Source organism: Euphorbia lathyris, chromosome 7, assembly GCF_963576675.1.
Source record: "Euphorbia lathyris chromosome 7, ddEupLath1.1, whole genome shotgun sequence".
NCBI classification, from domain to species: domain Eukaryota; kingdom Viridiplantae; phylum Streptophyta; class Magnoliopsida; order Malpighiales; family Euphorbiaceae; genus Euphorbia; species Euphorbia lathyris.
The window spans coordinates 3,057,126-3,129,214 of NC_088916.1; the positions used below are offsets into that span (position 1 = coordinate 3,057,126).

The following is a 72,089-nucleotide window of genomic DNA, read 5'->3' on the forward strand; positions in this document are numbered from 1 at the left end:
AGCTCCGCTGTTTTCTCGCACCGAATCGCATCGCATTTCGTGGCAGATTCAAGTAGAAAAAGGTGATTCTGATTTTGATTTTGATTTTATTTTCTTTCTGTCTACTGGTTTATTTAATGGCGAGAGAAATAGAGAGGTTCGCAACTTCGAGTCACCGATTTTATGCTCATTTCGCTTTGTTCTTTATTATTATTGGAATTGTTGACAATGAAGGAAATAGGCCAATTGCGGAGTGATGTGCAGTATTAAAATTCGTCTGTTTGGATCTTTTCCTCTCCTACGTGTGCTTATTTTTCAGAGTTTGATTTGAATATTTTTTTTTATAGTTATAGTATAATTGTTTAATTTTAGAATTATCTGTGCATATGCATGAACCTAATCTTGAAAAGTGTTTGGATGAAGAATGGTAAGTCTGATTGGAGAATACCTTATTTATGATAGCAAACCTTTTATCTTGATATCTGTTTTTGTTTATTGTTATATTTCTATGAATATACTTAACTAGTGATTAGATTAGACCTGTTCATAGCCTGCTGAGCTGTCGAAACTCATATTTGGATTAAATTTGAATAGTGCTAGCCGTTTATATAAAATGGATGCGGTTGAGATTTCAAAAGTTCTTTATTTATATATATATACATATATTTTTTTTTATCTGGATTGGATTATTTTGTTATTTAAGATTAGTTTGTTGAGTTTTGTTGAATTTTTAATATGATATCATCTGTTGAACACTAAAGGATTTCAAAAGTTCTTTATTTTTATATATATGATGTGACAGAAATATGATATCATCTGTTGGTAAGTCAAAGGAAAATTAAATTTCACCATTCTGCCCAAAAGTTTTTTATTTATATAAGGGTTAAGGTGCAAAAATACCCCTAACGTTTTGGATCAGGAATAATTTTACCTCTAACGTTTAAAATGGTGCAATTTTACCCCTAACGTTTGTAGCCAAGAGCAATTTTACCCTTAACGTTGATAAATTGGGTCAATTTCAGAAATAATTCCTCAAACTGTCTTCTCGGTCATGAATCTTATTATCTACACTTCACATGTGCGTCATTTTATCAGTAACAAATCATAAACATATATTGGGATGTGAAAAAAATAAAAAAAATACTGTCTTTTGTACGAATTGGACAAAAAAAATTCAAAAAATTAACCGAATTTATAAATATTAATCTCCAATCTATTATTACATTATAAAAAACATGAAATCCTTTTTTAAAGAATGAATTGATATGCAATTGGTGCAAAATAATAAATAAAAATATATGTGTTTTATAATATTGTCTGAAATTGACCCAAATTATCAACGTTAGAGGTAAAATTGCTCTTGGCTACAAACGTTGGGGGCAAAATTACACCATTTTAGACGTTAGGAGTAAAATTGCTCCTGATCCAAAACGTTAGGGGTATTTTTGTACCTTAACCCTTATTTGTATAATACAAGGTTTGATTTTCTAAGATTTGTCTTCAGTCATATGCAAATCTTAAACATCGCTTTCCAACATGTTCCAAACTTTGATTGATTTTATTTTTTTATTGTTTGTTTTAGTGGCCATGCTTCTTTAACATATTTTTTAATGAAAATAATTTGTTCTTGTCATAATATTTGTATGGTACTTTATTTATATTTTATATCATCTTAACTCTTTAGCTCTTTTAATAATGTTGTTGTCTTTTACATTAGCGGGGTTAAGATGCAAAAATACCCCTAACATTTTGGGTCCGGAGCAATTTTGCCCCTAACGTTTAAAATGGTGCAATTTTACCCCTAACGTTCAACTGAGGAACAAAACAAGATCATTTCGTTCCATTCCGAGAAGTAAACTCGTGCTTTTCGTCGTCCTTCCCTATCTAGAGCTGGAACCCCACAATAAGGATAATCCCCCCACAAATAGAGAAAAACATAGGAGATCTGATGCAAGCCATAACCCAGCCTACTTGCCCTAAACCTTACTACTAGTACTTGCTTGCCCTAAACCTTGGGTTGATGAGCTATACCTCCCGGACGAAAGACTTCTCAAACCTGATTCCGGAATGGCAGTAATCGACTTCTTTCTAGTTGGAAGCCAAGAGCAATTTTACCCCTAACGTTAATAAATTAGGTCAATTTCAGACACTATTATAAAACATAGATATTTTTGTTTTTTATTCTACACCAATTGCATAATAATTCGTTCTAAAAAAAGATTTCATGTTTTTTATAATTTAATAATAGAATTTCAGATTTAATATTTATAAATTCGGTGAATTTTTTGAATTTTTTTTGTCTAATTTGTACAAAAAAAAAACAGTATATTTTCTTTTTATTTTTATTTTTTTCACATCTCAACATATATTTGTGATTTGTTACTGATAAAATGACACACGTATGAAGTGTAAATGACAAGGTTCATGACCGAGAAGACATTTTGATGAATTATTTCTCAAATTGACCCAATTTATTAACGCTAGGGTAAAATTGCACCATTTTAGACGTTAGGGGTAAAATTGCTCCTGAAAGGGTATTTTTGCACCTTAATCCTATTAACGGTTTTTAAATAGGGTTGCTCGCCAGCTAACTAAAATAATTTATTCTATATTAGGATTTACAGTTTTAAGGATTTTTTTGATTTTCTTTTTAATACTTTGTATCTTGATTCTCGTGTTAACGGAAGTTTATCTTTATTTTGAACAGTGAGATTTTCCTGAATTGCCGTGAGATTATTTATCTTCTACCACAAAGAATGAAATAATAACTGTTTTTTTTGTAGAAAAGGAAAAGAAAAACGAACAACAACAAACTACCCAGGAATTAGCCTAGGGAAGCTAACCCCAATCCTATCTTCTAAGAGAAGAGGAGAGATGAAACTAGGGGAAACAGGAAGGGTAGTAACGCCTAACGTCTCTTCATGGCCCGCCGCCGCCAAGCGATCAGCAACACGATTCTGCTCTCTAAAAATGTGTCTGAACTCTACGAACTCAAAGGAGGAGCAAAGCCTTTTAATAGCTTTGATGAGGTTGCGACTGTTAAGACCCATAGAATGATTCTCAGAAATCATTTTGATTGCTTCCAAATTATCAGACTCCACAGAGAGCCTCTTAACACCGAGCCTTTTAGCAAGATTGATTCCAGTAAGAATAGCCCAGAGCTCCGCAGAAAAGGAAGAACCCAACCCTAAATTCTGGGAGAACCCAGAAAGCCAGGCGCCCCCTGCATCTCTAAGCACACCTCCAGCCGCAATCTTACTGTTACTGAGGCAGGAACCATCAGTATTCAGCTTCACAACCCCCTCTCTTGGTCTGCTCCATCCCACGAGATGGACATCACAACACTGAGAGGCTCTGGCAAGGGTCTCTCCTTTGAAACTATCGATAATAGAGAAAAGTTTTTTCGAGAAGAAATCAGCTAAGTTTGTCATAAAAACAGTTTTATCTCCAAAAATCTCCTCGTTTCTCCATTTCCAAACTTGGTGACAAATAATAGCAAAGAAAATGTCACCATGCTCCATGTATGAAATAATAATTGTTGATCATTCACTAATAATTATTATTATAATAACTATCTTTAAAATAATTTGAGCGATTATTACAAGGGTAAATAATTTATTAGTTCAATAGTTTTTATCTAATACACTGTTTAGTCCCTCTATTCCCGTATCGATTGTGCGCTGGGGGCAAGCCTTCTCCTGCCAAGGCCGCTCCTAAGACTCGAACCCGTGGCCTTTTGGTCACAAAACAACAACGTTTACCGTTGCGTCAAGGCTCGCCCTCAAAACAAAATAGCATATATAGGCAAAATTACTTGAATTCCCGTGCTTTGAATTTGGGTTCTGGCTGATATGCTTTGAACTTTCTTCATCCAAGTCCTCCTCCACTGTTTGTTCACTTTTATTTTTCTGTTTTTATTGTTTATGTGTATATGGATAAAATTATTTGGTTCTACAAAGTGCATTTTGATCTTTCACCAAACAGTGATAGTGATACATAATAGGGTAAAATTGTACTGAATTTCTATAGTATTTTGTATTTTATTACTAATGAGTGACAATGGAAACAAGTTTTAGCACTACTACGAGTCTATCCATACAAATTTTATATTCCAAACGCTTGTACAAGTTGTATATCAATACAATATAAAATAATCAACTATTTTTATGGGTCTATTTTGATATCTAAGATAAACCAACGTTGTTAATTTGGACCGATATATCTGAAAACTCATGGCACTACTAAAAGCCTTAATACCGAATTGAAATTTCACTTCGATATAAATCTAAAGGACATCTCTCTAAATTATATATTTTTAATAGTAATCCATCGGCGATAAATTGTTAATCATAAATCTAAATCCGTTAAAATTTGACAAAACTACCGTAACTAAACTTACTCAAAATCATACCTAAAACATCATAAATTTAATTTCAATCGGTTACCAAAAATATCGTCGTCGGCCATCGGAAATCCATCGGTGAGATCCGTTAAATCCGTTAATAGCTAACAGTTCATCCCTTTTTCATTTTTTTTTTCCGGAATCACTTTTTATTTCTCTCCCTCCTCTTTTTATTCACTTATATGTAAAATTTATTTGTCAATTTTCATCCCTTGCATTTAATCTAATATATATATATGCGGACTAATGAAATTTAGAGTACTTATAAGATTGACATTTGTTTTAAACGTGTCACTGGGTTAAGGTGCAAAAATTCCCCTAACATTTTGGGGCAGGAGCAATTTTACCCCTAACGTCTAAAATGGTGCAATTTTACCCCTGAGCAAGGGATTGCTTTCGTCTCTTTCCTTCAGGGCCGGGAATGGAAGTTGTCCTTAAGCTTCTTTGGATCAATCGCTAACGCCTTTCTAATAGACTTTCTAAGTTGGGGCTGCGTTCATCCGTTGCCCCGCCTACCAATCAAAGAGGCTGAGAGAAAGCGTAAGCTCACCCGTAAGCTCTTCGAGCTTCCCTTCATTCGCTGCGCGGGAGCCGCACAGCACATAGCTGGAAGTCAGAGGGCCTGGAATTTCGGGGAAAGTAAAAGAAGACAGCCAAGATCGAAAGAAATTGTTTTTTGCGCTCGTTTTTTATTGTTCAAAATTAATGGTTTCATTTTTGTAATTTTCTAATTGTTCCAAAGTTTTATAAGTTGAATTAATCAAATTCAATTTTTCTCGTTCTATCTCAGAGTATCCATTCGTTCGAAACTGATCTGCTTCTATTTCCACTTTCCGCAAGCGGGCCTGGGCTTTTTCCAGCTGTTCAATGGCCCCCTCGCGTAGGTGCGAAAGCAAGTGGGCAACAAGTGGATTGGGCTAAGGCTTTATTTGCTCCTTAGGCTTTCCTGTTCGAAAAGGCATAGGAAGAGTTAAGAACCTCGATTGCTCAGCAAGGGTCTTCAGTGCTCCAATCCCAACTGGTTGGGGTGACATATCTTGAAAAGAAAGATAGCGTGCAGTGAGGTAAGGAGAAACCGTGTGCCCAGAAGCCCGCCCGTCCTGTTTATGAGCCATTTTCCGACGGATTCCCTCACCCAATCTCATGAGAAGAAAGCCCAGCAGGCCCTGCCTTAACCTGTCCCCAGACAGCCAGTCCTCGCCAGGCTGCTGGCATTACCTGAGGGAGTAAGCAAGTAGTGAGTAGGCTAAACAAAACCTCCCTACTCCGGAAGGGTAAAAGAAGAAAAGGCCAGCCCGAGTCTCTCCCACTCTGCTTTTAGCTGTTCACTTACCTACTTTTGACCTTGATTGGAGGAAATGCACTTTTCTCCTCGCTCTGCCTGAGGGAATAGAGAACCAACAACTACATAGATAGCCTCTGAAATAGCCGCATACGCTCTACTCTTCACCTCAGAAAGAATGTGTTCCGGCTTGAGATAATGCCCCACCTGATGAATGAGAACAGACTGTGCTCCCCAAAAGAGCAGAATGGTACGCAGCAGGAGCCTTGCATCGTTGGACCGGGTTAGAGGGTTCCCGTGGATTTGTTTCCTAAGCCTCAAACTCAAATCCATTGCTTGTGGGTTTCCAATCTAGCTTCTGTTCTTTCTGATTGGAATCTTTCTTTTCTTGTACGGATTTCTCCTTCCGATTGGGAGTCCTTCAGACTGTATACTCTCCCCTTTGTGCACCGAAAATACCTTCGGTCTTAGAAAGATTGCTTCTATCCAACTCATCCAGAAAGAGCTTAGGTGTGCCTTAGCCCTAGCTTGCTTCTGACGTCTGCATCTACTACTGGGCTTGACTCAGCTTCTTAACTCCCAACCCCGAAAGAGTTTCACACCTCCTACCTAATAAAATACTGAACTGAAAAAAAGGGAACCTTCTTTCTTTTAGGATTTCCCACAACTTTAAGAATTAGTTAAGAGAATATTATTGTGCCCACGGTAAAGGCTGAGGGTGGTGGTAGGAGAAGGGAAGCTCTGCTCATGTGAAAGACATGGCGGCTTTAGTGCGTTGCACTTTTGGTAATAGTATTGTTGAAACTTGCTTGAACATGAATAACTCCTTTTGGTATTTTACGTGCATTCTTACGTGAACCAACGCGTCCAGTTCTGCGTGAACCAATTCGTGGTAAAGGTTTTGCCATATTTTATCATCTCATAAATATAAGTCAGCGGTCTATGGATATATCCATTTTATGTCAAAATGGATCCTTTTTTTTTCATCGGATCCTTTAGAGTGTTCTCGCTTAGAAAGATTATCCTTGTCTTTGTTTATGTCTTGGGTTGAAGCAAATTACTATAATTCGTCCCCGTCTACGTATCAGTCGACATTTTTCACAAATTTTACGAACAGAAGCTCTTATTTCATATTTGCGATCCCTTAATTTTTGAATATACATACTTTTTTTTATCCCATTCTCTCTTTTCGTAACGGTTCCAATTTCGTTATCTTTCTCATTAATTCGATTCTTTCACAAACATATTTGAGCCTTCCTTTTTTCTTTGTGAGTTTCGGGAATATCCCCATTCATAGGTCCGAAAAACCCTGAATCATGGGAAAGTTGGACCTCCGTTGGGACAGAGATAGGCCAATTTTAATGTTTGTAGCCAAGAGCAATTTTACCCCTAACATTGATAAATTGGGTCAATTTCAGAAATAATTGATCAAACTATCTTCTCGGTCATGAATCTTATCATCTACACTTCACATGTGCGTCATTTTATCCGTAACAAATCATAAACATATATTGGGATGTGAAAATAATAATAATAAATATATTATTTTTTGTACGAATTAGACAAAAAAATTCAAAAAATTCATCAAATTTATAAATATTAATCTTCAATTCTATTATTAAATTACAATAAATTTTAATTTTTCTTTTATTTTTTTATTATATAATCGTAATAGTTTAGTGGAGGTATATTAAGTTAGTGGATGGAAGTTTAGTTTTAAAAAAAATATTAATTAACATCCTTTAATTTATATCTTTTTATAAAACTAAATCAAAACTATTAATTTACACTTAAAAATATTAAATTAAACTCAATAATATATTTAAATTCAAAATTAATTAACACTCTAAAAGATGTATATTATAATCTAGTTAAAAAACATAGAGATTCGAAATTTTTAGACACGGACGTCACAATAACGGAAGTAAATATAGGGTGGAATATTAGAAGTAGAAAAGAGAGGTAGCTGCAAATATTTTGTAAAATGAAAGCGGAGTATCTATGTATTAGAAAAGTTGTGCATGAATCCAGACAGGGTATAAATGTTTGGATTGGGCTAGCCTCCATTTTTATCTGAATTGAAAGAGAGAAAGGTTTAAGAGAGAGAAAGAGAATTTTAGGAAGAAAACTTAAATAAAGGTATTTTAGTAATTATTGATTGGTCAATTATTGAGGTGGTGCGTTGACTAGGCGTTGACCGGTCATTTTTACTTGATGTACATCATAGTGGAAGGTCACCTATAAGGTCATACATATTAGTGAGATAAAATGAAGGTTATACACCAAAGTGTGAAATGAGGCAAAAGTTGTACACCATTGATAAAATTTACCCATATATAGTTGTTATTTTCTATCCTTAGAAAGTGGCATGTTGTTTGTGTTACTTCTACAGCACACAGTTTAACATGTCTTAAATGTGTAAGCAAACAATATGTATCTACAACATAATACAATATTAAATATTGAGATAAATTACATACGTGGTGTATAACTTTTGCATTGTTTCACATTTTGGTGTACAACATTCACTTTTGCATACAAAATTGTACAACCTTTTGGTGACCTCTCACTAAAATGTACAACCGGTAATTGTGACCGGTCAAATCCGAAATCAATGCGCCATATCATCATTTTTCATTCTACCCATTTTAATAAGTTGGATCCATTCCTTATATAATTATTAAAATACCTTTATCCTTTATGCAATTACTGAAATACCCTTATCTCCTTCCTTCGTTTTCTATAACACTATCTGTATCTTTCCCTTTCTCTCTCCAAGACCTCTCTCAATGTGAGATCACAATGGATCGTTCATTAGTGCTTTTGCTTATCCTTTTGAGGGTTGTTTTTGACCTAGGATTGCAGAGGCCTCGTGTCTTCAAAGGGCTCTTATCTTTTTGCAGGAGGGCAATGTGTTGGGTGTGGTGGTGGAGATTGATGCTAGCGTGGTTGTTGATGCTATAAGGTCTACTATGATGAATTTATCTGAGTTTAAGGTTATTAAAGGGGCTTGTAAACATTTGCTCTCTTCTTGCTTTGAAGTTTTTGTCACCTCTCCCAAAAAGACTACCAACAAATTAGCGGATGCTATCGTTTTTGCTGGTTTTTTTCTTTGGTTACGTCTATGTACTGGATTGAGCATACTTTCATTTATGCTTTTATGCATTCTGATGTAAACCTGTTGCTCGCAGTAATGAAGTTTTATTTTGTTAAAAAAAACTCGTTAGTCCTACTAAGATTAATGGTTAAATTAAACTAAATAAAGTGTAAAAAGGATAAAAGTACCATCTATCCTAATTATAATGATAAATGACTCATTTTTTTTTTATTTTAGGTTTTTTCTTTTCTTTTCTTTTCTACATATCTCAAATATACATTTTTTTATTTATTAGTTTTTATATAATTATAAAACTTTTAATTTAGCGATGTATAACTTGTTTAACTAAAAAATGAATGAAAAAACTTTGAAAAATTATAAAATTAAGAGTAGAGCTATATAAAATTGTAAACATGAATGTTTTTATCTCTAATAAATTTTATAGATAAAATGAGAAAAAACATGATTTTACAAAATTATCAAGATTTATACTAACATCTAAGATTAATTTGAAAATATTATATTATATAATAATAAAAATAAAAATAAAAATTGAAGAGAGAAAATAATCGTTAAGATAAAATTCATTTATACTATCATCAAAATAATAGTTAAAGAATAAAGTAAAGTACATAGATTTAAAAAACTATAAAATATAAATTTAGTCTTATAATTATTTAGAGTAGAGCGGATTTAGAATTCACATGAAAAATAATGCAATTTTAAGCATAACATTTACTACTTGTTAAAATTTCAAGTCGTAATTGACAAAATTAATTTTTTCCATGTGTTTCATGTTCTAGCCACTCTTCACATCGCTCTTCAACATCCAACATTCTAGCTACCGAATAACATTTTAAACTGTACACTTTTTGTTACTAAAAAGATCACTTTCCGTCAATTAAACTAAAAACTGCACCACAACTACTAATAATTAGGTTTAAGATAACCTAAAGGATGTGGTCAAGTGATAAGGGTTCTTCCACCTTTAACCAAAAATTGAAGGTTCAAACATCACATTAAGTAGGGGTGAGTATCGTTCGGTACAATTTGGGGATTTGAAAATCTCTAGAATTGTATCTGTTAAAGTCAACGGTACAATTCGGTTCAGTTCTAACGAAAAAGTCAACGGTTCAATCCGGTTATGGATCTTTTTTTCGGATATTTTCGGTCCGGTTCTAAAATCTCCAACATATTTACTCAATAATATTACGAATTTGAAAATCTCCAGAATTTTACATAATTAAGTCAACGGTACAATTCAGTTCGGTCCTATAAAAAAAGTCAATGGTTCAATCCAATTTTGGATTTTTTTTGAGGTATTCGATCAGGTTCAAGAATCCTCGAGATTCACGTTCAGTCCTAACGTTGAATATAGAGTAATTCTAAATTTTTGGGCTAGCTGTCCCATCCATTTAAAATGTCTACCAATCAACGAGTAAAAATAATTATTCTAAATATGGACATGGCTTAAAAGTGTTGTTGCAGTGCTTGGAACCATGTTAAATTTGTTCTCCTCAATAATTGTATCACTAAATTTTTACTTTATTCTTATTATTTTTTAAAACTTTTCCCATGAATTTATAATAATAATAATGTGAATTAAATATATAGTTTATAATCAAACACATGTAAAAAATATAAGAATATAACAAAAGTCAACTCTTTAAATTATCACAATCCATAATTTTTTTCTTTTGGTGTTTAATGATGAAAACCCCCCAAATAAGGAGAAAAACAGGATCTTATCTTTTTATCTTTCCATATTTAACCTTGTAATTTTACTTATAACTTGGTTTCCATTAATTACAATTAATTACAGTGATGCACATAATGATAATTTTCAAACAGTAGACTCGTTGACCCTGCTTATTACGCGATCATATAAATAGAGGTATGAATGCTGTTCCTCAACAGAATATGCAATCTCTTTTCTTCTTCTTCGTCGTCTTCTTTTTTCTCTAATAATGATCTGATTCTTTCTTTCACTTTCAAACAGAAATCGCACTGTCTCTTACAACTCCGTTGTTTTTTCGCATTGAATCGCATCGCATTTCGTCGCAGATTCAAGTAGAAAAAGGTGATTCTGATTTTATTTTCTCTATATACTGTTTCTTTAATGGCGAGAGAAATAGAGATGTTCGCAACTTCGAGTCACCGATTTTATGCTCATTTCGCTATTTTCTTTATTATTATTGGAATTGTTGACATGGAAGGAAAAAGGCCAATTGCGGAGTGATGTGCAATATTAAAATTCGTCTGTTTAGATCTTTTCCTCTCCTACGTATGCTTATTTTTCAGAGTTTGATTTTAATATATATATTTTTTTTATATGAATAGTATAATTGTTTAATTTTAGAATTATCTTTTCATATACATGAATCTAATCTTGAAAAGTATTTAGATGAAAAATGTTAAGTCTGGTTGGAAAATACCCGATTTATGATAGCAAACCTTTTATCTTGATATCTGTTTTTGTTTATTTGTTATATTTCTACGAATATACTTAACTAGTGATTAGATTAGACCTGTTCATAGCCTACTGAGCTGTCGAAGTCCATATTTGGATGAAGTTTGAATAGTGCTAGCCATTTATATAAAATGGATGTGGTTGAGATTTCAAAAGTTCTTTATATATATATATATATATATATTTTTTTTTTTTTTATTTATTTATTTAGGGTTAAGGTGCAAAAATACCCCTAACATTTTGGGTTAGGAGCAATTTTACCCCTAACGTCTAAAATGGTGCAATTTTACCCCTAACGTTTGTAACCAATAGCAATTTTACCCCTAACGTTGATAATTTGGGTCAATTTCAGAAATTATTATAAAACACATACATTTTTGTTCTTTATTTCGCACCAATTGCATATCAAACATTATATAAAAAAGGATTTCATGTTTTTTTGTAATTTAATAATAGAATTGGAGATTAATATTTATAAATTCGGTGAATTTTTTGATTTTTTTTGTCTAATTCGTACAAAAGACATTATATTTTTTATATATTTTTTTTACATCCCAACATAGGTTTGTGATTTGTTACTGATAAAAGGATATGCGTGTGAAGTGTAGATGTCAAGATTCATGGTTGAGAAGACAGTTTGATGAATTATTTATCAAATTGACCCAATTTATCAATGTTAGGGGTAAAATTGCTCTTGGTTACAAACATTAGGGGTAAAATTGCACTATTTTAGACGTTAGGGTAAAATTGCTCCTAACCCAAAACGTTAGGGGTATTTTTGCACTTTAACCCTTTTATTTATCTGGATTCGATTATTTTGTTATTTAAAATTAGGTTTGTTGAGTTTTGTTGAATTTTTAATTAAATTTAGTTTGCTGAATTTTTATTATTTATTATTTATAATTTTATTTTAATTTTTTAATATAAATATAATAGTTGGACGGGTAAATTTGCTTATGAAAATTAAATTTTCTTACTAATCCAGTCCAGTGCAAATCGGATGTAAATTAGAGCAGAATGAGCGGGACAGTAAAAAATATTTTACCGTGGAGTCCGATTAGGCTCCACTCATAAACATATACACTTGGGATTAGAACATAATTAATTGGGGCATGATTACAAAATCATATCGTTTCTGCAACTTGTGGTCTTTGATGTACTAATATATTTATAATAATAATATGAATTAAATATATAGTTTATAATCGGCTTAATACATCATTTGCAACCTGAACTTTGCAACCTGAACTTGTCCAAAAAGCTTGATTGGTCCCCTGAATTTTCAAAGTGTCTTGAGAGCTCCCTAAATTTGCATAAAATGTTCAGTTAAACTTTCGTAAAATGTAATCAATTGATAACTCGGTTGCAAAAAAGGTAAGTTAAATACGGAAGATTTATTGCACGAGTCTTAAAAAAAAGTAAAATAACCGAAATCGGAATATACGGTGCTTAGAATAAAGAAGACAAGTTGTATAGTTGAGCAATCAATAACTTCATTTTTAATCTATTTTTTAATTATGTAATAACATTCTAAGATGCGTGGGATACATCTTCCGTATTTAACTTACTTTTTTGCGACCGAGTGATCAATTGATTACATTTTACGCAAGTTCAGGGGGCTAATTGAACATTTTATACAAGTTCAAGAGATTGTCAAGACACTTTGAAAGTTCAGGGGGCTAATTAAGTATTTAGGACAAGTTCAGAAGGCAAATGATGTATTAAGCCTTTATAATCAAACACATGTAAAAAAATATAAGAATATAACAAAAGGCAACTCTTTAAATTATCACAATCCATAATTTTTTCCTTTTGGTGTGTAATGATGAAAACCCCAAATAAGGAGAAAAACAGGATCTTATCTTTTTATCTTTCCATATTTAACCTTGTAATTTTACTTATCACTTTGTTTCCATTAATTACAGTGATGCACATAACGGTAATTTTCAAACAGTAGACTCGCTGACCCTGCTTATTGCCGGTCATATAAATAGAGGTACGAATGTTGTTCCTCAACAGAATATGCAATCTCTCTTCTTCTTCTTCATCGTCTTCTTCTTTCTCTGGTAATGATCTGATTCTTTCTTTCACTTTTAAACAGAAATCGCACTGTCTCTTATAGCTCTGCTGTTTTCTCGCATCGCATAGCATTTCCGAGCAGATTCAAGTAGAAAAAGGTGATTCTGATTATGATTTTGATTTTATTTTCTTTCTGTCTACTGGTTTGTTTAATGGCGAGAGAAATAGAGAGGTTCGCAACTTCGAGTCACCGATTTTATGCTCATTTCGCTATTTTCTTTATTATTATTGGAATTATTGACAATGAAGGAAATAGGTCAATTGCGGAGTGATGTGCAATATTAAAATTCGTCTGTTTGGATCTTTTCCTCTCCTACGTATGCTTATTTTTCAGTGTTTGATTTGAATATATATATTTTTTTTATATTTACAGTATAATTGTTTAATTTTAGAATTATCTTTTCGTATACATGAACCTAATCTTGAAAAGTGTTTAGATAAAAAATGGTAAGTCTGGTTGGAGAATACCTTCTTTATGATAGCAAACCTTTTATCATGATATCTGTTTTTGTTTATTGTTATATTTCTATGAATATACTTAACTAGTGATTAGATTAGACATGTTCATAGCCTGCTGAGCTGTCGAAGCTCATATTTGGATTAAGTTTGAATAGTGCTAGCCATTTATATAAAATGAATGCGTTTGAGATTTCAAAAGTTCTTTATTTATATATATATATATATTATTTATTTATCTGGATTCGATTATTTTGTTATTTAAGATTAGGTAATTAACGAGATCAAGCTGTTTCTTAGTATTCACCATAGATGTTCGGTGGTTTTTGTTTCAAGTTTAGCAAACGGTGCGGCTCATGCGCTTGCGCGAAACGCTCGTTTCTACGCTAATTTTTTTATTCATTCTTTGATTCCTGTATTCATTGAGGACATTCTAATTCGGGATGTTTCTCCATTTATTGAATAAAGTTCTGTCTTTCCTAAAAAAAACTTAAAATTACACCGCGAAAGTTCCTCAAACTCAATTAATATCAATAACATATCATTTAATTTTTACCAGTTATCGTAACTTTAATAGGTTAAAATGCTTAAACTTGTTTTATATTGGTGGAACACAGGCCTTGTTTGGTTCCAAAGAAAATAACACGTTGCTGCAATAAATGAGTTTGCATTTGTCTACTTTTTGTGGTTTACTTTGAGTGCTGTTAACATGTCACGCAGGTGAAATGTATTTACTTTTCTAGGAAGGAAAGTGGCATGTGAGTATACATTTTAAGAGTCAAAGTTCTTAGGCACATTAGATGAATTGTCTATTTAAGTCAATGCAATTTTCTTGTTTTCTAATTTTCCATGATAAATACTTGATCACGCTAGCTGGAACTTTCTATACATGAGAGCAATAAGCCTTAAAAGTATATGAGAGCAATAATTTTACATATAATGGAGCCGCTGAAGGTTTGAGTCCTGGTTCCGTCACTGCAAGTCCCTGAAGTGTTCCCATATTAAAAAAAAGAGGGGACACTTATATTGGAGTGTCGGGTGCGTGTCCCTGGAGTGTCTGGGTCTCCGATGATACTCGTATGTTAACCTTCTAGAAGTGTTTGTGCTTCCTAATTAAAATATTTATTTTAGGGGAAAGTTCAAATAAAACCCTGTGGTTTTACTAATTTTCAGATAAAGGACTGTGATTTACTTTTTGTTAAAACAGGACTGAGGTTTTCAAATTTAGCAAAATAAGGACTTTTTCGATTGATACTATTAAAATCACCCTTAACAACTTTAAAAATGACATATTTTAAGAACTACTAATATTCTAAGCAACTTTAATTCTTCAACTTTTTTATTTCGAGATTATTTAGATGATGTTTGGTAAAGAGAGAGAAAGTTAATGTTTAGAGAGAGAAAGTTCTAAAAAATATGATTTTCTAAAATAAAAAATGTAGTTCCATAGAAAATATGACATTGAACAACTTTAATTCTTGAAAATTTTCATTTTTAGGTCGTTAAAGATAGTTTTAATAGCATTATTAAAAGTGTGAAACCTCAGTTCTCGTTTTGACAAAAAGTAAACCACAGTCCTTTATCTGAAAATTAGTGAAACCACATGGGTTTTATTTGAACTTTACTCTTTATTTTATTGACCCAAAACATTTAATGTTTATAGAATTTATTCACTTGATTTTTCATTTGATTCTGATTTTGCTATTTTCCATGATAAATACTTGATCATGCTAGCTGGAACTTTCTATATATGCTAGTATATGTTGTGACCATGTTAACTTTTGGCAAATCAATTGACTAAGCCTTGTCCTTTTTTTTTTCTTGCAGCAGTTTTTCTGTGTTTATTGTTGGTTTGGGAGAGATAAAAGATTTAAAAAAATGGCTTCAAATGGATCGGTACCGGGATGTCCTAAACCCATGAAGGCTACATCTGATGGGGTTTTCCAGGGGGAAAATCCTCTTGAGCATGCACTGCCTCTAGCCATTGTACAGATTGTCCTGGTGGTTGTGCTTACTCGTCTTCTCGGTTTAATGCTAAAGCCATTGCGACAGCCTCGAGTCATTGCTGAGATTATTGTATGTCCTCGAACATTTCTCATTACTTGTTTTATCTGTTGCAGTCAGGGGCGGATGTAGAGGTCAAAAGTGGAGCAATTTTATCTCTAACGTCTAAAATGGTACAATTTTATCCATAATGTTGGAAGCCAAGAGCAATTTTACCCCTAACGTTGATAAATTAGGTGGATTTGAGAAATAATTCATCAAACTGTCTTCTCAGTCGTGAATAATAGTGTCTGAAATTGATCCAATTTATCAACGATAGAGGTAAAATTGGTGCAAAATTACAAAATTGATATGCAATTGATGCAAAATAAAGAAAAAAATGACTGTATTTTATAATAGTGTCTGAAATTGATCAAATTTATCAACGTCAGGGATAAAATTGCTATTGGATGTTAGGGGTAAAATTGCACCTGACCCAAAACGTCAGAGATATTTGATGCGTAACAACCCGAGAATTCCGGAAATGGATGATTACGAGTTGGAAACATTATAATTTACGTTTTTTATAAAAAAAATCATGAAAATAATGCATGACAATTGAACGATTTTGCATTTTTTTTCACCAAAAATTGAACAATTTTGCATTTTTTGTCATAAAAAATTGAACAATTTTACATTTTTTTGTCTAAAATTTTTTTACGCCTCTCCCTCAAATCCAGGATTCGCCACTGGTTGCAGTTCTTGTTTCATTTTTCCATGTCTAGCATGGTTCGTATACTAATTGAATGAATTGGGAAATGCTGTGCATTGCTCAGAAACTGGGACATGGATTTATGGATAACAAGTTCTGATTTTGTCTTTGAATAGGGTGGCATATTGCTGGGACCGTCAGCTCTGGGTCGAAATACGCATTATCTGAATATGATTTTTCCTGCAAAAAGCATCACGGTTTTAGATACTTTAGCCAATCTCGGTCTTCTCTTTTTTCTGTTCCTTGTTGGTCTTGAGTTAGACTTAAAATCCCTCCGAAGTGTAGGGAAACAGGCTCTAGGCATTGCTATTGCAGGTATTACCTTACCATTTGTGATAGGAATTGGAGTATCATTTGTCCTCCGTGACACTATCTTGCAGGGTGCAAAGACAGCTCCACTTCTCGTATTCATGGGGGTTGCGCTTTCTATCACTGCTTTCCCTGTGTTAGCTCGTATCTTGGCAGAACTCAAGCTTTTAACCACTGATGTTGGTCGTATGGCAATGTCAGCAGCCGCAGTAAATGACATAGCAGCGTGGATTTTACTTGCTCTCGCCATTGCTCTTTCTGGTTCTGGCCATTCTCCTTTAACATCTTTATGGGTGCTTTTGAGTGGATGCGGATTTATTACCCTTTGTGTACTTATTATTCCTCCCACTTTTAAATGGATGGCACGTCGTTGTAGTGAAGGCGAACCAGTAAATGAGATGTATGTCTGCGCTACTTTAGCTACTGTTTTGGCTGCAGGGTTTTGCACTGATGCTATTGGAATCCATGCCCTCTTTGGTGCTTTTGTGGTCGGCATTCTTATGCCAAAAGACGGTCCATTTGCTGGTGCTCTGGTTGAAAAAGTTGAAGATCTTGTATCTGGTCTTTTTCTTCCATTGTACTTTGTTTCTAGTGGATTGAAGACCGACGTAGCCACAATCCGAGGGGCTCAATCATGGGGATTACTGGTTTTAGTCATAGCTACGGCTTGTGTGGGTAAGATAGCAGGCACAGTAGGTGTGTCTCTCATATTCAAGGTCCCGCTTCTAGACGCAGTAACTCTCGGGTTCCTGATGAACACTAAAGGATTGGTCGAGCTCATTGTACTCAACATTGGTAAAGATCGAAAGGTGAATCCGAATTCAGAATCTTTAGTTCGCGAATAATCTCTGTTCGTGTTTTCTAATTATTTGATCTGCTTCATTGTAGGTTCTGAATGATCAAGCATTTGCTATCTGTGTTCTAATGGCTATCTTCACAACCTTTGTAACTACACCTGTAGTTGTAGCAATATACAAGCCAGCTAAACTAGCAATAAGAGGTGATTATAAGCACAGAACTATCGAAAGGAAAAACCCGAATACCGAGCTTCGAATTGTCACCTGTTTCCATAGTTATTCGAACATTCCGACAATGATTAACGTCATTGAAGCTTCACGTGGAACAGAAAAGAGGCAAGGACTCTGTGTTTATGCTCTACACCTTATGGAGCTCTCCGAGAGACCATCCGCAATCCTTATGGTCCATAAGGCAAGAAAAAACGGATTGCCTTTCTGGAATAAGTTGCAGCAATCCGAAACCAATCAAGTAGTTGTTGCTTTTGAAGCTTTCAGACAGCTAAGCCACGTCGTGATTCGTCCGATGACATCAATCTCCGCATTGCATAACATGCACGAGGATATCTGCAGTAGCGCAGAAAGAAAAAGAGCTGCAATGATAATCCTCCCATTCCACAAGCATCAGAGGCTGGATGGTTCATTGGAGACTACTCGGACAGAATTCCGCTGGGTCAATAAAAGAGTACTCGAGCACGCTCCATGCTCAGTTGGCATTTTAGTTGATCGCGGACTTGGAGGAGGCGCACATGTAGCTGCTAGCAATGTTTCCTCCAATATAACCGTGTTATTCTTCGGGGGTCGCGATGATCAGGAAGCAGTTGCTTACGGTGCAAGAATGGCAGAGCACCCTGGAATCAGTTTAACTGTCATACAATTCAAACCAAGCACTGAACTTGTAGGGGAAATCGTAAGAGTCGATATAGACGATGATTCGGGGAGTTCATCCGAAGCATCCGACCGGAGTTTCCTGTCTCAGATAAAGAGGACAACAGATGAATCATCAATTAGGTTTGAAAATAGAACGGTAAATAGCCGTACAGCAATTATTGAAGCAGTGAAAGAGTTCAGCAGCTGTAACTTGTTCTTGGTAGGCCGGATGCCCGAGAGTCCTGTGGCGGGCGTCTTGAACGTAAAGATTGAGTGTCCGGAACTCGGTCCGGCCGGAAACCTGTTGACGTCTCATGATTTTGTGACAGCAGCATCTGTACTGGTTGTGCAGCATTATCATAGTCCACATTCTCTGGTACATAGTAAAGGCAAGGATGATTCAGAAACTGAAACTGGAACTGAAACTGAATAGATTTTGTGAATACATGTTGTAATTAATTAATTACAATTCATTCTATGCTTACACATCTTCATAATATGATTAACTTAAATAATACACAAGTCTTCAAGATCATTGTAAAGCTTTTCTTTAGAATGCTGGAGATTCGAGCTATAGACTGAATAAAAAGATCCAGAATTGTTGAAAAAGATCCAGAATTGAATTCAACAGTTGATTTTTTTGTTAAGACTGAACCAAATTGTACTGATTTGGAGATTTTCAAATTTTTAAAATAATTGAGTAAATGTGTTAGAGATTTTAGAACCAAACTGAATATCTGAAAAATCCGATTCAGAACCGGATTAAACCGTTGACTTTTTCCTTAGGACTTAACTGAATTGTACTGTTAATTTTATTAAATATAATTATGGAGATTTTCAAATCTACAAATTGTACCGAACCGTGTTCAACCCTAGTTTAAACCATGTTTTTGTACATGTCAATAGGGATAAGTGTAAAAATACCCTTGATGTTGACAGTCAACATCAATTTTGTTCTTGACATTTAATATAGTGTAATTTTACCCTTAACATTAACAGTAAAATACACAAATTTATCCTTAACATTGGCAAGTTGGATCAATTTGAGAAATAATTTGTCTTTTCAATCGTGAATCTTGTTATTTACCGTCATTTTATCATCCATTAGTAACTGATCAAAAATATATGAATAATGTGAAAAATTTAAAGTTAAAACATTATACTGTATTTTATACTAGTTGAATTGAACTGAACATTGAGTTTTTTTTATGACTGAATCAAATTGTACCCTTGACTTGGAGATTTTCAAATTTCTAAAATAATTGAGTAAATATATTAGAGATTCTAGAGCCGAACTGAATATCCGAAAAAACAGATTCAGAACCGGGTTAAACTGTTAATTTTTTCTTTAGTACTGAACCGAATTGTACAGTTAACTTTATTAGCTATAATTCTGGAGATTTTCAAATCTACGAATTGTACCGAACCGTACTCAACCCTAGTTTAAACCATGTTTTTGTACATGTCAAGAGATATAGTTCCTCATCCACATGTGTAGTTGAAAAACAAAAGAGATAAAAGTTGAAAAATACTCTCAACATTGACAATTTTGTTTTTGACGTTTAAAATAGTGCAATTTTACACCTAATGTTAGCAGTAAAATAATAAATTTATCTCTAACATTAGTAAATTGAGTCAATTTGAGAAATAATTCGTGAATCTTGTTATCAATTATCATATTATTATCCATTAGTAACAGATAAAAAAATATAGGAATAAACGTGAAAAAAATAAAATAAAAAAATTATAAAGTATTTTATACTATTTGAATAAAAAAATCCAAATATTTTATCAAATTTTTATAAAAATAGGAAAATATTGTGTCTGCTTACAATCTAGTGTCTTGGGAAACGTAAGAAGGTTCCCACTAGTTTTTGCATAGACCAAATCTCAACACTCAGTTCTGGTTCTATAATATTCACTTTTATCATCAATTCTAAAAATTAATATAATTCTATCCTTAATGTGTCTAAGTTTGAGCAATTTCGTGTCCAAATAATAATATACGGGACAATTTTGATTTAGGTAACAAAATATAAACGAAACTTTTACCTAGATGTAGAGGTGGAAGAGAGGACACGAGATGTAAAGGTACTTTTGTAGAATGTAATAGATAAATAAGGTTATTGTTATTTATCACTCTCAAATTACTAGTTATCGTTTTCTATTAGACAATTTTATTCTTTTCATTTTTTTTTTCAAAAACTGTGAATGGCTACGTTGGAAACCATCTGGCCAATGGCCAGACGTTTTCCATGATCACCTTGAGGAAATAACATATATATTTTTGTGAAAAATGTACCTCGTCCAATTTCTCCGACTCATAATCATCTATTTCTGAGGTTTTTGATTTGTAAATCATTAATTATTTTTAAAATTTCAGTTTTAAACGATAAATAGTAATTTATAATTTCAATTATTGTTATTGAAGTTTAAAAAATTCCAAATTGGAACTGTGATAATTAATTTTGGGAATGGTGTTTAGGAGCCCACTTCTTTTATGAGTCCAAATCAAAGTCACATTGTTTTGATTTAGGTGGAAAAAATCCCTCGAGTCTATTCCATAATTTTCTTTTTCAAATTTGGATTTGGACGTTATGGTAAAAAAATCAAATCCCTAAATTGAGCATCTTCCGTTTTCCGTTTTCTGTTCCTCTTCTCCATTCACTCGGTCCTCTCTCCACTGCCCTGTCCCACCTGTATCCTCCTCCAGACGGTCAGCTCGTCTGAACGTCGACCTCCACTGGCTGCGATCTGCGGTAGGTACGGGAAGCGTGCGTTGCCTCAGCTCCTTCATTAGTCGATTGAGCTTTGTTCGGCGAAGTTCATTAGTCGATTTAGCTTTTGTTCGGCGAAGTCCGACGAGTTGCCTGAACTAATCATCAGTTTTTGAGGTTCAATTCTCTCTCTCTCTCTATTTATTGTTTTGGATTTTGAAGAAATAGTCTGTAATATTTCATCATAACCTATAATTAACTGGCTATTCCTATGCTGCAATGATGCAGATACTTATCCTGTAAAAGGCCCTAGGACTTGAGATATCATGCTTATTCATGCTTTAGATGCGGTTCTTCCTTCTAGATCTTCGAAAGCTATTTTTATCACGTTTTAGGTTTTAGATTTAACTCACTATACTGACAAATCGTACTGGAAACAGTACCAGATTGCAAGCTTACAGCTAATGCAACAAACTTCAGTTAGAAATTTGTATAGCTGCAATTTATAAGGTATAAGTGAAGTTTAGACTTACAGAATCTTCTGATCCTTCAGTTCCATACATATCTTGATCAAACACCATTCAGTATTGTGAATTTTTGTTTGGTTTATAGACTATGACTTGACTTGTTCTGTCAAGTTTAGATTTCTGTTTCAGTTTGAATTTCTATTGCATAATTTTTACAGCCTCCCTTCAATTCATAATATGAAGTTCTTCAAGAGATTTTGAAGGGACTCAAAATTAGCAACGCATGATTCTGCATTGCTTCAATTCAAGATATCCAGATCACTTTTATAAGTAGGATTTTGAAAGATAATGATAAAGCATAAAGATAAATGGTAACATTTTCTTTTATTATAGTTAGTTAGATCTTCTAATTATCCTCGTATAACTCCTGTGAGTAACAATTAATTCTAAGAATATTTTATCCTCGTATCACTTCTGTGCCCTTAAGGGTTCCCTTGTCCCGAAGGGCAAGGTTTCACCAAGTCATATTAGAACTCCCAAGTACCGTCTTTAGGAGCCATACAAGACTGTTGGACTATAAATTTTTAGTCAGTTAGCTGCCTTGTTTAACCAAGTGATTATCCAAAATAGCAATAGAGTGAGTGGAACATCATTTATTAGTAGGGGGTGATCCTATGTGCGCTATGTCCTCCATCATGATTTCGAATGAAACTATCGATAGAATCGTGCACCGTGTGAAACGTGGATCATCATTGTTCTTAACGGAGACTTAGGTTAAGCTCCGTCTTGGAAACTTGTGATGTTAGGGTAAATCATCCTGAGGTTGCCACATCTCATTGGCCATGGAGAAGCATTGGTAACATCAATTTCTTTCTTCGAAGCGGTTTCTTTCCCCCCTCCCCGCGCCGCCCTGGCATAGTGCTCCGCTTCCAGTTTTTCAGAAGTATCCACTTTCTTCCTCCTTCTTCATTGATCTGGGGAGAAAAGGAACTATACCAGTTGGGAAGCTAGACATCAAGTAAGTGACTTGATGAGGATAACTAAGCTGACACATTGGAGTTGGCTGCTGGCACAACAGGGTGGTGCCTTGCTTGATCGCAAGCCAACACACGGTAGCTTTTGGGTTGGTTATAGAAGAGTTCTTGCTGCCTTCCTTCCACTTGCAGTACACCTACTATCTGAATGCTTACTTCCTATCATGTCACTGTTTGGTGATCAGTAATCAGCTGCCAAAAGAATTCAGCTTACAAGAACAAGCAGGACAAAAGGAAGAACAAAAACATAATTAACGATATAATAGCTAAAACTATTAAACCTGGTTCTGCAAGACCTACACCCCATGGAACACCAGAAGCTGTCAAACCAGCTGAGGGAGATGGTTTGAATAGTTAGTAAAACAAGAAAACAGGATGTATGGAAGTATCTGGAAAGTCAAGTTTGTGGGAAACCTGACCTGTTAGCCCAGAATCTTGTAAGGGCCATACTAGCAATCAACAAGCTTATTAATGCTGTATCAAGCTTTGCTGTCACCTCACTAACTGATATTCCCTGTCAGTTTGATGTTTATCTGCAAGTTGTTCGATACGCTGTTAAACATGAGAAAGATGATGCTTATGCAAAGAGAGAGCAAACTCTCAATCTTGTAAGACTTGATCAACTGCAACAAATGGAGAGTTACCAGGGAACGATGGAAAATGTAAAGGTGGAGAAAATCAATACACAATCTGGGTGGACTGAATTGCTGTGTGATTATTTGCCTTCTACATCAAAGAATGAAATAATAATTATTGGCCAATGATCATTCACTAATTATTATTATTTATTATTATAATAACTATCTTTAAAATAATTCGGTTGGCTGTTATAATAAATAAACTAGGTTTATTTTAGATAAATAAGTCAAGATGTTTTATTGGTTTAAAAAATCTAGGGTAAACTATTTAATGTGTCTATATTATTTGCTAAAGTACTAGGAAGTACCGACACGGGTGCGGATGCGGGATACCACATTTTGTAGAAATCTGAGACACAGGTACGGAGGGGACATGCCATATCTATATATATATATATATATATATATATAGTTATTAATTCATAAAAAGAAACATTTAATACTTCTAAAGACCGGGTAGGTGCTATATTTTTATCTTCAGATTTTGTTTTCTTTTTATTTATTGGAGTTCTATTTTATTTAAAAAAACTCCTATATTCTATTTAATTAACTCAGAAGCCAAGTCCTCAGGGGCGGAGCCAGGGGGAGGGGAGGGTTGGCAGACCCTCCGACCGTTCGGAAAACCCCATAGTAGGGGTGCTCCACCCTGGTTAAAAATAAAAATGCCATGGGTGGGAGCCCCTCCAGCCATGGCGAAGGAGGAAGAAAGATGGGGGCTGAGCCCCATCTTTTTGCAGATGAAAGTCCAAAATGACGTCGTTTCATTTAGGCTTAATACATCGTTTTCCCCCTAAACTTGTCCAAAAAGCTTGATTGGGCTCCTCACATTTTAAGGTGTCTTGATAGCCCCCTCAATTTGCATAAAAAGTTTAGTTAGCCTCCTGAACTTGCACAAAATGTAATCAATTGATCACTCGGTTGTAAAAAAGTAAATTAAATGCGGAAGAGGGGACATGCAGATTATATTGGAGTGTCGGAGCGTGTCCCTGGAGTGTCTGAGTCTCCGATACTCGTATGTTAACCTCCTAGAAGTGTACGTGCTTCCTAGCTAAAATATTTATTTTATTGACCCAAAACATTTAATGTTTATAGAATTTATCCAATTAATTTTTCATTTGATTCTGATTTTGCTATTTAGCTGTTTTTGATCTCTGATCCTTTGCTGTGACCAGTTTGAATCAGGGCCTAGGTAAATATCTATCAAAGAACAGGCAAAGAAACAACTTGTGATGCATTCACCACAACTTCCATTGGCGCGTCCACGTGCAGCGTCGCCATGGGAGATAGAGAAGCCCCAACCTCAACCAGGAAGCCTCGAAGCTTCTCTCGTCCAACTTGTGCATGATCACCATCAAAAGTCTCGACATCTTCGAGAAAACACTGGTTAGTTTAATTCCAATTCTTCATAATCTTTACGGGTTCAATTAGATTTCAAAACTCTAGGCAATTGTAAGTTGTATGATTATGATTTATGGGACAGAGAAGGCAAAGAAAGATGCCACAATGAAGGCAGTGAATGTAGCAAAGCTCTTGATGGATGCAGTAAATGGTGGAGTACAAGAATCTTATATCAATGAGAAAAGAATTGAACTTGAAATTCGAGCTGTAGCTGTTACTATTTCCCGATTCATTGGACAAACCAATCACTGGCTTACTGCTACTCATGCTATCAACTCTGCAATTAAGGTAAACTATCCATAGTTGTTAAAGGCGTGCCTTGAATGCAGAAAGCGAGGCTCTGTACAAAAGGCTCTCGCCTTGTGCGTCTCGCTTGTGCCTCAGAGCCTGGATCAAGGCGCGCCTGAGGGTTTTCACTAGGGTTTTTATTTTTATTTTTTACTGTTTTCTGTAAAATACCTTTTTGATTAATCTCAACCATCAATCTAATTTGAATAAGATTAATCTTTAACCTTGATCAAAATAAGAACATCAAGAGTCATAACTAAATAATAATATAGAAAGAATAGAGAAGGATTAAGAGCAGTCACGTAAAAAAGAAGTCTCCTCCACTCCCCACAAAAATAAAACGCGACAGACACACTGAAGAATAAACAGAGAACGTGTGGCAGTCTGGAATGGAATTGTGTGTTCTTTTTTATTGACAATGAATGATTATTAGTTTAGTAGCATTAGTTATAGTTAGGTACTTAGGTTAAGATGTTAAGTATATGTTAATGTCTCTATGAAGTATGAACTTAACCCGTTGTTTGACATTTATGATTTAGTAGTACGTTTTTATGTGGTTTTTTTGGTTTGTGTGGTCATAAATTTGTTTTTTGGTTTAAGAGAGTATATATTTTATTTTATTTGATCCGACTTGTGTTCCAAAGACGCGTGCCTCGCCTTATTCCTTGAGCCTGGGCTCCAGGACCCTTTAGTGCCTTAGCACGCCTTGCACCTTTAACAACTATGAAACTATCCTATGTTGCATGGAAACTCTTCTTCATTAGCGTTCCGCGTTTCGTGTCCGTTTCTTTTCCTTTTCCATTACTGTTTCGTAGCTAATTTTTCTTAGAAATAACATCATTTCCTGGTATCCGTTTCCTGTTTCCGTTTCCGTGCAACGTAGAAACTATCAGTTTGTTTTTAACCTTTCATCTCCATTTTTGTCAATTTAATTTGTGTTGTTCATGCTACTATTCTTGCTAAGGATATGATGTTTTGTTTACATAGGAAATTGGAGATTTCGAGAACTGGATGAAGACTATGGAGTTTGATTGTAAAAACATAAATGCAGCAATTTGCAACATTCATCAGTAACGAAACCACAGTAATGTGTTCTTTTAACAGTTCTAGTATATTGTTGGCTTAATACATCATCCGCCCCCTTGAACTTGTCCCAAAAAGATTGTTGGCTTAATAAATCGTCCGCCTCCTGAACTTGTCCAAAAAAACTTAGATTGGCCCCTGAACTTTCAAAATATTCTGATAGCCCTCTCAACTTGCTTAAAATGTAGCCAAGTAATCACATGGTTGCAAAGAAGCAAGTTGCATGGGGAAGGTGTGTTGAACTTGTCCAAAAAAGATTGTTGGCTTAATACATCGTCCGCCTCCTAAATTTGTCCAAAAAAACTTGATTGGCCCCTGAACTTTCAAAATGTTCCGATAGCCCCACAATTGTTTAAAATGTAGTCAATTAATCATTCGGTTGCAAAGAAGTAAGCTGCATGTGGAAAGTGTAATGCACGTTTCTTGAAAAATTATAGGGTTGTAACCGAGAGGATAGTTCTTTGGGCTATTTTGATGCTTATATATATATATATATCCCTTTTGTGCATATGACCTTGTTATCTTCAACCTTGTGTTTAATGTGTGAATGTTTGGGTTAAATGCATTGTTGGTCATTGAACTTACATTGTTGTCTTAAAATGGTCACTCAACTTCAATTTGTCTCAATAAAATTACTCAACTTTGAATTTTGTCTCAATTAGGTCACTTTGGCGATTTTAATGGTGAAAAGGCAACATAATGATACCATGGTTGGCACGTCAGCATAGATCAACTCAGATCTCTGATCGAAACGACACGTGACAGTCAGATCTCTGATCGAAATAACACATGACAGTCACATGCCAGTTATTTTTATGAAAAAAAAATTAAATTTGTGTTTTTTTATAAAAATAACTAATACGTGACAACAAGGTGGTGCATACGTGGATGTCATGTGTCGTTTGGATCAGAGATTTAAGTTGACTTATGCTGATATGTCATCATTCTGATGTATTTTAATTACTGAAATCGCTGGAGTTGAGATAACTCAAAGTTGGGTGATTTTATTAAGACAAATTGAAGTTGAATGATCATTTTGAAACAACCATGTAAGCTTAGTGACCAATGGTGCATTTAGCTTGTGAATGTTTCTATAGCCATCATTAAATTAAGGCAAAAAGGACTTGGATATTTTAATTTTGCATTTATTAAGCATCTGATCTTTTATTTAGATATATCGACCAATTTATTTTTAGTTGTAACAAGTCCTTTAAGTAATTGAGAGACCAAATGTGGAATACGCACTCCACATAAGGTATAGATTTAGCCTTTATGTAGAAAACAGTGCAATCTTAAGTTTAATGTTTATTAGTTGGTGCAAAATTTCAAACCTAATAAACGAATATTGATTCATTTATTTCAATAGAGAAACATGATTGAATTTGATTTCAAATATCGGATGAAAAAAACAATGTATTGTCCCTATTTCTCAAAAAAAAAAAAAAATAGGGTTGTATCCGAGCGGATCTTGGGTTTTGGACTGTTTGAGCTTGGCTTATGAAGGAAGTTGTTATATGTCCTAGAGCGTCTTGCGAGCTGCTTGTTAATTTTGTTCACAAGTTTTGCTTACGAACAGCTCATTAATTTTGTTTCGTGAACTCTACTCGCGAACAATTCATTGATTATGTTCATAAATAAGTTCATGAGCAAAGCTCGTAAATAAATTAACAAGATGTTTGCAGATCGTTCGTTTATTATCCATTTATTGTGTTCGTGAACCAGTTCACTTAATGGCAAATGAAATAATGTTTAACAAATGAAGCAATATCAAGTTTAGATGTTTAATATATAAAATAAATAAATGTCTTAATTCATCAATTATTTCAAAATCTTAAACTTGATGAATTCCTAAGTTTATTCAAGAAATACCATTATTAAAATAATAATTAAACTGAGCTTGTCCACGAGTTTTTTCATAAACATTATAAGCGAGCTATTCATGAACCTATAACTAAACTTGTTCACAATTTTTCAAACCAAGGTCATACTCAAACTTGATTCGTTTATGAATTGAGCCTCAAGATCATGTTCGAATTTGATTCATTTATAAATTAAGCTGAATATGATCGAGCTTTTATCGAACTGAATATTGAACTGCTCGTAAACAGCTTGATTCGTTTACAGCTGTAAAAAAAACAAAAACATATATAACTAAAAGAATCTCTGGGAATTAATACAAACCCAATAAACTAAAAACTGCTTATGCATAAAATAAAAAAATTACTGCTTTGGGTGCAACAAGGTGCTTCAGAAACCCAAGAACTCCTAGAAAGCACCAAAAAGTTGGATTTAATTTAGGGACCCAATACATATTTTACTTCAACACCCCAGATTCAAGTGGAATAGCCACCAAATTGTATAGTAGTTTTTTTGGAAAAGAAAAAAAAAAAAATTATGAGCTCCTGATTTTTCATGTTTTAGTTGATTTAACTCCTTAATCTTTTGTTTATATACCTTAAACCCCTGATTATAAAAAAAATCAGTTTCGAACTTAAATCTTGATTAAGGGAGTATTATATTATTCATTTCAAATGCGTTCGAAATTTGTATTTTTTTTACAGTTTGAAGCACTTTTTTATAGGTATAATGTGGTTATAGAAAAACTGTAAAAACGTTAATTCAAACTTTAAAAAATATAATTTCAAATACATATGAAATTACTAACGCATTTTTAATTGAAGTAGATGTTCACAACTAATTACTTTGGTAAATAAGGGCTTAATGAGACTAAAAATAAATAATTAAAGGTTTAATATGTCGAAATAAAAGATCAATAGCTCAATGAATCAAAAAATGAAAGATTGAGAATCTGATGATATTTTTTTACCTGAGAGTAGTCAAAATTAAAGTTTAAATATCAACTTAAAAAGTTTATAATATTTAACAAATAAATTTAAATTTGACAAATTTCAGGTACTAAAATAAATTATACCAAGGTTGTAAAAAACGCTAGGCGGTTAACGAGTGAAAGAGCCATGCATCGACATTACAGACCAAACTTCGAAAGAGTAATTTTAGCGGTTAATTCATATTCCCTTCATTTTTAAAAGGATGTCATGTAATACAACTTTTTTTTTTTTTTTAAATGATGTCATATTATAAAGGGATAAGGTATCAAAATAGGTTTATGGTTTTTGGGAAGTATCAATTTAGGCTCTATGTACAAAATAGTACCAATATAGGCTTAACGTTTAAAAAATGGTATCAATTTAGGCCTCGATAACGGATTGGACAGGTCATTTCTATTACTCCGTTAAGTTATGATATCTCCATCCACGTACAATTGACATAATTTAACGGAGTAATATCAATTACGTGTCTCGTTCCGTTATCGATGCCTAAATTGGTATCATTTTTTAAACGTTCAGCATATATTAGTACTATTTTATATACGGAGCCTAATCAAATCAAGACGATATTTAGCGTTTTTTTCCAAATTTACCCTTCATAAATATTGTACTACTCTAGTAGATTTTTCTTACAAGAATTAAATGATACTCCAAGAACTTTTCTAGAATATATCAACAATAAATGACTTTTCTAGGATTAGTGGTTTAATTATTGTGGCTACTTTAAGATAATTTTGTATAGTGAAACTACATTAAATAGGGTGAATTTTGTAACTTCAAATAAAATTAAGAAGTACTTTCTCTACCAATTAAGATTGGTTTAAGTGGTTAAAGATCTCATACCGGTTAAGTTATAAATCTCGAGTTTGAATCCTAGTATACATAGAAAATAGTAATTATGAGAGGATTTACCTAAAGGTGGGGATGTAATGCATTTCTCATCCCTGTTTCCCGACAAGTCCGGGGATTTCTCATTCCCGTCTCCGCGAGTTAAAAGGGGATAGATTTGTCCTCATCCCGTCCCCACAGGGATCCCTATTCCTCGTTTACATATGTTTCAAAAACCTTTTTCCCGTTCTCCATTCTCCATTCCTGTTCCTCGCAGGGAATCACCGTTTATATTTAAAAAAATAGTAATACCTAAAACTTGCAAGAATCAGTAGCTAATAATACCGAATATCAACAATCATTCTCAAATTTTCAAAACCATAAAAAAACTAAAAATTGAAAACAACCAATCACCTAATTAAAATGTACTTAAATCATCCAAAAAAATCAATTATCATGGGGAATAGTCGGGGATCCCCCATCATGGATTAACGGGGCAAGGACGGGGATCCCCACGGGGTGGGGATACCTTCCCCATCCCCGCCCTATCCCACCACGAGGGACAAAACTATCCGCATCCCCGTCCCATAAGGATTCTTATCGGGGATTCCCGTCACCAATGAGGACAAGCAATTCCCGCTCCATTTACATCCTTACCTAAAAGGTGACTGACGGATCTCAAACCGAGAAATTAGAGAAAGTATAAAAAAGATATTCCCTCCATTTTTAAAAGGATGTCGTGTTAGAAATTGACACACCTCTTAAAAATATGATTAATACTTCTTAATTTTATTGTATTTTACAAAATTAACCCTGTTTAATGTAGTTTTACTATCAAAATTATCTTTAAAAAGTAGCCACAATATTTAAACCACCAATCCTAGAGAAGTCATTTTACCTTTCCCAATTCTAGTAAATGACTATTGATGTATTCTAGAAAAGTTAATTGAAGAATCATTTAATTACGGGATAAGGTGTAATAATACACCTAAAGTTTATAGGTAGGAACAATTTTATTATTAACATTTAAAATTATGCAATTTTACCTCTAATGTTCGCAAGTTAGATCAATTTCAAACAGTATTATAAAACACAAATATTTTGTTTCTTATTCTGCACCAATTACACGTAAATTGATTCTAAAAAAAATTCATATTTTTTGTGATTTAATAGTATAATTAGAGATTAATATTTTTAAATTTGGTGAAATATTTGAATTTTTTTGTCCAACTGACAACTCGTATAAAATATATTATATATATATTTTTTAAATTTCACGTTAAATCATATGTTTGTGATCTGTTATTAATAAGTAATAAAATGACGCATATGTGAAATGTAGGTTTGTCGATAAATTGAAGCAGTTTGATTAAATCTTTTATTAGTTATTTGTAACTATATTAATAACAAGATAAATATTTTAGACAACTTGACAAAAAAAAAAATTGTGATTAACTTATATGTAGCAGATTTAGTTTCAGCATTTTAACAGATTTTTTTTTTAATTTTGTTAGTAGTACACTAAATATCTTAAACATAATTGATATTTGAAAAGTCCAATGTGACAGTTAAATAACAGCCAAACTAGGGATGGCAACGGGTAGGGTACCCACGGGTAGTGTCAATCCCAAACCCTTACCTGTTTATTTTTTAATTACCCGTACCCTTCCCATTACCCTAACGGGTATATGTTTTGCATCCCATACCCGTCCTATTTAATTCACGGGTACCCACGGGTACCCTTACCCGTTAAAAATCAATAAATAAAACAAAAAATTTACAAATTTAACAAATATAAATTTAATAAATCATCCATCTAGAAATTGAACAAATTAAACCTTAATCAATAAAAATAAAGTAGCTTAGTGGTATCACTTAATGGTCCAAAAATAAAAAGTTGGTGTTCAAATCTCACATCTTACATCTAAAACGCAATAATATTTTTTAATATATAAAAAAATTATGACGGGTAACGGGTACCGGGTACCCTAGGGGGTCTTCCCATACCGTCCCATTACCCTAACGGGTAATGATTTTGATCCCATACCCGTCCCATATCCTTTTATACAGGGTACGGGTAGTCCCATTAGGGTCGGGTAGTGTCGGGTACCCGCGGGTAGAGTACTCGTTGCCATCCCTAAGCCAAACAAGTCTTTTCAAATTTTTGATAGCGCATGACTAAAATTGGTCTTGTTTGGAAACGTTATGGTTAAATTTGCATCATTTTATACGTTATGACTAAATCTGAACTTAACTTGAAATATTAAGATTAAAGTTGGTCTTTATCCCTTTATTAAATTTATGATTTGTTAAATTTGTAATACTTTTTGTTTTACGTATAGATTCTTAACGGGTTTGAATACTCGCTCTTTAAATGGGGTGAGAATAAAATTCATGAAATATATCCGTTAGAGTAATGTAACGGATACAAATAATGAAAAATAAACGGATAAAAGTCTGAGATTGAGACTATCCACGTATACCTTACCTATTGTCATCTATAATAGAGGGGTAAATTACACCTATGACCACTGAACTTTATCCATTTTAACATTGTAGCCATTGAACTTTAACTCTTAACGGTATGGTCACTGAATTTTACACTTTTTAACACCGGTGGCCACTTAATTTTAACCAACTCATCAAAATGACCGTTAACGACTTCAAAATGAAAATATTCAAAAATTAAAGTTGTTCAGAACGACATTTACCATGAAACCACATTTTTATTTTCCAAAATCACATTTTTTGAAGCTCTCTCTCTAAAAATTCACACTCTCTCCTAACCAAACAACACCTAAATGATCTCAATACGAAAAATTTTAAGAAATAAAGTTCCTTAGAATATCATTAACTCTTTAAATTTTTTATTTTGAGTCCGTCAACGGTTGTTTTGAGGTATTGAGTGCCCATCGGTGTTAAAAAAGTGTAAAGTTTAGCGGTAATACTGTTAAGAATTGAAGTTTAGTGGTCAAAATGTTAAAATTAGCAAAGTTCAATGGCCACAGTTGTAATTTACCCCATAATAGAGGAGTAGTTTTTTTTTTTTTTTTTTGGTATTTCATCATCGTACCAAGGACATTATAAGATTTGAGCCTCTTTTTATTGGACAAACATTATTAGTAGGGGACCATTTTACTAGAATTGAGGAAAAGGTCTGTTGCAGTAATTATAGTAAGGGTAAATAATTTATTACTATCCACTTTTTACCTAACACTGCTTAGTCCATCTATTCTAAAAAAACACATTATAATGTCTTTATTCTTTTTACCTAACAGGCCTAAAGTTTTTGGAGAAGTACCAATTTTAGATTTAACGTTCAAAATAGCACCAATATAGGCTTAATGTTTACAATATAATATCAATTTAGGCTTAACGTTTACAATATAGCATCAATTTAGGCCCCATGTACAAAATAGCAGCAATATAGGCTTAACATTTACAAAATAATACAAATTTAAGCTTAACGTTTACAAAATATATCTAATTTAAGCTAAACGTCACAATTAAATTAACCATATTATATCCAATTTAAGCTAAACGTCACAATTAAACGTTTACACAATAATATTGATACATGTCAGTGTTCGAAATATGATGGATATTCAATTACTTTTAGTTTGCATATATTACATGAACAATGAAATTTAGTAGTTATGGAATCATTGATGAAAAACAAATATAAGATCTTAATGCGCAAGAATACTAATTAATTGTATTATAATAAATAAGAATATAAAACTAAATAAAAAGATAACATATAAAGTTAATAGGGAAAAAATATAATATAATTAATTTAATTATGACGTTTAGCTTAAATTGTATATATTTTTGTAAACGTTAAGCTTAAATTCGTATTATTTTGTAAACGTTAAACCTATATTGATGTTATTTTGTACGTGAGGCCTAAATTGATGCTATATTGTAAACGTTACGCCTAAATTGATATTATGTTGTAAACGTTAAGCCTATATTGGTGCTATTTTGAACGTTGAGCCTAAATTGATACTTCTCCAGAAACCTTAGACCTATTTTGGTACCTTATCCCTTAATAAAAATAACAAAGTGACATGCCATCTTCATTTCCAATCATCTCTGTTTTCCACCATTTTTTTCTCATTTTCTGTCCAAATTTCATCATCTGATGACTTTCAAATTGTCATTTTTTGAAGATCTACTTTGAATAGGAATAATGAAGAAAGTTTGTCTTCATTCTTCTTATCATACCGGGTTAGATTTTATGTGTTTTACTTTATTGTTTTTTTCTTTTTAGTCAGTTTCTATATATTTTATCAGATCTCTTCATCCGTTTGAATTGTATCTGTATTCTGTCATTCTTTCATTTATATCATTTTCGAATTTAGCAAGTGCGGAAACGGTTTATCTTGTACGTGGATCAATATATCCACGTGGTTGCATCAAAAGAAATGACTCAGATCCGAATATTCGGAATGATCTAAATGCTGAAGATTGGATTGCATCTAATTTCTACAGATTTCGATTTACGATAAATATATGTTTTGTTGTTATTTTGTGTTTTTAGATGCCTTTATGGCATATTTTGCTCTCTGTAGCCGTTTTAGTCTCTTTATAGATCTTGTATGAATTGATTTTTTACTATTGTTTTCTTGTTGTACTTGTTGATTTCTAACGAAGTTATAAGCATTTTCATAAAAAAAAAATATAATCATTTTATATTTTATTATTGCAAACTAAGATATGTTTTATTATAAATTTTAAAAAATTAGATAAAAAGATTAAATGGTCAATGTTAATAAAAAAATAGACACTTTATAATATGTTTTTCAAATATTAAGTAAAAAATAGCAAATAATAAATTATTTAATCTTTGTCAGATATATTACTTTAGTAAACAGAATAAATTAAATTGAATTTATCATATTGGTACTTGTTAGGTGCAACTTGCTACATTCTGTATTCATTTCATTTTTAAGCATTAAGCCTATCCTATACTATTTATTTACATAAAATAAAAATAAAAATTACCCCCAACGAGCCTATAATCTAAATAATACACATTTAAATACAGAAACTCACAAATTATCATAATTTCCCCATGATATAAAATATATCAAAATAATATTTTTATTATTAAGCCTTATTTTGAAAATAGAGTAAAATATTTTGATATTATATATAAATACTATTGGAATGTAGTTTAGGTATTGCTTGATAAAACTGAAAATTAAATGCTGAAAAAATAAATACTGAATTTTAAGTGCTGAAAGTATTGAATGATATAACTTGTATAAAAAAATATTAGTTGATAATATTTAACTTAAAATGTTAAGTTAAATATTTTGACTTATTAAAATAAGTGATTTTTAACTTAATTAACTAATTTAAGTGACAGAGAAACAACTGTTATCAAACGCACTTAAATTACATAAATGTTTAACATTTTAATTTAAGTAATTAAGTGTTTTATCAAACAAAACCTAGTGTAAAAATAAATTTTAAAAGTATCGTCAAGATGGTCTAATACACTTCCGCGTGTTTGATATTGTTTTTTTAGGTTCTAAAAGCAACGTTTGGTAAATGTAAAATCATTTTTTTAGAACTTGGTAAAACTGCTTTTAGGAAAAGTATAATTTATAGCTTTTGGAGAAATTTCAGAAAGTTGATATTAAATTTTTTCGTTCAAAATTGGTCATAACTTTCAATATAACTTAATATTTTTTGTTTTTTGTTTTTTATTTCTTAATTTTTAGAATTTTTATTGTGTTTTTACTAAACTATCATCGGCTTTTTCTCGCAACACTTTTCCCTTTTTCACAACAGATTCGGTTGGGCACAGTAATGACAAGGTGGCCCTCTATATTGGGGTGTGCATGGTTCGGTTTAAACTGCATACCGAACTGAATCGAGGGTTTTTTGTTTGGTTTTTTTGACATTTCGTTTTGGCGTTGGTTTTAATTTTAGGTGCATTTCGGTATTCGGTTCGGTTTGATAAAAAATATAATAACCCCGAACCACACTGAATTACACATGTTCTACATACACATATATTAAATGTTATAAGTTTAGTTTTTTTAATATTGTTAAGATAATAAGCCAATATAAATATATTTTAAAAGTATTTCAATTTTTTTTGAGATAAATCTAATAAAGAAATATAGGAATTTTTATTTGTTGTTTTTTATTGTTTAACTAATTCGGTTTGCCTGGTTTAAAACCGAACTGAACCGAATATTTTAGTTCAGTTATATTTCGATTTTACATACTATTCGATTTTGTGTCGGTGTCAATTATTTTGATAATTTTGGTATGCGGTTTTTTTCGGGTCGGTTTTTGAACCGATGCATACACACCTAGAACAAACTAATGAAATTGTCTCCTCACATATCTAGACAAATTTTTTTAATAAAATGTAATAGGGTTAATTTTAAATAAATTTTACAGTTTCACGTTTTTACAGATCAGTATTTGTGGTTTTTTATTACAAACCGAACCCTGTGGTTTCCAAAATTTTCATTTTTTGTTGACTTTGCCAAATTTGTCCGATAACGACTTTAAAATGAAATTTTTATTTTTTTGGTTCATTAAGCTCTTGATCTTTTATTTGGAGATATTAAGTCACTGATCATTTATTTTTAGTCTCATTAAGCCCTTGATGGCCAAATTAGTAAGTTGGGAACATTTAATTCTGTTAAAAATACCTTGTTAACTTCATCTGTATTTGAAATTATTAAAAAAAAAACATTCTTTACAGTTTGAATTAAGGTTTGTACAGTTTTCCTATAGACACATTATACATCCAAAACTGCTTTCAAACAGTTAAAAAAAAAAAAAAAAAGGGCGGCCCGGTCGCATTACGCGTCCCCGCTGAGCGCTTTCAAACAGTTAAAAAAAATAAAAAAAAATAAAAAAAAAAAAAAAAAAAAATTCGAATGCAGGTATAATGAATAACTGTCTATTAACCGAATTTTATGTTTAAAATTACTTTTTTGGTCATTAAGGGCTTAATGAGACCAAAAATAAATAATTAGGGGTTTAATGTATCCAAATAAAAGATCAATGGCTTAATGAACGAAAAACTGAAAGATCAGGGACCTAATGATACTTTTTGCCCTCTAAAAATGATGATTTTGAAAAATTAAAAATGAGGTTCTATAGTAAATATGATACTAAACAACTTTAACTTTTGAAAATTTTCATTTTGAGGTCGTTATCGGTCAAATTTGGTAAAATTAATAAAAAAAATAATTTTTTTGCAAATCATAGAGTTCGGTTTGTAACAAAAAAATCTATACGTACAATTTGTAAAAACGTGAAATTATAGAGTATTTATTTGAAATTAACCAATATTGATTCTTGTGTCATGTAAAGAGGTGAACTAAAGTAGATTCTTTGATGGCAATCAATCAAAATGATAGCTAGCTTACAAGTAGAAAAGACCCTTTACCTCTTCCTTCCACATTTCCCAATCTACTTTCATTAACCTCTAAATTAAGAGATTCTTCACAAACATTGAGAGCCAAAAATTACATAGGTAGACAAAAACTTTGTCACACACAAAATCATTCTACTTTTACATTAAACTTTATCAAATATATCATGAATTAATATTTTTTTAGTAAGTGTTGGCACTAAAAAGTAAAAATTTATGTTTATGTAAAGAAAAAATGTATAATTAATTTTAGAATAAAGTTTAGTATAAAAAAATAATAATAAGCTTCTACACGCTGTGTGGAAGCAAAACCATGTCTCACAGTCTACAAGTCAAGCTACCCACACAGTGTGTGGGTAGCTTTGGTGTGTCTCTACCCAAAAAACGTGTAATTTACACGGCGTGTGGCTAGTCCACATGTCATGTGAAACAACATTCAAGACTAAGGCGTACGCAAGCAAGCCACACGTCGTGTGGTTTGGAATTCCAACAAAAGTTTCACATATTATCTGAACGATACAGAACGTCCGACATGCACAAATGGACACTGAGCCGAGCCAAGAGCTAACACTTGAAGTCTAACTCCTTACTCACAGCTATGCACGGCCACAAACCATCCCTAAACCAAGAAGTATGAGTTAGTGGGCTGATAGGACAAACTAGTAGAGTGAAAGTAGGAGGGAGTTGAGGAAAACAAATTAGTGGGCTGATGTGGCAAGGTAGTGGAAAAATACCGAGAGAAAAATAAGGGTAGCTGGCAACTAATTCAACCAACAAACCTTCTAAAAAAAACTATAAATAACACCATAAGATTTCATTCCAAATAACCACCAACAATCCCAAAATACTTATTCAAATGTCAAGTTCTTAGATTCTTAGCTTTATTCTTCACAACTCCTAGGACCCGTTTGTTTTACCTATTGTTTGCTGTTACGGTTTGTTGTTGGAAACTCTGTTTTTCTAAAAAAGCATGGATTCCCTACATTTGTAAAATGCGACTTTTCAGGTGTAAAAGACAAAAATGAAGTCACTAAACAAACACCTAAAATTCTCCATTTTGAATTGGAAACAGGATATGTAAAATATTTTGAGGTGTAAAAATTGGCTTGTTAACTGGGCTTTCAGATATGGAGTCATGAAAAGCGAAAGGCTAAATTGAACTTCAAAAAGTCCGGAATAAATGTTTAGAAGGAATTGATAGCAAAAACGAACAGTAAAGGGTCGGAAATGAGAACGAGAAATGATTGGACAAAAACTAATAAAAGTTGAAGAAAAGTGATTTTAATGGACTTTTAGCTATTGAATTGATGAGAATTGTGAATTGAATATGAAGAACCTGAAAATAAATTGATAAAGGATTGGATTGAAACTAAGAACAAGTTTAAAAAGCAAAATTGAAACTAGGGGGTGTTTGGTTGCTGGTTTTCATGCTTATGTTTGCATTTGTATGATTCCAATCATCAAAGATTCATTTCTGTCCCAGATTTTCACATAAACTCATTCTTGATTCCCTGACCTTGATTTAGCCTTTTATTTTACTCAATTCATATTCGTAAGCTCTCATAAGAGTCATCCAAAGTTCGGTCTAAATCTACCCATGGCTTGAACCATTTGTCCCGTTCTCAATTCACTCAGATATTGCTTGAATCAAGAATTTACCAACAAAGTTAGCCCCGTGCCTTGCCAATCGAGCATGGTGTTCACGAGTTCCAGGCCAGCATCAAGTTCTTACTTGCTCAATTGTAAAACCCGTTCTCTCTAATATTAAAATCTCATACCCCGACCTTGATTGTTTGACTTTTTCAAGATGCGTACATCACATCTTTCTCATGCAACTTACTTTTTTTTTTGTAGTCAAGTAATTAGTTGACTATATTTTAAGCAAATTGAGGGAGGCATCGAGACATTTTAAGAAAGATGAGGGGCTAATGAAACACTTTAAAAGTTTAAAAAGTCAATCGAACTTGTGGACAAGTTCAAAAGACATATGATTTATTAAGCCTACAGAAAATTAGACTTAAAACATCATCCGCCTTCTGAACTTGTCCAAAAAGTTTGATTGACCTCTTGAATTTTTGAAATGTATCGATACCTCCTCAACTTGCTTAAAATGTCACAATATCCCCTTCAAACTTGCTTAAAATGTAATTAATTAATCACTCAGTTGTAAAAAAGTAAACTATATATGAAAGGTGAGTTGCATGCTCCTTAAAATGTCATGACATAGTTCATGGAATAGATTAAAACATGTTGAAAATAAAGTTCTTACTTATTCAACTGTAAAACTTATCTTCTTTTATATCAGAACCCCATACATTAACCTTGGTCGTTTTACTTTTCCGAGGTGCATGCAGCACACATTCCGCATGTAACTTACTTTTTTTTTTGTATTCGAGTGATCAATTGACTATAATTTACACAAATTGAAGGGCTATCTAGACATTCTATGCAAGTTGAGGAGACTATCTAGATATTTTGAAAGTTCGGGATAAATGATGTAAGGCTTAATACATCATTTGCCTCATGAACTTATCCAAAAAGCTTGATTGGTTCCGTGAACTTTCAAAATATCCCTATAGTCCCTCAACTTGTATAATATATTCAGTTAGCCACCTAAACTTGCATAATATGTAATCAATTAATCACACAGTTGAAAAAAAAGTAAGTTAAATGCGGAAGATGTATCGCACGCACTTTAGAATGTTATTACATTATTCACATAATAGATTAAAAAGGAAGTTCTTATTTGCTCAACTGTAAAACTTGTCTTTTCTAATATTAGAACAACATACCCGTCTTTGGTCATTTTACTTTTTTAAGACGCGTGAAATACATCTTCCACATTTAACTTACTTTTTTGCAATCGAGTGACTAATTGATTACATTTTATACAAGTTTAGTGGCGTAATTGAACATTTTATACAAGTTGATGGGCTATAGAGACACTTTAAAATTTTAGAAAGTCAATCAAGTTTTTTGGACAAATTCAGAATAGACCTGGGCATGGGCCGACGAGCCCGCCCGGTCCGCCCAGACCTATTTAGCCGGGCATGGACACATTAAAATGCTGCCAGGCCCTGCCCGGTCCAGGCCCATTTAAACCTGTCAAAAACTGGGCGGGCTTGGGCTTTACAAAATTTACATTGGTCCGGTCCGGCCCAGCCCGATATACTATATATAATATATAAATATAAATATATATATATATATATATATATATATATATATTTAGGGTTAGGCTATGCTTACTTTGTTTTTTACAAAGTAAGCTTTACTTTGTTTTTACCACCATTGGATGAACTTACTTTTTTAAAGTCCATAATGATCCAATGGTGAATAAAACAAAGTAAATTTTACTTTGTAAAAAACAAAGTAACAATAGAAGGCACCATATATTTATATATATATAAATTATAATATATAAATATAAATTATAATATATTTTTATAAACATAAATATAAATAACATTTTTTTTCAGAAAAGCTCAGCAAACTTTGCTTTGATATTTTTTTAAATTATAATATATAAATATAAATTATAATATATTTTTTAATATGCAGATGGGCTTGAACGGGCGGGCTTGGATTCATATCTTAAACTCGAGTCGAGCCCGAACCTGATTAAATTTCTTGCGGGTTGGGTTGGGCTGGCATTGGGCTCGTTAGGCTTTATTAAAAGGCCGACAGGTCCAGTCCGAGTCCGACCCAGCCCGGTCCATGCCCAGGTGTAATTCAGAAGGGCCATGATGTAATAAGCTAAAATTTATATTGGGCTTAATACATCATTTGCCCCCTGAACTTGTCTAAAAAGCTTGATTGGCCCCTTGCACTTTTAAAGTGTCCCTATAACTCCATCAACTTGTATAAAATGTTCAGCTAGCCATCTGGACTTGCGTAAAATGCAATCAATTAATCACTCGGTTGCAAAAAAAATAAGTTAAATGCGGTAAATGTATTGCACTCGCCTTAGAATGTTATTACATAATTCACAGAATAGATTAAAAAGGAAGTTCTTACTTGCTCAACTGAAAATTTTGTCTTCTCTAATATTGTAACAGCATACCCCAACCTTTGTCGTTTTACTTTTTTAAGACGTGTGCAACACATCTTCCACATTTAACTTACTTTTTTTTGCAACCGAGTGATTAATTGATTACATTTTATGCGAGTTTATAAAACCAACTGAACATTTTATACAGATTAAGAAAATTATAGGGATACTTTGAAAGTTCAGGAAGTCAACCAAACTTTTTAGATGGGGAAGAACGGGCTCATCAACTATGTCGATTGGGGGAGAATATCGGCGAGTGGCGAATGGAACATATAAGTGTCCACTAGCGGAGGGTGTGGACTCGGCGTAAGAAACACTATAGGGGGACAGGGTCTCAGGCATCGGATCTCCGTCAACCCCTGGGCCAGTTGTCGGGACTGGTTTAAGTGATCCACCCTAATCCAATAGGGACTAGAAGAGTCAGGCATCCGGTCTTCGGGAATGGAGGCGGATGTCTCCGTTCGGGTGGAATCTTGACAGACACTTTGGGTGGGCCCATAATGCGAGTTATATATATATATATATATATATATATATATATATATATATATATATATCGAGGTTTAATCACGGTAAACCCCTCCAGGACGGATTATAGATATATGAATTGACGGAATATCTTCGGTTAAAAGAGAATAAACGCCTTCGGATGGTGTTGGTTGATCGAGCCTCGAGGAAACCTCAGCGCCACACGGGCATTAGTAATGCCTTCTGACTGGCAAGTAGAGATATACTATAATAAGCCAAAATTTATATTGATTCTCATGTCATGTAGAGAGCCGAACTAAAATAGAATCTTTTTTTATAGGTGTTAAAGCAATTATGATGATGGCTAGCTAGAATAGTCTTTCCTACATATTCAGGATGAAAAGACCCCCTGTCCTCTTTTGGTAGTTTATTCCTCATTTGCTAATGTATTTTCCCTCCTTTCATTCAATTCTAAGTCTAAATTAAGAGATTTTCACCAAACATTTTAGAGAAAAAAAAAAATGCTAAAGGCTTAATACATCATTGTTACCTTTAACCAGTGGTGAATACAGGATTGGTTGGTTGATGGGCCGATTTTACATATTCGTGTGTAAAAAAATTATTTTTTGCTAAATCGAACTTATTTAATTTTTTTTCCGTATATATATGTGTGTTATAATCTGAGTAGTCAAGAACCAATTTTGAAGTACCAATGTAAAACTTCTCAAAATTAAGCTACACTGTGTTTAAGTTAACATGTAAAAAAGACCGTGTCTAATAGAAAAAATTGGATTTAGGAAGAGCCTAATAGACTAAAAACATTTAGAAATTTGGATTTAATAAGTATCTAACAGGCAAAAAAAAAAAAAAAAAACAAAGGTCTAACTATGAAAAAAAATAGAATTTTGGATTTTGAGAGTGTCTAACAGAACTTGAGCCGATTTTGAGGGTGCTAATCCAGCACCCCGTCAAAATTTCTTAGAGACAGTGGACCAGAACCACTATTACCTCAAATTTTGTAGAGATAGGAGGGCCGAAACTACCCGTGGTCATGATGGTTCTGGTGGATGAAGGGATGCGGGGCCCCTGTATCCGCCCCAGTCTTCAACTTGTCTAAAAAGCTTAATTGACCCCTTTTAAAATGTCCTGATAGCCTTTTTAACTTGCATGAATGTAATCAATAAATCACTCAGTTGCAAAAAAAAATGTAAATTAAATGCGGAAGATGTATTGCACACGTCTAGAAAAAGTAAAACGACCAAGGTCGGGGTATGCGGTTCTAATATTAGAAAAGACAAGTTTTAAAGTTGAGCAGGTAAGAACTTCATTTTCTTAATCTATTATGGGCATTATGTAATAACATTTTAAGACGAGTGCAACACATCTTTCACGTGCAGCTTATTTTTTTGCAACCAAATGAGTAATTGATTATATTTATGCAAGTTCAGGGGTTAACTGAACATATGTTGAAGGGGCTATTGGAATACGCTGAATATTGAGAAGGCCAAACAAGTTTTTTAGATAAATTCAGGAGCAAATGATGTATTAAGCCAATGTTAAAAATTATATTTCCCAACTCGAGGACACCACACAAATTACTCAACTCTAAGATTACAAACTCAATCATTCCTTTAAAAAATGTTGTTTATAAATAGGAATCTTATTTTTTTTTTTTTTGCAGTTTACAAACTCAATCATTCCTTTAAAAATTATTGTTATTACTATTTACGTCATAAGGGACCAATTTAAAGCAATTAAAAAGACTAATTGAGCAGTGGCTTGGATGGGAAAAGCCCTCTCCGGGAGTTGTAAGTTGAACACGGACGACTCATGTCGCGTGAAAACTGGAGACATTGTTGCTGGCGGATTGATCAGGGACAACAATTGTGGTCGGATGACTGGTTTGTTCACCATATGGGAAGAGGCAACTCCTTTGAAGCGAAGCTACGGGGGGTGCATTCGGGTCTCTCCTTAGCTCTGGAAAACCACGTGATGAAGCTTATTGTGGAGTTAGATTGCTATGAAATTGTGAGATTACAGTCATTAATGAGGTGCCAATTGATGTCCAAGTGCTCCTCCAAGATGATTATTTGGGAATTTCCTTTGTTGTTGATTGCTACCTAGTGTAGTCTCCTTTGTTTTTCCTTTTTCATGTTTTCTTTGTAACAAAAGAATTTAACTAAATCACATGTATGGTTTGATTGAAAAATTGACTCGCATATATCCTTTAACTATAAAATTTACAAAGTACATGCTTTTGTTTGCAAATTTTTAAACTACGAGAATTGTCTTTACAAATCGGTCAAACCACAAAGTTTATTTTTGTAATTTAAAGTCTAAGATCTTTTTGTTGTTAACCGTTGGCTATTTGATAACTAATGTTTGGTAAAATTAGGATAAGTTGTTATTAATAGGTAAAATATCTAATTTACTGTTTGAGATTTCATAAATTTTGATAGGTTATAAAGCAAATGTTATCAAATTTTGATAGCTAATATTTGTCACTTAAAGTATTCTAATATGTGACATTTAACCCATTTTAGATGGAAAACTAACCAATTTGTAGAAGTTTTTGCCACGTAACATAATTTTTGCCATATTACACAATTTTTGACACGTGACATATACATGTGGCAATCGATTTAATTTTTTTTTCTATATAAATTTAATATATGGATAAATAAGTGATGCAAACCCACGAGGAACGGTATCTCGAAAACCCAACAACTAGATTTGATCCCTAAGAAAGCTAACGAATCAGGGTCGGATAGAAAAGAACCTTTGTAAAACGGAGTTACAAAGACCCAATCCTAATCTCCAACAACCAATAATTAAATCCGAATGATAAATTGAGACGGAAGAAAACCCTGCAAAACGGAGTTGCAAAGACCCAATTCATAGTCTAACTAACAATGATTCGATTCCGAATTGTTCAGTCATAATGTCCCGAAGAACATAAGAGAAACCCTCACTTGAATCTCAAGAGAAGAAATTCTGAATTTTATTTTCAATAAAAAACGTTGGTTGCCATACAACCTCGAAAACAAAGCTTAAATACCTAAACTAAATCTAATTAGCTATGAACGTAATAATCCTTACAACAAAATAAAGAATGAAAGAGTAAGTTAATGGCAAATGGGTAAATTATCTAATTAAAATTTGTTGTTGGCGTACGAGTAGGAGTAATTAAAACAAACAATCTAATTGTTGTAGAGGAAGGACATAAGACTGTGCATAACATTTGATATGAATTCCACCATCAATTGTAGAATTAGGCAGAAGGTAAAGTCTGCTAAGCCGTGCCTACGTCAATTCCACGCCACTTTTTTTTTGGATTTTAATTGATTTTAATGGAGGGGACGAAACCCCGGAGCACAACAAAGAACAAACTAAGTGATACTAGTCATCCTAGGAAGACAAGTACCACAAATATCAGAAAATAAGATATCCAGGATGCCTGCAGGGGGCACCTCACACTCGTGAAGACCCAGGGGTAAACTTCCTGCGTAATTCGTCATCCAGTCCGCGGCATGGTTACCTTCACGGAGAACATGAATCAACCTAACCTCTTCCCAATCATGTCTTAACAATCTTTGACACTCATCAATCAGCCAAAAGAACCTATGCCTACGATCCTTACCATTCCACGCCACTTTTGTTATGGAGAAACATAAGATAAAGTCTGCTAAGTCGTGGCCACGTCTTAGGAAAATTTCTGAAGTTGTTATTAAATCCTTGAGAATAAGCCAATCAATCTTAACATTCTCCTGTGAATCTGAATGCTCCAATTGACCTCCATATTCACATTCCGTGCAACTTGAAAGAGATCCCAAGTTTGAACTCCAATTCCCATTTTCATCAATAAGGAATTAATTTTTTTCTTATTTATCTACATATTAATTCTATATAGGAAAAAAATGAAAAAAAAATTGTTATATTTACATGTCACGTGTCAAAAATTGTATCATGTGGTAAAATTGTAACAAATCGGTCAGTTCTCCATCCAAAATGGATTAAATGTCACTTATGAGAATACTTCAGAAAATAAATGTTATCAAATAATACTGATGACAAATGATAAAATTTTGGATATTATATAGGCCAAATATGATGTTTAACACCAAGTTATATATTGTGAAATGGTAGGTGATGAGGCAAATACCAATATTTTGGATATTTTAGGAGCCAAATAGTACTTTAATCTATAAAAGAAGTAAGAAATTGTAATTGGATCTAATTACACTCATGGTCCTCTAAGTATTAGAAATGTAACAATAATACCATAAAAATCAATTCCTTAACATTATATCCATCCAACTTTGCATTTGATTTTTCTTATAGTCCTTTTGTCCATATTCTGACAATAACATTCATCGAAAAGGACAAGTAGACGACACATAAGCTAGATTTTATATACGGATTAAACAGTATTACCTAATTTGGCATTCTAGGTTCTGTTGATATGAGAAATGGAAAGGAGAATACAAATTAAATTGACTAGATTGGTTTTCATGACATGTATTTTTTTAATATATGTATAAAATTCTTGCTTACATGTCGTCTACGTATCTATTTCAGAAAGGTTATTGTTGGAATCTCGGTAAAAGAACTATATGAGAAATCAAATGTAAAGTTGGATAGTTTTGATGTTAAGAAATTAAGTTTTATGATATTAGTATTTCATTTCCAATACTTGGAGAATTATGAGTGTGTAACAAGTATTACCAATTATAATAATTAATTAAATGGTTAATTACATCTATGATTATTTAATTATCATGAATGGAACATTAATGTCATAAAATTTAATTTCTTAACCTCAAAACCATTTGAACTTTTCATTTAATTTCTCATATAGTCTTTTTACCCAGAACTCAACGATAACATTCACATAAATAGATTTTTTTTATAAATGAATTAGAAAAAACATGTCACTTAATCCAATCCAATCAATTCCATTCATCACTTCTTTTCATTCTCACATTAATAAAACCTAGAAAGACGAAACTAGATATTTATTTATTATTTTTTAAACCACGTACGAAATTATAACTTACATTTCATCTTCATATCCTTCTCGATAACTATTATTGCTAGAATCTGAACAAAAGGATCAAATAAGAAATCAAATGTAAAATTGATGTGGACATCAACTTAAGGGATCCAGAGAGTGCCTGAAACATGGCTCACACAACATGTCACATATTCAACGCGTCGTGTGAGCAACTGAGAGGAAGGAGGAGTCGAGGGGAAAAAGGGCCACATGGCGTGTGGCCCTTCCACATGCCGTGTGAACAGGCTTCTGATCTCAGTTCCTTTTTATTAATTCACACGGTGTGTCACTTACTCCAAACGCCGTGTGAGTTGACAACTCCAAAACTCATTCGAAGACCCTCACGCATCAGGTCAATCATGCCTCAACGTGTGTGAATCTACCAAGACCTAGCCAGACATCGTGTGGTCCTACTTAGAGAGCAAGGAAGACAAGCCTGCCACATTTCTGTCTTTCTTTTATTTACTGCTTTTCCCTTCCTTAATTACTATTTGCCATTTATATTTATTTACTGTCTTGCCATTGTATTTGTAAGCCCCTTTTGCCCATGTTTGTCTAGTGGATTGTTAGTGAGAAGGGAGGGGTCTTTAAGTCTTTAGTACCCTAGGGTTAAATAAGTATTTAAACCCACATTTTGTAAGAGCAAGATAACTGTTATCAATCAAACACAAATTTCCTTTGGAAGTAAGGTTATCTAACATATTTAGGATTACCTCATACTACTTTAGCTAGTGAAGAAAGTATTATTTGATTATTTACGATTAAAATCATCACTATCATCACAAATCTGTATCAGATGGTATTAGAGCCGGTCGTTTTTCTAACCCGAGACTTCTTTGGTAATAGTTCAAATGAGGCTACCACAAGAATTATTGAAAGTTGTAGATAAGAAGATGGAGGATTTCAAGGCCAAAATGAGGGAGATACTAAGGGAAAAACTCGAGTTTAAATAAAAGGACGTAGAGAAACATGTGAGCAAATAAGGGAAATGAGAGCATCAATGGAGAGTTTCAAGATCGAAGTGTGAAACATGATCCAACCACTAGTAGGGGGTCACCAACGAAGAAATGAAGAGATTTTGATACCCCAACCGCAAAGACATGCACGCCACCATGTTCACCTCCACCAAGGAGGAATCCGGCACCATAAGACCCGCATCTAGGGGGCCCAATGTCTCACGCAGTAAGGAGATCAGACTTTATTATTATGTATAATGAAGATAGCGATATCAATGACTATGATGGTGTTGGACATGTTAGAAATGGTAGAAAATTTGGGTTTGTTGATGACAGAAATGTTGATATTGTTGGGAGAAATCCATATACAAATGTTGAATATGCTAGGGGTAGGCAAGATGGAAACTTTGACAGGGATGATGCTTTCAAATTAAAGATAAAATTGCCTTCATTTGGAAGGGAACTTGATATTGAAGGATGTTTAGATTGGCTCTCGGAAGTAGAGCAGTTCTTCAAATATATTGGCATTCCGGATGAGATAAAAGTTTGATTAGTAGCGTATCATTTGAAAAGGGAGCTTGGGTATGGTGGGACCAATTAAGGGAAGAAAGAAGAATAGGGGAAAGGGTCATATTATATCTTAGCTTCGGATGAAGGCGATGCTTAAGGAGTGATTTTTACCGTCGGATTATGAATGATACATCTATAGTGTTGGTCCCTTATGAGGTAGGATTAGTTCCAAGGGGGTGAATGGAACTATTGGTTAATTTTAACCTTTTTCTATTTTACTCACTTGGCATTTTTGTGTTTACTTAACATAGAGGTAGAATTGGGAGTCAGAAGCAGGTTCAGCTCAACGACCAATACAGTCTACTGAGCCTGACTCTGATTCGGAAGAATGCGCTCAATAGATTGTTATTTGGACAGAGCTTCTAACTACGTAGTGTCAGAGCTTATATATACAAGATAAATGTGTTAGAGCAAATAATATAAATAGAAGCAATAAAAGGCAGAGTTAGGAAATTGTTATTCAGTAGATTTATACTGGTTCAGTCTCTAGCATACTCTAGTCCTTAGAATACCTTATTCCGAGTTTTAATCCACTAAAGCACTCTTTCACAGGCAAAGCACGAATGTTTATACAATAGATAGAGTCTTTGTAAAGTATCTTCCTACAATTCACTAAGTTATTTATCTCTCAGCTATTTGTCTATAACCAAAGCAAACAACAGAGCTTCTGAATATTATGAACAGAAAATGAGTTCTAATGTAGAACACAATGAAGATCTAAATCTCTTTTTAGACGAACAGAAATATAGAAATGATTGTGTTACAAAGTATTGCTCTAAAATCACTTGGAAGTTTTGATCTCTTTTTACAGCTTGTAATTTTGTCAATTTCACAAGGAGCATGTCACTTGGTATTTATAGTAGAGGCTCGATAAAAGTTCCGTTTGAATTTCAAACTAGACGTTTTGAGGGGAATGACTCCTGTCAATATCAACTTTTGACTTCCGTGTCCTTTAGACCAAAAGTTTTCCGTTGCAGAAGGATGAGCTCTTCTATCTTGAGTCGTGCTTCTGATAAAGCAAACCTGCAATTGCTAACTTTGCATCTTAGGTATACTCATAGAGGTGTTGAGGAGACAAGACTTCTGTAGTATGTACTTATTGCCAGTTTGGGGAATAGGCGTGATGTGACATGGTCAACGTCGGTTGTCTCTATCTCTTATGCTTATGGGCTTCTGGTTCCTTTGGGGTTCTGTTCTTGGTTCTAGAAATCAACCTTTGGGTCTTTGGCTTCCTTAAGGCCTTTGGATTTGTTTTGATTTAAAGTTTAAGTATATAATCACTTAGAAAATATGTTAGCTTAAATCAAATTCAATTTAATTCCTTGATTTGAATATTTTTGGCGATCTAATTTTCTTAGTAATTTAGGCAAGTTTTGTAGCCGAACAAGTAATCTATAATGTGAATTATGTAATAACATTTTAAGGTATGTGCAACACATTTTTCGCATGCAGCTTGCTTTTTTTTTGCAACCGAATGATTAATTGATTATATTTTACGCAAGCTCAGGGGCTAAGTGAACATTTTATGCAAGTTGAGGGGTTACTGATACACTTTAAAAGTTCAGGGGCCAATCAATTTTTTTGGACAAGTTTAAGAGGCAAGTTATGTATTAAACCTTAAATAAAAGAATAAGGTACCAAAATAGGCCTAAAGTTTTTGGAAAAGTATCGATATGAGTTTCGCATACAAAATAGCACTAATGTAGGCTTAACGTTTTAAAAAATAACAATTTAGGTCTCAATAACGAAATGTGACATGTCATTCATATTATTCTCTTAAGTTTTTATTTCTATTTCCACGTACAATTGACAGAACTTAACGGAGTAATATGAATGACGTGTCACATTCTGTTATCGAGACTTAAAATTAATTGGTACTCTTTTTTTAAACGTTAAGCATATATTAGTGTTATTTTGTACATTGAGCCTAAATTGATACTTCCCTAAAAACCATAAGCCTATTTTGGTACCTAATCCCTTAAATAAATAAGGAATCTTTTTATGGGAGTAGGGTTCTAATCGAGCCGAGCTGAGCTGAGCTTTGACATGTTCATCAGAAAATTGACGAGCCCGAGCTCTGAATTATGTTATTGAACTGCTCATAAGCTGTTTACGAGCTTATTAACGAGCTTGTTCACAAGTTTTGTTCGTAAGCAACTCGTTAATTCAGTTCATGGACTTCACTCGCGAACAACTAATTAATTATGTTCGTTAATTATATTGATTATTTTTTTAACACAAAACTACATAGTTTTTAAACCTATAAAACTAAATTTTACACAATGTTTTACATTTCACCATTTATAGAAATGTTATTACTAAAAAAAAATTGAACGAAACTTGCTCATTAACGTTTTCATGAACATTGTAATCAAGCTTGCTCATGAGTTTGTTCATGAACCTATAATCGAGTCTGCTCACGAGCTTTGGAGCCGAGCTTCACTATGTTCAAGCTCGACTCATTTGCTCACAAACAATGCATTATTAGATAATTTTCTTAATGGACCAAGTTCAAATATGATTTTGGACTCGAAACAAGCTCGAAACTCAGCTCGAGCTCATTTATTTTCTAATGAGCTGAGCCGAGCTCGAGCAAGCCAAAGCTCGGTCCGGACTCGAACTCGTTAATTTTACAGTGAGCTGAGCTTGAACATGCCAAAATTCAGCTTGGTTCGGCTCGATTACAGCCCTGCAACCCTATGAGCGAGGGTCACGGATAGAAATAGAGAATTGAAGATAATTTTTTTTATCTTTCTTGGAGGACCACGGGAGTAATTAACCCTGAGTTAAACGGATAAAACAAACAAGCAAAAATTATGTTTATTGACGTAGTTAAACCCACAAGTAGTTGAAACAGTCAAACAACTAGACTGTCATGTTTTGGGGGAAACATCAATACCCAAATATATCTTTTTTATTTTCCTTTTTTAATTTTTTTTAATAATAATATTCTACTATTAAATTAATAAATAAATAAATAAAATGATTTATGCTGCACGATGGACCCCACCTTCTTCCTCACTTTGCTCATTCTCTCTCTCTCTTTCTCTCTGTCACTACAAATTACTTCATTCATTTTCTCATTTCTCTTCAACAAATGAGCCGTCTTCTCCAACTTCTTCTTCTCCATTACATCAGAAAGCTGGGGTTTCCTTTTCCGTTTCCTTCCTGCTTTCTCACTCTCAATTTCACTTCATTTCCGATCATCTCCCCGTATGATTATTGCATGCTCTTAAACCCATTTCTACTGCAAAACCCTGTTAATTTTAATTTCTCTGTTCGGCTCTGATCAACTATGAAGAGGAAGCGCTTAGATATTTCTAAGCATTCCTTTGAAACTCACCGTAAGCTCTCTCTATCTTGATTTCTGATTCTTTGTTCATATGATGATTCTTTGAGACCTTTGCTTCAGTTTTTGGTCTGTGTGTGTACTTGGATTGATGTTTTCTATTGGGAATTTTATGTGGAAATGTGTTTGCTCCTTTTGTTTTGTTTCATTTAGAGATTGTAAACTTGTTAATGCTGGTGTTTGTGTTTAGTTTGTTTTTAGATTGATTGTTTAGCCTTATTTGGTTGGTTGATTGATTGATTGATTGATCGATGATGAAACGATGAAGATTAACTATTAATAGCTAGGTTATATCCACATTCAAGTGAGTATTTAATGCCTTGATTACTTTATTTTTTTACTATTTTTATACTTTACTCAGCTAAATTTTGGTTCAACTGCTACTATTTGCTTTTGCTGTGTTTGATGTTTCTCGTGTCAGTTTCAGTTTCCGTGCACCATATACAGAGACAACCAGCTCTTCTTGGCTAGTATTTCCGCTTTTCGTGTCCGTGTCCATTGCCATTTGCTAGCTATATTTATATTTTTTATAGAAACAACGTTTTCCGGTGTCTGTTTCAGTTTCGGCTTCCATTTCCGTGCAACATAGCTTAGGATTGTCAATTTATGAGGCACAACACGATATACACAGACATGTTGCACATTTTTTTTTTATCATATATACCTTGATAGTTAACGGAAACTCTTCGTCAGTGTCCGTATCCGTTTCCATTATCGTTTCCTAGCTATATTTATATTTTTATAGAAACAACTTTTCCCGGTGTCCGTTTATATGTCCGCTTCCTTTTCCCTGCTACCTAATCTTTGAAAGGTTAACTATTGGGAATTTTATGTGGAAATGTGTTTGCTCCTTTTGTTTTGTTTGATTTAGAGATGGTAAATTTGTTAATGTTGGTGTTTGTGTGTAGTTTGATCGTTTGACCTTATATGATTGATTGATTGATCGATGATGAAATGGTGAAGATTAACTATTAATAGCTAGGTTTTTAGTTGTTTAAGTGTTGGGAATATTCACATTCATGTAAATTTTTAATGCCTTGATTACTTTCTTTTTTTACTATTTTTATACTTTATTCTTTAACTAAAATTTGGTTCAACTGTTACTATTTGCTTTTGCTGTTTGATGTTTCTGGTGTCTGTTTCAGTTTGAGAGAACTTAAAAGGAAACTCTTCGTCACTAGCATTTCCATTCCCATTTCCTTGCTATATTTATATTTTTATAGAAACAATGTTTCCCGGTATCCTGTGTCCGTTTCTGTTTCTGCTTCCATTTCTGTGTAACATAGCTTAGGATTGTCAATTTATGACACACAACACAATATACACAGACAATCTTGATTTTTTTTTCTTTGTTTGACCTTTGCTTCAGTTTTTGGTGTGTGTGGTTGGATTGAAGTTTTCTGTATAAATTCTGATAAATATTGGGAATTTTATGTGGAAATGTGTTTACTCCTTCTGTTTTGTTTGATCCAGAGATTGTAAATTTACTAATGCTGGTGTTTATGTGTAGTTTGTTTTTTGATTGATTGTTTGGCCTTTTATGATTGATTGATTGATCAATGATGAAATGATGAAGCAGTGTTCTTGTTTAGGGTTTTGTTTTTTTATGTGATTAACTATTAATGGCTAGGTTTTATAGTTGTTTAAGTGTTAGGAGTGTTCATATTCATGTAAGTTTTTAGTGCCTTAATTACTTTCTTTCTTACTATTTTTATACTTTGCTCTTTAACTAAATTTGAATCCTGATATTTTTATACTTTGCTCTTTAACTAAATTTGAATCCTGATATTTAGCATCTATGTTGCAAGAAACTCTTAGTCACTGTCACTAGCTATGTTTATATTTTTATAGAAACAACATTTCCCGCTGTCTGTTTTTGTGTCAGTTTCCGTGCAACATAGCTTAGGGTTGTCAATTTCTGACACGACAACATGATATACAGTGAAAACGATATAAAGAGACAATTGATTTGACACAATTATCACTTTTGTTGCATTTTTTCATCCCTGGTACTTGGGGTCTTTGTTGCACAGAAACTCTTCCTCACTAGCATTTCCGTGTTTCGTGTCCGTTTCCGTTTCCTAGCTATATTTATATTTTTATAGAAACAATGTTTCCGTATGTCTGTGTCTGTTTCCGTTTCCGTGCAACATAGCATAGGTTAGGGTTGTCAATTTCTGACACGACAACACTATATACAGAGAATACGATATACAGAGACAACCCTTGACACGATTATCATTTTTGTTGCATTTTCTTATCATAAATAATCACGTGGAGTGTATATACATGATGACCCATTTTGACGCAGCTGAATGTGCACTGCCTTGAATACTTGATTATCAATGTTATGTAGTTTCTTTTCCTTTTTTGAACTGTCAGTTTGACGCAATTATCATTTTTGTAGCATTTTTTTATCACATATAATCATGTGGGTGTACATACATGATTATGACAGAATAACTCGTTTTGACGCAGCTGAATGTGCCTTGATTACTTGATTATCAATGTTATGTAGTTTCTTTTCCTTTTTTGGAACTGTGATAGTTCTCTGATATAGCTCTTTTGAAATTCTATGACACAGCTTTTGAAGTCTTAGAAAGAGGTACATGGAGAAGTGTTGAACATATAGAGATTAGAGATGGGATTGTTTCTATCCATTTTCCTGATAATCGTCGCGTGATTGAGGACAAAGGTCCTATCTCGAACATGCGTGTGAAGTCGAGGCAAGCGGAGGAATCTGATTGCACATTGTTTTTGAGACCAACTGTTGATATTTGTGTGCTTTCATCGTCCAAAGAAGATTCAGAGGTATGAAAATGTGTTACTTGCAAATGTACATGTTCTATGTCTTATTAACAGAACTGTCTTACTTTGGCGTGTTCTATGCTATTAAGCTTAAGCTTTTTGGTTAAATGGTTGTTTGATATAGTAAGAAGGTCGGAGAGGGCTTGTTCTATTAAGCTTTTGAGTTGAATGTTCTTTTTTATACTTCCACAAGTTGCCATGCCATAACTCATATCACAGCTGCAAAAAGTTCGAATGCTTGTTTTGGATATTTTGTGAAAAAAATTAGCTACCTTCTTGATATTGTTTATCATTTGATGTTTTGTGCGGCATTTATTATGTTTCCAATGTTGTATTTGTTACATCTCGGGTTGATTTTCGAACTTTCTGCATTGTGTAGGTGTGGAGCGATGCTAAAATAAATTCTATAGAGAGGAAGCCTCATGAATCTCAATGTAAATGTCGGTTTTTTATAAAACGCTATGTTGATCAAGGCCCTCTTGGATCAGAGAAAATGAAACTTGATAAAGAGATAGAAGAAGTTGGAATTGACCGAATTCGCATCCTTCAAAGGCTTCCAAAATGTCCTAGTGAAGGTCAGTTCAGCCGTTGGGATTTCTCCGAAGACTGCCCTTCCTTGAAGATAACTAAACTGCTCTTAGGGAAATTCTCTGCGGACCTTACGTTTCTACTTGTGGCATCAGTGTTGAAGCAAATTGCATTTGATGTGAGATCAGTTCAAAATAAAGTTGTATATGAAATTTTAGCCTGTGATGAAGACAGATTTTCGATAAAATCGAATAATCATCTGAACTCCTTAAATTTCAAAGTAGACAATGATATTGTGACGTCTGTCGTGCACCAGTTTGCTCCCGAAGCTGATGAGCCTCAGCCTGCTTGTGACACACATGAAACTGATACCAATGAAGCTTTGGCGCTTTCTGTTCCAAATGTTCGGCGATCTAAGCGACGAAATGTTCAACCCGAGCGTTTCCTTGGTTGTGATCTTCCACCTGATGCAAATGTTGACTGGGTTCGACAATTGCCAATCAGGCCGGAAAAGCCAAAAGAAGATGAGCTGTTTTTACCATTGTCATATGTTTTTGGACCGATTGTAAATTATTCCGCAGAGCAAACTGAGGAAGAAATGAGAGTTTGTTCTTCTGGACTAATACCGATCGAGGATATCCCTATTTCACACTTCAAGACTAAATCAAGAAAGCGGAAGCCATGTATAGTTAAGCAAAAGGAACATCAAAATGAACTTGCGATCGTTCCTGTGCCTTCTGGAAATGATCCGGTAGACGCCGAACAGGTGGATTCCCCTGTCAAAACATCAGGAACTTCTCAAGAGAAGAATAATTTTTCATTCAACTTTTACAGAAAAAAAGCTTCCCCAGTTGTACAGAAGAAGCAGAATTTCGAACTTGAAGAACTAATGTTGAAGAGTAAGTGGAAAGGAAAACCGCTTATTAGCAATGCTCAAAGCGGGAGGTATCGTTCTCGACATCACAAGAGGACTAGTTACGGTGAGCCCGTAACTCATAAGAGGACAAGCTTAACTGCAGATGCATACAATAGACTCATAAGATCTTATGTGAAAAACATTGATTCCACAACCATTTCAAAGGAGGAACCTCATATCGTTGACCATTGGGAACAGTTCAAAGCAAAAAATCGATTCAAAAGTGAAGACACGGAGCCAATACCAAATGAGGATGAGGAAGAAATGTCCGAAACTGAAATGCTGTGGAGAGAAATGGAATATGCTTTGGCATCAGCTTATCTTCTTGAAGAAAACGAGGTATAATTTTGGCTGAACTTTTATCATGATCATATGTTTAAGTTGATGCAACCTTATGTATCGAATTTGATATATCAGGTTCGAGTTTCAAGAGAGACCATGGAAGAATCAGTTCAACATTGCCGGCATGTATTCAAATTGGATGAAGAAATCGGGATTTTGTGCCGCATATGTGGTTTCGTGAGCACTGAAATGAAATATGTTACAGCGCCATTTGTAAGTTAAACAATGAATGCAATTACTTATAATCTTGTTGATTCAATCTGATTTCTGAGTGCTTTTTTTTCGTTTTTCGCTTTTCTTTCAGATGGAGAATGCTGGTTGGACGGCAGAAAATAAGTCATTCAAAAATAAAGATTATGAATTTAAGCCAGATGAAGAAGACGGCTTAAACATTTTGAGAAATTATGCTTCCAATGAAGAGATGTCTTCCTCAGAAGCGAAAGAAAACGTGTGGGCCTTAATCCCTGACCTTAGAACAAAACTGCATGAGCACCAGAAAAGAGCTTTTGAATTTTTGTGGAAAAATGTTGCTGGGTCTTTAATTCCAGCAAATATAGAGAAAGCATCTCGAAAGGTTGGTGGTTGTGTCGTCTCCCATACTCCTGGAGCTGGAAAAACGTTCCTTATTATTGCATTTCTTGTTAGCTACTTGAAGTTGTTTCCGGGGAAAAGGCCTATGGTCCTTGCTCCGAAAACAACATTATACACCTGGCACAAGGAATTCATTAAATGGAATATACCTATTCCAGTTCATCTAATCCACGGTCGCAGAACTTACAGAGTTTTCAGGCAGAAGGGTATGAAATTCCAAGGAAGTCCGTTCCAAGGAGGTCTGAATCCTGGTCTCGATGTTATGCATGTTTTGGATTGCTTGGAGAAAATTCAAAAGTGGCATGCTCAACCAAGTGTTCTTGTTATGGGTTATACCTCATTTCTGACACTAATGCGAGAAGATTCGAAGTTTGCTCACCGAAGATTTATGGCTAAAGTGTTGCGGGAGAGTCCAGGGTTGCTGGTGCTAGACGAAGGGCATAACCCGAGGAGTACTAAATCAAGGTTAAGGAAGGTTTTGATGAAAGTACAAACTGATCTGAGAATTTTGCTTTCAGGTACTTTGTTTCAGAACAATTTCTGTGAATATTTCAACACTCTATGTTTGGCGAGACCGAAGTTCATCAAAGAAGTTCTCAAGAGTTTGGACCCAAAGTTCAAGCGGAAAAGGGAAACTCAAGAAAAAGCGCGCCATTTGTTAGAATCCCGAGCAAGAAAGTTCTTCTTAGATAACATTGCAAGGAAAATTGATTCGAAAGAAACGGATGAAAGAATGGAGGGCCTAAATATGCTGAGAAACATGACCAGTAGGTTCATCGATGTGTATGAAGGCGGTGCTTCTGATGGCCTTCCGGGTTTACAGATTTATACCATATTGATGAATTCAACAGACATACAACACGAGACTTTGATCAAACTCCGTGATATTATGGCTACATACAACGGATACCCTCTCGAATTGGAGCTTCTGATAACACTTGCATCAATACATCCTTGGCTGGTTAAAACTTCCAACTGTGTCAACAAGTTCTTTGATTGGGAAGAACTGGCGAAGCTTGAGAAGCTGAAGAATGATTTCAAAAAAGGGTCGAAAGTGATGTTCGTCTTGAATCTTATATTCCGAGTAGTCCAGAAGGAGAAAGTTCTCATCTTTTGTCACAACATTGCGCCCATTAATATGTTCATCGAATTGTTTGAGAGTGTGTTTCAGTGGCAGAGGGGTAGAGAAATCATGTCCCTCACAGGCGATCTCGAGCTGTTCGAAAGAGGAAGAGTGATGGATAAGTTTGAAGAACCCGGTAGCCCTTGCAGGGTACTTCTCGCATCAATTACAGCTTGTGCTGAAGGGATTAGTTTGACAGCAGCTTCACGGGTAATCATGTTGGATTCGGAATGGAATCCTTCGAAGACGAAGCAGGCTATAGCAAGGGCTTTTCGTCCGGGTCAACAGAAGGTAGTATATGTGTATCAGCTCCTTGCTACTGGTACACTTGAGGAAGATAAGTATAGGAGAACAACATGGAAAGAATGGGTATCTAGTATGATATTTAGCGAGGCGTTCGTCGAGGACCCTTCTCGCTGGCAAGCCGAAAAGATTGAAGATGATGTTTTAAGAGAAATGGTCGGGGAAGATAAAGTTAAATCATTCCACATGATAATGAAGAATGAGAAGGCTTCAACTGGCTGATTAATTAGAGGCTATAATAAAAAGTAACAAACTTCTCACTTAAACTCGGTTAACAGAACGTTATTCATTTTCTCTGTATTTACAGTCACTTTTTTTCTTTCTACAGGGCTTAAAAGCTTCAAAGTTATGCTGGAGTTTGGAAGATTTCAATAATGGCATAAATGATAAAGAGTGCCATAATTTGGGAGGATTTCAATAATGCCCAGCTTCTGTTGTTGTAGCAATAAATGGTGAATAAACTGCCTCTTTTCTCTTTTCTCTTATTTATTTCGGGACTCTTCGGACTTGTTTGGTTCAACTGTTCATATCTACTGTAGTAGATATGTTGCTGTTGTTGTTAGCTGTTTGCTGTTGCTGATAGCCGATAGAAGTTGGCTAATTTTCCTTGCTGTTGCTGGTAGCCGATAGAAGTTAGCTAATTTTACTTGCTGTTGCGGGTAGCCGATATAAGTTAGCTAATTTTCCTTATCAACGGTTGTTTCTCGATCCTAACCAAATACTTTTGTTCTACTGTTTGGGGTGAAAAAGTTTTAAAGCTTTAAAATAGTGAGAAAGCTTTAAACTGCCTCTTTTTTCTTATTTATTTCGTTCTTTATTATTTATCATAAATTTTGGGACTCTTCGGACTTGTTTGGTTCGGTTAGGCTGTTCATATCTATTGTAGTAGATATATTCTTAATTGTTAGTTGTTTACTGTTTTGTTGTTGTTGGTAAGTGATAGAAGTTTGCTATTGAAATAGCTATTAACCGTTGTTTCTCAGTTCTAACCAAATACTTTTATTCTACAGTTTGGAGTGAAAAAGCTTTAAAATAGTGAAAATGCTATAAACTGCCTCCACTTTCTTATTTATTTGGTGTTTTTATTATCTATCATAATTTTTGAAACTCTTCGGACTTGTTTGGTTCAACTGTTTATATATATATTGTAGTAGATGTATTGTTGTTGCTAATTGTTTGCTGTTACTGGTAGCTGATAGAAGTTAGCCGATTTTTCTTCTGAAATAGCTATCAACAGTCTCTATCCTAACCAAATAGTGAAAAGCTTTAAACCGCCTATTTTTTCTTATTTATCATAAATTTTAGGACTCTTTGTTTGGTTTGGCTGTTCAGTAGACATGTTATTAGTTGTTTAGCAATATTCCTTCTGAAATAGCTATCAACAGTTTCTCAATCTTAACCAAATACTTTTATTCTACTGTTTGGGATGAAAAAACTTTAAAATAGTAGAAACGCTAGCTTTAATCAAGCTTTAAAATAATGAAAAGGCTTTGAAGTGCCTATTTTCTCTTATTTATTTCATTTTACTCTTTAGACTTGTTTAGTTTGACTGTTCATATCTACTGTAGTAGTTATCTTGTTGTTAGCTGTTTACCATTTGTTGTTGGTGGTAAGTGGTAAGTGATAGAAGTTAGCTGATTTTCCTTTTCAAATAGTTCTCAATCCTAACCAAATGCTTTATTCTATGTTTTGGATGAAAAAGCTTTAAAATAGTAGAATTAAAGCTTTAAGCTTTGATGGGATGGAAGGTTTTGGAGGGTAATTAAAGGTAGGGAAGGGTTAATGGAAACCCATGTTTGGAAGATTAAAAAATGGGAAAATTACAAAATTGGGTAAAATGGGAGACCCATTTACATATTTAGACCATTTTTCCAATCCATTACCTATCTAGACTATATTTTGTAACTTTCCAAAAATACCCTGTATATATGACATTTAGAAATTTTTTAGTCTTTTTCATTTTCCATTCCGTCTGACTTCGCATATATGACTTTTACTTCGCAAATTCGCAATATGCTAATTAGCAAAATCGATTTTACTTCGCAAATTCGCAATATGCTAATTAGCAGAATGATTTTACTTCGCAAATTCACAATATGCTTCGCATATTGCACAATATGCGATATGATTTTACTTCGCAAATTCGCAATATACGAAGTGAGATGTAACATTCGGATCATAACAATGGTGAAAGCATTACTGCAACTGCTCCGCTCTCTACTTTCTTTCATTTTCAAACCAGAAGCTTTCTTCTTCTTCCTCCTCCTTCATCTAAAGTATTACTTCGACCGTTCGACACCAAGGTATTATTCTCAATTCACCTCACCTCAACTCTCCTTCTTCAATTTAATTTCTATGTGGTTCTGCAAATTACTCAATTTGTTAATCCTCATACTATGATCTGCTATCCAATTTCATGTTTTCTAGATGTCGATGGAATTCTACAAGTTCGAGCCTTACGGAATAGACTCCAAGGAAGTATGTTGTTCATGGTATTGTTCATTTTCTCTGTTTTGGATCCATTAATCCCGTCTGAAAAATTATCTGCTGTTTTTGCTGATACTGATGCAACCTGCGTATAGGAGCGAAATGGGTATCGAGCCGATACTGGCAATACACGAAGTCTGGTGAATACTCCTACAAATCGGGGTATGGAGCTGCTGCGTATAGGAGTGAATCGTTAACGGGTCTGGTAGGGGAAGAGAAATCGTGGATTTGGAAGATGAAGGGGAAGGGGAAAATGAAAGATTGGGGTATTTTAGGAAAGTCACGAAAATATAGTCTAGATAAGTAATGAATTAAAAAGTGGTCTAGATATGTAAATGGGTCTCCCATTTTACCCAATTTTGTAATTTTCCCTTAAAAAATAGGAGAGTAAAGGTTTTGAAGGGTTAATGAAGGGTTCAAAATCAATAGGTTTTTAATGGATTTTCAATCCACCAAATCGGTGGGTTTTGAAGGGTTTTGATGAACCCTTCCCTTTCTCCCAAATAAGGGTAAGGGTAATACCCTCTCTCCCCCTCCTTCCCCTTCCCTACCCTTCCATACCCTCCTTTTAACTATCCTTCAAAACCTCTCATCCAATCAAAGCTTTAAGGTAGTGAAAAAGGGCCTATTTTCTCTTATTTATTTCATTTTTTATTATCTATCAAAAAATTGGAACTCTTTGGACTGCTATGGTTTAGGCGTTGTTAGGTGCTTACTGTTTGCTGATAATTAATAAAAGTTAGTCGATTTTTCTTCGGAAATAGCTATTAACAATTGCTTTCATCGACTTGCGACATTTTTTAATATATAGTTTATTTGTGATTATATTTGCAAGGTTGTTTATTTAACAATAAAAGACATAGTTTTTTAAATAAAACATTAGGTGTGAGATTCTATTTTATTAATTTTAAATTTATTAATAATAAATATTTACTATTTTAATATAATTTGAAAGTTGAAAGATGCGGCATGCTTTTGGAACAAATAATCCTTGAAATGCATGCACTGCCATTTATTCTAAATAGACAAGTTGAGAGGGTTAGTTATAACATTTTGAAGTTGAGAAGTTAGTTGTAGTTTTTGGATAACTTGGTAGGGCTGGAGATGTACTAGGTCCAGTTTATATGATAAATAAGGCTTAATGCATATTTACACCCTTAAATTTGGTAATTTTTACCTATTGACACTCTTAATTTTTAAAATAACCTATCACACACTTATAATTGGCTTTAAAAACTTATCACACACTTATATAATTGATTTTAAAAACCTATTGCATATCTATAGTTGGTTCATTCGGATCTCCTGATTACTGATCGACAATTTTGTGTGCAGGAGGTCCGAATGAGCCAACTATTGGTATGCAATAGGTTTTTAAAATTAACTATATAAGTGTGTGATGAGTTTTTAAAACAAACTATAAGTATGTGATAAGTTATTTTAAAAGTTAAGGGTGCCAATTAGGGCTGTAAATGAGCCGAGCTGCTCGGTGGTCGGCTCGATTTGTAAACGAGCCGCTCGTGAGCACGATTTACTGGCTCGGTTCGTAAACGAGCCGAGCTTGAGCAGGCCAAAGCTCGCGAGCAGGCTCGATTAGAACATTTATGAACAAATTTTAGTTTTGTAGAAAACTATATAGTTTTGTGTTAATTCACAAATATCTAAACTTAATATTATTTCATTTGCTATTAGATGAGTTCGTTCACAAACATAATAAATAAGTAATAGACGAAATATTTGTAAGCATATTGTTCATTTATTCACGAACTTTGCTGGTGAGCTTGTTTATGTGCAGAATTAAAGAGTTATTTGCGAACAAACTTCACAAATATAATTAACGTTTTACTCACAAACAATTCATGGTTAGATAATTTTCTTAATGAACCAATTCCAAAGAGGATTTTAGGCTCGAAACAAGCTCGAAGCTCGCCTCGGGCTCGAGTTCGTTAATTTTATAGCAAGTTCGGCTCGGGTTCGAGCTCGTTAATTTTATAGCAAGCCGAGCTTGAGCAGGTTAAAGCTCGGCTCGGCTCGATTATAGCCCTAGTGCCAATAGGTAAAAAAATGTCAAGTTTAAGGGAAAAAAATGTCAAGTTTAAGGGTGTAAATACCAATCGGATAAATAAATAAAAGATATTGATGAAGATTTAATAGAAAATAAGGGTAAATTACTTATTTAATAGGTTTATGATTTATATCAGCAAAAATTAAAGTGAACTGCATATTTTGCATATTTTACTTCTGGGAAAAATTATGTTAAAGATAAAATAGGTATTTCAATTAGGCTTAAAGCACTATTTGGTCATGGTCCAAAATTTTATCATTTAACCTCTGATTTATTATTTGGTCATATTTGGCCTCTAATCTATCTCAATTGGTGAAAATTTATCAAATTTGTATTAAAATTTAACCGAATCGTTAATCTCATTTATTTTGACACTTGAACTTAATAGGTTTTAGTTTAGGATTTGTTTTTTATTTTTTTTTATTTTTAGTCTAATTAATTATTTTCACTTAATATGGCAAAAAAAAAACTTTAAGAAAAATCATGTGTCAAGTTCAAGTATCAAAATATCGTTACTTGTCAACGAGATAACGATTCCGTCAAGTATTCATATAAATTGGGCGAAATTTCACAAATTGAGATAGGTCATAGACCAAATGTGACCAAAATATAGGTCAATAAAATTTTGGATAGGTCAGAGACCAAATAATGCTTTAAGCTACATACCGAAAAATATTTTACTGTGTTTCTTTTTGCCGTAGGATAATATTTTTCTATCATTAACTTTAAGTACATACTGTGATTTTTTTAAAAAAATTTTTACTTTCAATTAAAGTTTATTCATTATAACGAAAAAAACATGAAAAACAAAACAAAAGTGAAAAACAAAACAAAAAAAAGTGAAATACGATAAAGAAAAAAGTAAACGAAAAAAATGTGAAATGGTGAAAAAACATAAAAAGGCGTGAAAACAATGAAAACTTTAAAAACGTTTTTGCATTTCTTACGTTTTTACGTTTTTCGAGTTTTTTTTATAGTTTTTTCATTTTTCTTTTTCTTCTGTTTTTCAGTTTCATGTATTCATTGTTTTTATGATTTTTCGTTTTTCGTTTTTTTCCTATTTTTTTACGCTTTCATCATTTTCATATTTTTCACATTATTTTTCTATTTTATTTTTCATACATTCACTATATTTTAAGTAGGGGTAGCAACGAATAAGAGATTATCTGATACGATCAAAATGGAGAATAACCGGAAAATTGAGGATGGAGCAAAGTTAAAGATACTTAGAGCATCTCCAATAGCCTCTTAAGTTGGTTCTTAAGTTAAAATTTGAGGAGGGAGAATGAAAATTCATCTCCAACAGCCTCTTAGTGGCTCCTCAAATCACTAAGAGCCCCTTCATCCTCTCTATTAATAGAGAGCCTCTCTCCACCTCTTAGTGCCTCCTAACTTTATTTTTTATTAATAATTCATTATTAATATGTCTCTCTCCTCACATTATTGGTAATGTAACAATAAAGAATAATCTTAATAATAAAATAATAAATAAGGAGTGAATATAAAGAGCATTGTTGGAGATGATATATCTTAGTCACTCTTATGTATTAAGCGAATTTATTTCAAGCATTAATAACCCCATAAATATAGTATCTAATTGTTTTCAGGTGTCAGTGTCAAGTGTCAAGGATTGATTTAATAAATTATCAAAAAAAGAAAGGATTGATTTAATAAAGGGCTAATTACAAATCTAACCCAATTAGAAGGGTCCATTTACATATCTAACCCACTTTGCTTCAATTTCACTAAATTAGACACTTTCATCCACTTTAGACAAAAATGCCCTTATTTCAATTCATCTTCTTCCTTAATCTCTTAACGTCTTTTTATCATTCCAAACCGATGAAAAGATGGTGGTTTATAGAGAAGAAATTATGTTTCGTTCAACCTTTGAAGAATTAGTGTCTGCAGAAGAGGATTGGGATGGAAAGTTCAAAAAAATGAGAAATAAAAAAAAAATCTAACAATTAACTGCTGTGATGTCGCATTTGTGACGAATTCGTCACAAATGCGACAAGAGCTGTCGCATTTGCGGCAGCAGCTGTCGCATTTGCGACGAAATGCGACAGCAGCTGTCGCATTTGCGACGAAATGCGACAGCTGCTGTCGCATTTATGACGAAATGCGACAAATTCATCACAAATGCGACAGCAATGGAGAAAAATGGAGAAAATTGAAATGATACTGTTACAGATAAAGAAAGAGGCAAGACCAGCGAGAAAAGCAGACGTATAAGCTAAAAACATACCATTTCTATGGGAAATTAAATATAATACTTCAATAATCTCAAAAATCGCCAACTATTAGTATCAGAAATTGAAAAAGATGAACGGGAGAAGAAGTTGAAACAAGATGAAGAAGAAGAAAAAGAAGAAGAAGAAGAAGAAGAAGAAGAAGCGGGAGCAGATAGGTCGATCAAAAGAACTAAGGGTAATTTTGTCCAAAGTTGATGAAAGTGTCTAATTTGGTGAGATGGAAGCAAAGTGAGTTAGATATGTAAATGGACCCTTCTAATTGGGCTAGATTTGTAATTAGCCCTTTAATAAACTTTTACGTAAATAGCTGAAAATAAATAGTTTAGTCATTAGATTCATTAATTAGGCTATTTAGGTATCTTGTTGGTGGTACTTATTGCAAATTAAAATCTACCGTGTGTATTTGGAGTGAGCCGGACCGAGACCGAATAGGAGCAGCTCGGCTCGGCTCAAGAAGTTCCAAGATCGGGCTTGGCTCGAGCTTGAATTTCACCGAACCTGAAATTGTAGAGCTTGGCTCGTGCTTGATATAGGTTCAGCTCGAGCTCGAAGCTCGTCGAGCGACTCGTTTTCAATTTTTTTGAAAAGTTTTGAATATACTTAATTATATCCGATTAACATTTTGTGTCGGTTTGTTAATTGGATCCTATATATTTTATCGTACCTCTGAATCCGTTTGAACTGCGTCTGTTGGCTAATTAACTCTTTGTTTTTGTAACCTTTTATGTTTTAGCAAGGACATAAACGGTAGATCTTATCCGTAGATCACTGAATCTACGTGGTTGCAAAAGAAATGACTTAAATCCAAAAGTTCAGAATGGTTCAAATGCTAAAGATTGGACTACAGTTGTTTTGCGGCGAATTTGGAGTTACGATCAATATATATTTCAACTGTTGTTTATGTTTACCTTTAATGACTTTTTTTTTGCTTTTAATAGTCACTTTTTTGCCATTGTGGACCATATATTAGGCTTAGCCTATATATATAAGATTTTATTTCTTACTGGTTTCATGTTGTACTTGCAATTTTATTACTTAATGAAATATTAGTATTTCTAAAAAAAATAATAACAAACTTAACTCCAAAAACAAATATAATATACAATTTACAATAAATTTAAACAATATGATAATATTAAGGATCTGTTTGTTTTACCTACTGTTTGTTGTTGCTGTTTTCTGTTTGAAAATGTCGCTTTTTCAAAAAGCAGAGATTCCCTGCTTTTATAAAAAAAAAAACCAATTTTCAGCTACAAAATGCAAACATGATGTGTCTAACCAAACAGCTAAAACTCAGATCTTCAAAGTGAAAAGGCAAACGGGATGTCAAAAAGCAGCAACCACACCCCCTAAATAAATATAGAATCTAACAAATTCGAATTCAACACGTAATCTACAACCATATAGTTTCAAATTGAGTTTTGGGCCAAATATTTATGTGTGGTTGAAAGTTACTAATTAAAAAAACTAATAAAAAATTACAAAATTAAAATGTATTTAAATTAAAAAATAAAAATAAATAATATATAATATTAATAAAAAACTCTCGAGCATGCTCACGAGCTTTCGAGCTGAACCCAAGGAAGCTCAAACTCGGACTCATTAATGCTCGAGCCAAGCCAATTGATCCAAACTTTAACCGAACCGAACTCGAACAGTTTACGAACATCGCAAGCTTGTTTGCACCCTAATTAGGATTATGGTTTAATACTTTTGTTTGAACTCTGAACTTATAAAAAAAATTTGATTTGGCCTATGAACTTTCAAAGTGTTCTGATAGCTCATTTAACTTGCATAAAATATTCAGTTAGCTCATAAACTTACGTAAAATATAATCAATTAATCACTCAGTTGCAAAAAGGTAAGTTAAATGCGGAAAATATATTGCATGCGTCTTAAAAAAAAGTAAAACGATCGGGTATGCGGTTCTAATATTAGAGAAGATACATTTTACAATTGAGCAAGTAAAAACTTCTTTTTTAATCTATTACGTGAATTATGTAATAACATTTTAAGGAGCATGTAACATATCTTTCGTATGCAGCTTATTTTTTTGCAACCGAATAATTAATTGATTACATTTTATACAAGTTTAGAGAGCTAATTAAATATTTTATTGCAAGTTGACGGGATTATCGGAATACTTTAAAAATTCAGATGCAAATGATGTATTAAGCAATTTAGATAATTATCTTCTATGAATTTAATTCAACATTAATAACCTCAATAAATATATTTATCTAGTTGTTTTCGGGTGTCAATGTCAATGATCGATTTAAGAAACTTTTACATAAATAGCTGAATAGTTTAGTCATTAAATGCCATTATTATTTGATTTTAGATTAGGCAAAATGCATAACGAAGCCTCCGAATTTTATCTGTTTTAAAGATTAAACCATTGATCAATTATTTTTCCATATTGAGCCATTGATCATTGATTCTATTATAAATCAGGTTTTTATTAACTTTTCTATCGAGTTTGGGCTGCATACATCGTTAGGGAGACGTAGACAAATAAAAATAAGAATTTAACAACTAGGAGAGATAAAAAAAATAAAAAGTAAAAATAAATTATATAATTTAATTTCCAGTAGGTTCTTCCGAACTCGATCTTCTCCTCTCAATTTTACAATTTCCAACATTAGGATCGCCAAATCGATCTTCTCCCCCAACACCAAAATCTCTTTCCACCAGGTTCTTCCAAGCTCGATTTCCAGCTTATAAAAAACTACTAGAAATCAATTTCAGTATTTTCCTTTTATTTTTTATTCTCCCTCCCCTAGTCAATAAACTTATTTTTTTATTTGTCCACGTGGAAGTAAAGATTTCCGCGCTAGCAGGCTGAATCCCTTAACAACGATTGTCGTTCAAACTCGATGAAAAAGTTAAATAAAAGTTTGATCCATAACAAAATCAATGATCAAAGGCTTAATGTGAAAAAAATAATTGATTAGGAACTTGATCCTTAAAATAGATAAAGTTCAGAGACTTAATTATATTTTTTTTTTGCCGTTTTTTATAAAAAATCTTTAACTAGTTTCTGAAATTTAAAAAATAAAATGTCAACGGTTGAATTATTGATTCTTACGTGACCTTGAGGTTATTCCTACATGGATATCATAATTAACAACAAAATTATAACTAAATCATATCAGTAAATTTATTTTTGAATATGTCATTATTTTCTATATATAACAAATAAAGTATATTTTTACCTCTTAATTTAAAAATTCTAAACTCCAATTCATAAATCATAAACCCCAAACAAATATATCCCAGATCCTTAATTTATAAACTACAATTCTTAAAATTAATTAAAATTAATAATTTTATGAGGTTGATATAATTCAAAAGGGTTAATACACATATTTGCCATTGTATTATGACGAAAAAACAGATATACCCTTATATCAAATAAACCCACAAAACTATCCCCGAATTGTCCACAAACCTGCAATTATACCATAATCTAACAGACTTACTTATTTGGCATAAACGGTGTTATCCCCATAAACCCCACCTTCTTCCTCTTTCTCTGAAAATATAAAAGCTCAGGAAGCTTTCATCCGTGGCACCCATCTCATTCATTCTCCCTTCTTCCCTCACTTCATCTCCTACATTTCTCTCTTACTTTCATCTCTCATTCACTCTTGCCCAAAACCCCTGAGGTAAAACCAGTAAAAGAAAAGCCTTTCAATTAAGCAGTCGATGTTGAAAGTCGAGCAAAGGAAGAATTAAACGTTGAAGAAGAAGAAGAGGCGGCGGCGCCTGAGATTGAAGGTAATGTTGCTAAATCGGCATCTACATCTGCATCTGAATCAAATTTAACTTCAAATTCTCTAGTGAATAATGCTGTTAATCAAAAGCTAGAATCACAATACAATGTCGAATCGAAAACAATTGTGAGTCTGAAGCTAGAGACATACCTGAAACAGTTGATATTGAAAGTCGAAGAAATGTAAAAGAAGATGCGCCTGAGGAGTAATGGAAATGGTGATGAAATTGAGAAATATGAAGCGAAAAGAAGAAAGTAATGGAAAGAATATACATGGAGAAACTGGTAGAAGAATTAATATTTGCTTGTATCTTGAGAATAATATTAAATAGTGCTTGTATTTTTTCGATTAAAACTTTGTTTTAATCCCATGTATTATACTTCAATAGGAATCTCTTGGTGAACAGGAAGAAGGGATAATGAAGGAGATGGCTGCCATGGATGCAGCCTTTTTAAGCTTTTGAATTTTAAGAGAAAGAAGAAGAAGACAATGATGTGTAGTGTTTTAATTGGTGGTATGTCAGTAGTATGATGACCAGACTAATGGTGTTAGGTCAAATGAGTAAATCTGTTAGATTAGGGTATAATTGCAGGTTCGTGGACAATTCAGGATAGTTTTGTGGGTTTATTTGATATAAGGGCATATCTGTTTTTTCGTGATAATACAAGGGCAAATATGTGTATTAACCCTAATTCAAAACTATAACTTGATATAATTGTAGATATTTTTTCAAAAGTGAACTTCTATGTAAATTTCCCTTTATATAAAGAGTTTTTAACACGTGACATGTAAAAATAATAAAAAAAATTCTATATAGACTTCATATATTGATAAAAAAAATTTCTTTATTTATCCACACATTAGATTTTTATAGAAAATAAATAAATAAATTGCCATGTATATATATGGCGTAACAAAAATTGTATAATATGAGAAAAAATTTAACAAATCAATTAGTTTTCTATTTAAATATCACATGTGGAAATACTAAAGTCTCGTTTGGTACGCCGTAATGAATGTTGTAATGGAATGCCTATTACAATGGATGTTCATTACCATGTTTGGATTAACATATTATTTTTATTGTAATGGAATCACAATATATTATTTAACTTTTCTTTACAAATTGATGTAATGACCATTACATAAAGAAAATAGACATGAATCCCTATTACGACTAACTCTTGTATTTTTATTAATAATATTTATTATGTAGAATTTTTAGTAAATGTTAAAATAAAAAACATGAAAAATGGAAAAAAAACATGAAAATTAAAAAACACGAAAAATGAAAAATCTGAAAAACGCACAAAAACACAAACAACGAGAAAAAAACAGAGCTTGCAATTCATATTTTTCATGTTTTTCTCATTTTTCAAGTTTTTTTTATTTTAATTATGTAAATAAAATTTTATGATTACATTTAACTAAACAAATATAAGTATTGTAATAGTAATTACATTTCATCAATTTGTTTAAATTTATCAACCAAACATGCTAATGGAATCACTATTCCATTTCATTACATTACAAGTTTGATTACATTACAACTTTGATTACATTACATTGTATTACGTCCACTGTTCGAAACGAAGGCCGCCTGGACTGCCTAGGCCCTGCCTAGGCGCTCGAAATCAAGAATCCACCCCGATTTTCTACAATTAGTCCCCCTAGGCGTTTTATTGACTCCTAGGCGATTTTTTTTTTTGCTTTATTATAATTCATTTTTAAGTTGTTTCAATGATATTGTTGTTGAAATGTTGATATTTGCACAATTTCAAAGATATATATTACAAATATACGTGTTTTTCTATATTAAATAATTTTATATTATTATTTTTAAATAGTATAATACATATTTTAATTGAATTTATACAATAATTTGTTGTTAATAAATAAAAAATACAAAAATACAATCCGATTAATCGCCGATTAATCTCCGACTAATCCCCGATTAATCTTCGAGGGCCCTGTCCGCCCGACTAGCGCCTAGCGTTTTTTACAACCTTGATTACGTCATATCAAACGCGCGCAAATATTATCAAATGATACTGCACAGGATAAATGATAAAATTTTAGATAACACGGGTGCAAGACCGACCCAGGGCATATACTAGGAGTGCAACCGCCAAGGGCCATGGTGAAAAGGAGCCCAAAATTTTCTGCTACTATATATATATATATATATATATATATATAAATAAATGTAGTTATAATATTCATTCATTCTTAAAAGATAAGCAAATAATGAATGAATATTATATATATATATATAATATTCATTCATTTGTCTACCAGGCTTTGTGCCTGGTAGACAAATGATGGATAATGTGGTGATCGCCCAAGAGATGGTCCACACGATGAAGATTAGGAAGGGGAGGAAAGGCATTGTGGCTCTAAAGCTGGATTTAGAGAAGGCCTATGATCGAATTAATTGGGATTTCTTGATGGAGAGCCTTGAGAGAGCTAGAATCCCGGACAGCTGGAGAAGTTTAATTAAGGTATGTATTTCTTCTCCTGTGTTTCAAGTTATGGTCAATGGGGATATGTCGGAGGAATTTTCCCCGGGCAGAGGAATCCGTCAGGGGGATCCTATGAGCCCTTTCCTTTTTGTTATTGCTATGGAGAGGCTCTCTCACCTGATTCAGGATGCGATTGCTAATGGGAGTTTCCACCCTGTGGCGATCAACAGCTTCTGTCCCCAGGTGACTCACTTATTCTTTGCAGATGATGTCCTTATCTTTCTTGAGGGTAATGAGGAGCAGTTGAGAGTCATTATGGATATTCTGGATTGTTTTTGTTCGGCCTCTGGGCAGAAGCTTAATATCCAGAAATCTAGGATGATGTGCTCTAAGAATATGAATCAGAGAGTCTGTAAGAGATTAAGTGATCTCTCAGGTATTCCTCTTACTGATTCTCTTGGGAAGTATCTGGGCGTTCCCCTCCATAGTGAGCGTGTGTCTAAAGGCTCCTTCAAAGAGACTTTGGATAAAGCTAATTCGAAGTGTGCCACTTGGAAAGCCAAGACTCTGTCTCTCGCTGGCCGCCTCACGTTAATTCAATCTGTTAATTGTGCTGCTCCCAATCACATCATGCAGGCTTGTAAGCTTCCGGATCCTGTGCTTAATGATCTTGACAAGATTAACCGTAGGTTCCTGTGGGGGGAAGCTGCGGAGGGCAGGAAGATCCATCTTGTGCCTTGGAGTGAGGTTTGCCAGCCTAAAGATTCTGGGGGTCTGGGT

At 33.4% G+C, this 72,089-nt stretch overlaps 3 protein-coding genes across 4 annotated transcripts; all 3 read left to right on the top strand.

Moving 5' to 3' along the window:
* The first annotated feature begins 10,725 nt into the window (after positions 1-10,725).
* On the top strand, positions 10,726-19,038 carry LOC136235983 (cation/H(+) antiporter 18-like). Its single transcript, XM_066026111.1, has 6 exons — positions 10,726-10,840; positions 13,156-13,226; positions 13,332-13,407; positions 15,596-15,841; positions 16,637-17,638; positions 17,718-19,038. The coding sequence occupies exons 4-6, from the start codon at positions 15,644-15,646 to the stop codon at positions 18,924-18,926; spliced, it is 2,409 nt and encodes an 802-aa protein (XP_065882183.1). The 5' UTR covers positions 10,726-10,840; positions 13,156-13,226; positions 13,332-13,407; positions 15,596-15,643; the 3' UTR covers positions 18,927-19,038.
* Positions 19,039-21,059: 2,021 nt separating this feature from the next.
* LOC136201335 (biogenesis of lysosome-related organelles complex 1 subunit 1) lies at positions 21,060-26,507 on the top strand. 2 transcript variants are annotated; one of them, XM_065991988.1, is made up of 5 exons: positions 21,060-21,387; positions 23,645-23,709; positions 24,522-24,732; positions 24,830-25,035; positions 26,023-26,507. In XM_065991988.1, exons 3-5 carry the CDS (start codon positions 24,579-24,581, stop codon positions 26,107-26,109), a joined length of 447 nt encoding a protein of 148 aa, XP_065848060.1. In that variant the 5' UTR covers positions 21,060-21,387; positions 23,645-23,709; positions 24,522-24,578; the 3' UTR covers positions 26,110-26,507. The 2 variants fall into 2 exon arrangements, with proteins under 2 accessions (XP_065848060.1, XP_065848059.1); XM_065991987.1 differs by lacking the exon at positions 23,645-23,709 and having other exon boundaries at positions 21,061-21,387.
* Positions 26,508-51,364: 24,857 nt separating this feature from the next.
* LOC136235558 (SNF2 domain-containing protein CLASSY 1-like) lies at positions 51,365-59,200 on the top strand. Its single transcript, XM_066025294.1, has 6 exons — positions 51,365-51,648; positions 54,238-54,464; positions 54,841-56,244; positions 56,323-56,460; positions 56,552-58,509; positions 58,593-59,200. The coding sequence occupies exons 1-5, from the start codon at positions 51,600-51,602 to the stop codon at positions 58,484-58,486; spliced, it is 3,753 nt and encodes a 1,250-aa protein (XP_065881366.1). The 5' UTR covers positions 51,365-51,599; the 3' UTR covers positions 58,487-58,509; positions 58,593-59,200.
* The last annotated feature ends 12,889 nt before the right edge of the window (positions 59,201-72,089 follow it).

Bases quoted from the DNA above. Each gene is read 5' to 3' on its own strand.
- LOC136201335 (XM_065991988.1), top strand. From the start codon at position 24,579: ATGCATTCACCACAACTTCCATTGGCGCGTCCACGTGCAGCGTCGCCA. The intron at 24,733-24,829 runs GTTAGTTTAATT...TTTATGGGACAG, and splicing joins ACATCTTCGAGAAAACACTG to AGAAGGCAAAGAAAGATGCC. The intron at 25,036-26,022 runs GTAAACTATCCA...TTGTTTACATAG, and splicing joins CTATCAACTCTGCAATTAAG to GAAATTGGAGATTTCGAGAA.
- LOC136235558 (XM_066025294.1), top strand. From the start codon at position 51,600: ATGAAGAGGAAGCGCTTAGATATTTCTAAGCATTCCTTTGAAACTCAC. The intron at 51,649-54,237 runs GTAAGCTCTCTC...TCTATGACACAG, and splicing joins GCATTCCTTTGAAACTCACC to CTTTTGAAGTCTTAGAAAGA. The intron at 54,465-54,840 runs GTATGAAAATGT...TGCATTGTGTAG, and splicing joins CGTCCAAAGAAGATTCAGAG to GTGTGGAGCGATGCTAAAAT.
- LOC136235983 (XM_066026111.1), top strand. From the start codon at position 15,644: ATGGCTTCAAATGGATCGGTACCGGGATGTCCTAAACCCATGAAGGCT. The intron at 15,842-16,636 runs GTATGTCCTCGA...GTCTTTGAATAG, and splicing joins GAGTCATTGCTGAGATTATT to GGTGGCATATTGCTGGGACC. The intron at 17,639-17,717 runs GTGAATCCGAAT...GCTTCATTGTAG, and splicing joins ACATTGGTAAAGATCGAAAG to GTTCTGAATGATCAAGCATT.